This window comes from Capra hircus, unplaced genomic scaffold (assembly GCF_001704415.2).
Source record: "Capra hircus breed San Clemente unplaced genomic scaffold, ASM170441v1, whole genome shotgun sequence".
Classification (NCBI taxonomy): domain Eukaryota; kingdom Metazoa; phylum Chordata; class Mammalia; order Artiodactyla; family Bovidae; genus Capra; species Capra hircus.
In genome coordinates, this window is record NW_017190074.1 from 201 (window position 1) to 72,289 (window position 72,089).

Sequence of the window (72,089 nt, forward strand, 5' to 3'; positions counted from 1 at the left end):
CATAGACAGCATATTAAAAAGCAGAGATGTTACTTTGCTGACAAAGGTCCATCTAGTCAAAGCTATAGTTTTTCCAGTAGTTATGTATGGATTGAGAGCTGGACTATAAAGAAAACTGAGCACTGAAGAATTGATGCTTTTGAAATTGTGGTGTTGGAGAAGACTCAAAGAGTCCCTTGGTCTGCAAGGAGATCCAACCAGTCAATCCAAAAGGAAATCAGTCCTGCATATTCATTGGAAGGACTGATGCTGAAGCTGAAATTCCAATAGTTTGGCCACTTGATGCAAAAACTGACTCCTTAGAAAAGACCTTGATGCTGGCAAAGATCGAAGGCAGGAGGAGAAAGGGACGAAAAAAGATGAGATGGTTCGACGGCATCACTGACTCAATGGACATGAGTTTGAGCAAGCTCCAGGAGTTGGTGATGGACAGGGAAGCCTGGAATGTTGTAGTCCATGGGGTCACAAAGAGTCAGACATGACTGAGCGAGTGAACTGAAATGCTTGAAGTCCTCCTTCAACCCTACAGTCTTCAAAAGAAAGCCTAAGGTCTTCCATGGGGCCCACTAGGCCAACCTGATCTGGTCCAACCAATCTGTCACAGCTCAACTCTTGTCTTCTCCCATATGCCAAGTCATATCACTGTCTGGTTCATTCATCAATCACTTCACTAATTATCTTTCTCTGCTGACCCCCACTTGCATCCCTAACCAAGGGGTTCACCAACAGTCATTGAATACCCTCTGTGGTAGATTTTCTGAAAAAAAAAAAAAAGTTGCACATCATTTCTCTCATTCCTGTAAACACATGCCCCTCCTCCCATCAACAAGTCGAGTTGATTTGCCCCATTCCTTGTGCCTGGAATAGCCATGTGACTTGCTTTTGCCCAATAGAATGTGGTAAAAGTGGCACTGACTTCTGAGCTTAGGCCCAGAAGTTTTAATTCAGCACCATGTTAGGACACTTGATATAAATGACTGAGGAGCAACAGAACATGTGAAGAGGCCCAGGGACCAGTCACAATCATTCATCCCAGCATTGTGGCCAGCCCCCGGTCCATCTACCAGTTAAATCCAACCCCATGAGGGAGCCCAAGGAAGATCTGCAAAAAAAAATCACGCAGTCAACTCGCAGAGCTGTGAGAAATAATACACCATAGTCATGTGAAGCCACTAAGTTGTGGGGAACTTAGTGACTCAGCACTGGATAACTAATTTCCAGGGTGAAAATTGTGATGTGGATCCCATCTTTTAAAAGCCTACCAGTTTAGACTGTTATGTGGCAGGTGGAGGGGAGGAGAGTTTGGGGGAGAAGGGATACATGTATGTGATGGCTTAGTCCCTTCGCTGTTCTCCTGAAACTATCACAGCATTGCTAATCGGCTATTCCCCAATACAAAATAAAATGTTACATAGATAAATCAGCAATTGACTAAAAATAAATAAGTAAATACAAAGCATACAGTCTAGTCCCTTTGACCTCACTCACACATGAATAGCAATTAAAAGGAGAGGAGATTGTCTCTAATTATGAGGGCGGATGGTGTTGAGGAAAGTGCCAGAATCAGGGTTCACATCCCAGCCTGACTGAGTAATCCTTGGAAATTCATCCTCCCACTCTGTGTCTGTGTTCTTCCAAGGACATGAAGGGGTTGCCCTCAAGCTCTGAAGGACATGGCAGCCCTGAGTCCACCCATGTGTGAAATGCTCTTGGTGGACCATCTAATGGTGAAGGGAGAGTGACATGGGAAAAGCTCGTGGAAAGAAATCCAAAAATACTCAGCCTGTGAGCAAATACTTCACCAACAGGCACCCTAGTGTCAGGCACAGCACCCAAGGTGGACACCAGAAGCACAACAATCAATGCCCACAAGCCCTCTTGTGATTGGCCTGACACAGCTATGATCAGGGCAAGGAAGGGGCTATAGAATCATTTAGATCCTACCACTTACACCACCTTTGTGACCCTGAAAAAAAAAAACATGTCAACTCCCTTGGCCCCAGGCCCCTTGACTGTACAATGGGTAAGAAGCTGACGGCCCTGCCTCCCTCGTGGGAACATGAACAGACCCAGGGAGAGTAAAGGGCTCCATCCATTGTGCATGCAGGCAGGTGGTGCCCCTGTTGACTCAGCAAGGACTGAGTAATCTGAGCAGTTTCCCCAGAGAAGGTGACACATGGCTGAAAGTTGGGCAAAGATTCTGCAAGGTCAGAAGGAAAATAAAGGAGCTTCCATGGGTTGAAAAGCACAATGACAGCCACAGAGACAAGCCTGTCCCAGGATGAACCACCCAGCAGGGGCTGACTCTATGGCCGAGAGAACCACAGTCCTTTCCCTGTTATTTGTCCCAAGTATCACTGCAGACTCAAAAGAAGATCATCAGACACTCAGCACTGGAAAGAAAATGAAGAATGGAAAAGGGCTCCTCAATCCTGAAGTGCTGTCAACAGTCTGGTGACCAAAGCCATCATTTTTATCTTTTACTGCTCCAGCTTCTACAGACCAGTCTAACTATTTTGTAAGAAAACATGTCAAATAATTTATGCCAAGAGCCAAAAACAGAAAAGGAAGTTGCCACAGGCACATTCGAGCCACTGCTGTGACAAAACACAGGCAGATTGGTTTGGGCAAATATTGGGAGATGTGCCACCATGGCCCAGTGAATCCTGGGAAAACACCCTGCTGCCAGGAAGGTTGGTGTGGGAGGTGAGGACACAGAGCAGAGGCGACAGGAAGCCCCGCAACCCAAACCCCGGCTACATTCGCCAGCCAGTGCTCAGTGCTGTCTCCCCACCAGCGCGCTCCCCTCCTCCTCAGGGAAAGCTGGGCCAGGAGCCACGAGACCCCGCCTGGAGTCCCTGATTTCCTCCGACAAGCTGAGTGATCCCGAAGAGGCCTGGACCACTCCAGTTCTCAGTTTCTTCATCTGTAAGATGGGAGAGCCCACCCCCAGCCCCCAGCTCAACTGAGAGAGGAGAAGGCACTATAATTTGAAAGCTGTAAAAATGCGAGACAAACAGAAGTAACTTTTATTATTAAATCAAGCTTTGGATTTTACACATTCGTGGCCTGCTCTCAAGGTTGAAAACAGAGCTCAAAGGTCAAGTCCCATTCATTAAAGCCTAATTAGAAGACAAATTTTCTTTCCTCTGAACATGGGCTACAGAATCCAGTAGCTTAAGAAATAAGGATGCTGTATTTGAAACTCATTGTATTCATTCAAAGCTGCCAGGATCTGTGGAGCCTTCAGTTCAACATGGATGAGAAAGCAAGGCCACACAGAAACACGAGACAGAGCATGGGGGCTGGCACTGCCAGAGGCCTGATGCCCTAGGCCAGGGCTCCCTTGAGGACTGCAGTCTTCTATAATTGGGAAGAAGTCAAGACAGTTCTAAACAAAGACCCTGAAGGACCCAAAGGGAGCGTGTGTGTTGGCAGAGACAGGAGGCAAACAGAGAAACAGCAGACCAAAAGCAAAGCAGCTGAAATAGGGAGATGCGGGCCTGAGTCCGGCCTACCTGCGACACGCAGAGCACACAGAGAAGCTGATCAGATGTGGCCTGGCCCCAGAAGCCGCAAACATGAGACTAGGAACCTGGCCTTCAGCTGGTCCTCAGCACAGAGCTGTAGACAGCCATGCACTGTCAGCAATGACTCCATGGACTCTGATTTTCTTCTGCTGGCTGCAGTGACTTCAAAGCCTTTCTGTTTCCCTGTACTGACCTCAACCAGTCTTCCTTTACTTTCCTTTATGATTCTTCCTTCCAGAATCATCTATTGAGCACTCTGACAGCATTTTGGTACATCAATTTAGTTAGGCTCAAGTGTAGTCCCCAGTTAGTCAATCAAACACTAATATAGATGCAACCATGAAGGGGATTTTCAGATGTGATTAAATTCCATAATGAGTAGATGTAAATTAACCCAAGGGAGATTATGCTAGGTGGGCCTGGTCTAATCCAGGAAGCTCTTACAGGAAGCTTTATGCCTTCCCTGAGGCAGAGACATCAAACAGCTCCTATTCACAGGGCTTCAACCTGCCCAGGATTGTCCCCTTTGACTGTAGCCTGAGGATAACAAGCTTCAGCCAGGGCCAGTGCAGCTCCAGCTGGCTTGTGATTTTCCCTTCCTGCCTGCCTGCCCTACAGAGATGCTTAACCAGCCTGGACAACCACAAAAGTCAATTCCCTGTATACTACTGTATATAAGATATTAATATATAGTATAGTTGTGAGATGCACACACACACACATGCACGCACACACACATCTTACTTAGCTTCTGTTTCTCCAGTTGAATCCTGATGATAGCAGCTACCTAGTACCAAATTCTGCCCAGCATTGAGGGTACAGTGTTGAATAAAACATAGCCCTCAGTCATGTCCGACTCTTTGCGACCCCATGGACTGTAGCCTACCAGGCTTCTCCATCCATGGAATTCTCCAGGCAAGAATATTGGAGTGGGTTGCCATTGGTTTCTCCAGGAGATCTTCCCGACCCAGGGAATGAACCCGGGTCTCCTGCATTGTAGGCAGACACTTTACCGTCTGAGCCACCAGGGAAGTCCTAACTGTATATAAGATATTAATATATAGTATAGTTGTGAGATGCACACACACACACATGCACGCACACACACATCTTACTTAGCGTCTGCTTCTCCAGTTGAATCCTGATGATAGCAGCTACCTAGTACCAAATTCTGCCCAGCATTGAGGGTACAGTGGTGAATAAAACATAGCCCTTGTCCCCAAGAAACTCAAGATGTATTCAAGATGAGACAGGCAAATCAACTAGCATTTTTCAAGATGGCAGAACTATCCAATGTGTATCAACTTTCAGTTATGCTAGATGAATACGTTCTAGGGCTCTGCTGTACAATATTGTGCCTATAGGTAACAATACTGTATTGTGCACTGAGAATTTTGTTAGGAGGGTAGATCTCCTGTTAATGGTTCTTTGTTGTTCATTCACTCAGTCTTGTCTGACTCTTTGCAACACGTAAACTGCAGCATACCAGGATTCCCTATCCTTCACTATCTCCTGGAGTTTGCTCATACTCATGTCCATTTAGTTGGTGATGCCATCCAACCATCTCATCCTCTGCTGCCCCCTTCTCCTATCTTCAATCTTTCCCTGCATCCGGGTCTTTTCCAATGAGTCAGCTCTTCGTATCAGGTGGCCAAAGTATTGGAACTTCAGCTTCAGCATCAGTCCAAAAGACAGCAGCAGCTCAGTACTGGAAAAGAGTGGCATATGGGACCACAAACAAAGAACACTGAAGCAAGAATGAAGAGATGAGAGATGCTTTAAGAAGCATGATGAAAAAGTTGAAACCTGAAGGCTTAAGGATTTTGCCATGTGGATGGGGAGAAGTAGGAGCTCTCAAACAGAGGAAGCTCTGTAGTCAAGACAGTAGCTTGTACTGTCTCATATATTTGAAAGTTGCTAAATGAGTAGATATCCAATGTTCTCATTGCAAAAAGAATGGTAATGATGGGATGTGATGTCACTGAGTTACCAGAAGTATGAAATATCTAAGATGGGAGGTGATGTCACTGAGTTACTAGAAGTATGAAATACTAAGTATATCAAATCAACCCATTGTATATTTCAAATTCACCCAATATATGCCCACTATATCTCAATAAAGCTGGGAAAAGTCTGAACTTTTCAGACTTCCCAAAGTCTGAACTAGATCAGCTGGAAAGAGTCCTATCTGGTCTGGATGTGATAGGATGTTACAGGATGGAAAAGACCCTGGGAACAGGAAGTGTATAGATGAGTACAGGCCAAAGGAAGAACATGTCTGATACTAATCCAGGAGTCAAAGAAAAAAATGAAAGGGAAAAAAAAAGGTCTGGCTTTATTAAGAGGATGGTACTACAAAAAATATTTGACTCAGAAAGATTTAATAACACTAGTGGAAGTGATTTAAAAGTGCTTGACACTGCTCTACAGAACAAAATTGGTGAGCTATTGATCCTTAGAGGACATGACTAAGTCCCCCAAGCAGCTCTCCCCAGGAAGATTTCTCTGAAAAAGAGGGAAACCAACCAGTCTTGTTCATGATGGGTCAATCCCACTGATCCGAGTGACGTTAACTGTTGACATTTTAGAGTCTGAAATCATACTTAGCAAAAGAAAATTGTACTGGCAAAAACTACTGACACAATGGTTGTTGTACACCTGTGATTCCTTTGGTTTTCCTTCCCAAATCTCCAAGGCTAAGCCTCCTGTCCTCATCCACATGACCCCACCTCATGCCAGTCACTAGAACTCTAAGGATAAAGCAGTGACAATCCCCACCCTCAAGGAACATTTCCTTGAGACCTGAGGAAACAAAAGCAGAGGAAACACTGGGAGAAAACTCTGTGTGGGGCTGCAAGGGAGTCGGTTCTACTGAAGATGGACCATTCCCAGGTGGGGTGACCATTGACCAGGTGGACAGCCATCAGAGGAGGGAGGGTAGCTCCAGGCAGAAGAGGTCATGGGAGGAAAGACTCAGAGCTGGCAATCTCTTGAATTAGGAGTGTGTTCTTCTAGCTGGAGTATTGAGTGAGAGAGGCCAAGGTTGGACCATTCAAGGTCCGTCTGCACCATGTTAAAGAGGTTAGAGTTGATTCTATAAGTATCTCTTCTCACTTGGGAACTTCTAAGAAAATGACTCAACTCCCTTGTGCAAAGATGAAGGCCAAGGGTAGCAAAGCCAGGCTGGAGACACTGAAGAACCTTTGTGGGGTTTTTGGTGGTAGAGGCCATGTCTGCCTGGCCTCAAGTGATATTTAAAGTTTTAATAGGCATTTCAGCCCCAGTATTTTCCATTCAAACCTTTAGATGTGATGAGTGATATTAAATTAAAAAAATTTTTTCAACCTGCCTTCCTCACAAAGCCTAAAAGAGTATTTCATGTGAGACTGCCCTGACACAACAGGGACACACCACTGTAATTCATCTCAACCACAGACAAGCCTGACCCTCAGTGTCATGAGCTTCTCGCTTTTAATTTTCCTACTCCTGCCTGACAGGATATAGGACAAAGGCCTACCCTGTGACCTCCCTTGGCAGCAGCTTCAGTGTGCAAGAAAATGGCTTGGCTCGCTGATCCCAGAAGCTGTGGGGAAAAGGGGTGAAGAAGAGTAGGCTTTCCCAAAGCAGGCTTGTTGGCCTCCATAGTCATGTGAACCAATTCCTTACATTAAACCTCCTCGTATAGATACACACACATGCAATTGGTGCTTTTCCTCTGGAGAACCCTGATTAATACACAAGGCTACCCCCACACAGAGGGAGTAGGAACACAGGGAGGTGTGACCAGAACTCCAACCCTGCCCTGCAGTAAAGAGGGACTCCTCGTACTCCCTGCCAGGATTCTCACATCCTCTGGATAGGAATAGGAATCAGCCCCATCACCTATGCCAGGTGCTGAGTGGTAATAGCACCTTCCTTCCTCACCCAACCAGAGGTGAATTAGTGAAGACCAAGTGGAGAGCATGAACTTCCACCCTCACCCAGTAGTAGGAAGAACCTCCACCCAGGGGGAGGAGAGGGTGGGACAAATACAGAGATTAGCATTGAAACATATGTATTACCATATGTAAAATAGACAGTTGGTGAGTATTTGCTGTATGACACAGGGAGCTCAAACCCACTACTCTGTGACAACCTAAAGGGGTGGGATGGGGTGAGAGGGAGGTTCAGGAAGGAGGGGACATATGTATAACTATGACTGATTCATGTTGACGTATGACAGAAACCAACACAACAGTGTAAAGCAATTATCCTCCAATTAAAAATAAATGCATTTAAAAAAAGAACCCCCACCCACCCTGGGTGTCAAAATTGACCCAACGGTAAACTGAGAATTCTACCCTCATCTAGCAGTACTGATGTGGTGCCTCTGTTCCCAATGAAGCTGAAATTCGATTGAGTAGGCCTGTTGTGGATAATAGCATGGGTGCAACAACTCCAAAACTACTGGTAATGCATTAATCAAATGGGTAAATATCTTGACATTGTTGGAAACCACAGTTCTCACTCTGGAAGAAAAGAGATATAAATATGGGGAAATTGGATTGAAATTCAAGGTATCAGGATCAAGTTGCAACTTAAAATTAGATGGTGGGGTCAGGGATGCAAAGGGCATGTGTACTTCCTAGAAATATGGCTGTCCTAGTAGCAGGGAGTTCACCTAGGCCCCAGACATTGGTTTAAATTCCCTATTCAAAGGCATCATAGCTGCTTGGAAAAATGGCACATTCCAGGCTGGGGCAGGATATGGTCTATCTGTTGAGTTAGCCACTCAACTGCACTGAGAAACCTGCTGGCACTCTCTATGGTGACATGTTGGAGCTCAAGGATCCTGGGCTAAAGGGCAAAGAAGTGCCAGCCACTTGGGATTCTCCTGAGCCTACATGTGGCAAAGCATCCTAGCCATGCTCTCTTGGTGTTCTGTTGTCTTGAAGACTGCAGGCTGCCTCATCTGTGCCACAAGAAACCATGGGAAGAGGTTTGTGTCCTCATTTGAGCTGGACATAGTTTAGGGGACATCCAAACCAGGGCACTCTCAGGAGGATCTTTGGTGACCCTGTCTTTGACAAGAGTGTCTCTTTCTAGAAACCTTGGCTTCTTTCTGGGAGACTCAGATTGCTCTTACAGTAGGGAACGGTGGTCTACAACAAGCTGTTGAGAGGTCTAACATAGTCTGATGTTTTGTTATCAATTTTGGCTCCTGGCCACTTTCATGTTGGGAAGCGGTTCTCACACTTTTACCCAGCGGGAGCCTGGACAATGGAAATCAGTCCAGAGTCAAGCTTTCTCAGTATCGTGTATGACAGGTATGCTGAGAGGAGGGGACCATGGCTGCCCTGTTGGTATTGAGGGGAATCGGGATCTCAGCTCTAACCTGAAGTATGGCTAGGATTCTCAGCTAGCCAATCCTTCTTTCAGCATCTACTTTTTACTGAGCATCTATTTGATGTCAGTTAAAAAAATACTGAGCAGCTATTTTGTACTGGGAACTGGAGGCCAAAGACAAGGAAAAGGTGCCCTGTCTCAGCCAGCTCAGGCTGTCACAACAAAATACCATAAATACCATTTTCTCACAGTTTTAGAAGCTGGAAGCCCAAGATCAGGGCCTAGCACAGTCCAGTTCTGATAAGCATCTCTTCCTGGCTTATAGACAAGTGCCATCTCACAGGGTACTCATGTTACCTGTCCTCAGTGTGTACGTGTGGAAAGAGAAAGCAAGATCTCTGGTGTCTCTCCTTGTAAGGGCACTAACCCCATCATGAGGGCCCCATCCTCAGGGCCTAATTACCTCCTCTATGCAATCTCTCCAAATACCATCACATTAGGGGTTAGGGCTTCAGCATATGAATTGAGGTGGTGGGCTGGGGGACACATTCAGTCTATAACATGCCCTGTCCTCAAGGAGTTCACAGTCTTTGGCCAGATATAGAGAACTAAATCAATAAGTACAATATGGCATGGAGCATTCTGTATAAAGGCAGGATCAAGATGCACAGTTACACTGAGGGACCACTTTTCACCTCCTGGTGGGCAGAAATCCCAGAAAAGACAGACATCAAGCAAATAACACCACCAAGACAGGCATAATTACAAACTATGAGAAATGCTGAGACGGGGAGCCAAGATGCTCTTCCAGAAGGAATAGCTCTGGGGCCAGAAGATAAGCTGAGTTCAGTTGGGACGTGTTGAGTTAGATGAGCCTATGAGGTAGTATCTGCACTTTGTATTATAGAATGGATTTTTATTAGGAATCAAACCTAAAAATAAGGAAGTTTTTTCCTGTGTCTCCCAACCCCCTTGGCACTGGCAACATAAGTAACAGAACCAAGAGTTGCAAAGGACACAAAATGCCCTTGGGCAACTGTGAATCAATGCAATGAATTTTATGGCTAATGAATCAGGGCTGTACCCACGGATTCTTTTCAGAAATAAGGACTGCTGGAGTTCCAAGGGTCTCAGAGATTGCCTACTAAAGCCTCTTCATTTTATGGCTGAGAAATCCTTAGCACAGAGAGCAAGTTCCCATAGCTGGTTTCTGAGATGTCATACACTTGGCCTCAGCTACTGTGTGATGTTGAGGAGGTGCCTGAGTTCCCAGTGCTTGAGTTTCCTCAGTAGTCAAGTAGGGGTGGTGACAGCATCTACTCCATAGGCATGCTGTGCCACTTCTGCAGATCCTTTTGTTGGCACCAAGATCTGTGTCCTCCAGCTGAAGCCATCCCTTAAAGTCAGCCTCCTTGATGAATAGACCTGTAGGAAGAAGGTGATGGGGCCCTTTGCTTGTCTGCTGACAGTTTTAGTGTCACAACTTCCTGCACAGAGATCTGGGCTGTGGGGAAAATGCCCAAACATCCATACCCATACAGTGTGGATTACAAATCTAATCCCTGGCAACAATAGTAATAGCTAGCCCATGCTGAGCATCCACCATCCCAGACATTGTGTGAGGGACATTACTAATGATGGTTAGCCATCAAATCAGCCTTGCAAAATACATAGAACCATCCCTATTTTACAGAAGAATCTGAAGCAAATGAGAAACTAAATATTCCAACAAATAAGACAAGACTATATCCTTAATATACAAAAAGCTCTCATAAATCAATAAGAAAAAATCACAAAAGAGACAAATGACACAAATAGACAATGACAACACATACATCCTACAGTAAACATTAAAATGCCCAATAAGACTTGCAATCAGAGAAATGCAAAATGAAAATGAGACACTAATTTTTCTTTTTTATCACATTGGCAAAGATTGTAAGCATGAGAATACACACAGTTGACAGAGGGGCAGGGATAAATGTATTGCGATGATAATGTCTTCTCTGAAGACATAATGACTTCTCTGAATGGCGATTTGACAACTGATGTAAAAAGTCTTAAAAATCTATACTGTTTGAGTCAATATTTCTACTTATTTCTAAGATGTATCCTATGGGAATAACTAGAAAAATGCACCCATTTTATACAAGTATGTATACATCTGTATGTGCACAGAACAATACTGAAAGAACACAGACAAATATGGTAGCAAAGGGACCTCAGGGAGTTAGCATCACTGGTGATTTAACATTTTCCTTATTTTATTGTGTTTTCCAAATTTTATTGACTTTATAATCAGAAATATATGCGTTTTACCAAAGGACAGCTGTAAGTTATTCTAAATAAGTTCCTATCTCCTGACCTGGCAACTGGCCAAGATAGAGAGGAAACAGTTGTAGTCTGTCAATCCTTGAGATAGTTCTCCCAAAAGACTAGAAATGACACCAAAAGAATAGAAAAGGCAAAATTTGCTTCCAATTTTCCAAAAAGAATATATGGCCAATTCTATACATCACAGTGCAGTTGAGTGTACTGTGCACTCACAATTATAATGAATTATAACCTATGCACCCACAATTGTAATGAATTCTACCATGTTAGTTAAGGAAAAACTGGAATGAAATTTTTGGTCAACCCCATATGTTGAAAAGTATAAGGACACATGCTCATTTGAAAGGAAGAATTGCTAAACTGAAAGTCTGAAGAAGCTTAATCAAGTTAGTCGAAAGTTCTGCACTTAGGTCCAGAAAGTCCATGTTTTTAGGGGAAGATCTGAATTCATGGTATGCATGAAGATGACACAGGCCAAATGGAAGAAACGAGTCCTCACTCCCCGCACAAGTGTTCCTGCCTTTTCCCACCTCCCTACATCTACTTCTGGCATATGCCTGGCTGGTACAACTCTGCAGCCTGCCCTCCTCTCCATCAGACCCACCCTCTTTTCCTGAAGGCCTACCCCCACCCCTGCAGACATTCAGCCTGTGGCCCCTTTAGGCCAATAACCAAGGATACCAGGCAGCATGCATTCTCTCCAGGATATTGGCAATCCCTCACATTGGTATTCTGCACCCAAACATGGTCCCTGCTCGATAGTGGTCTGGCCAAGAGAGCACAGTTGTGGCAGTGCAGCCACAGAGAGCTGGGAAGGCCATTAAGTGGAGTGATATTCCAGAAGAGTGTGTATGCTGTTCTGTCCCCTATTATACTGCTTGCTTGTACCTCTCAGGTTCTTGACAATTTATGGTACAGCAAAAATCCCATTAGAACAGGCTCTAGGAGGTGTTCAAATTGTGTCACTGTACTGGAATTTGGGCTGTGGAAGGCAGTTCAGAATGAAAGAGCCACTGGCCAGGACTTCAGCAGTTTCCATTTGAGTGGAATTTGCCTTGCAATGTCCTTAATGGAAACCAGATCTGCCTGGTCTTTATGTTGCCTATGGAATGAAGTGATAAATGCCTGGATAGACTTGGGAACTCAATTTTATAAAAGCTAAATATAGTTGTTTGAGTGTACAATTAGAGTGTGTGTTAGGTAGCTGAGGATGAGCGATGGATGGGAATTTGGCTTCCCCAGCTCGGGAACCTGGGGCAGCCTGGTTATGTGTGTAGCCACAAGCAGGTGACCCTTAGGTGACACACATCGCGATGCTCAGCACTGGCTGGATACTGATATTTTGTGTATAAACAAGACGGCCTCTCTTCCACTAGTCTGAGGAATCTTTGATAATTCACATGTGAAATTAAAGGCATCTTATTCATTCTGTTATTTATTATTCTCTGCAAAATGAGTTAGGAATTTGTCCCCGTGAATAATGTTAGCCATAATAGTTAATTTACTCCTATTCATTGGCAGTAATAAAAATGTACAAGGGGAGGCAGAAACATTATTATTTCTTGCTTGAAGTGCAATATCATGTGGTGAGAAAAACATGTTAATATGCTGCAAAGTGCTACAGGAATTTAGTTCTCAAAGGAATGGTGGTATTAAATGTATTCTGACAAGAAGGAGCCTCGGAAGGGAAACATTTATCTTCATAAAGTCATTAAATTTACTGAGCAGCATTGCATTCTTCCTGCAATCTGCTCACTCCATTAGAGGCGAAGCTGGGAAACTGACTCTGTCACAGGAGAGGCCCCCACATTTCCAAAAAGAGGAGGAATGGGGCTCTTCCCCTACAGGAAAGGTTTCCCCCTCAAAACCAATGAACTCCAACTCAGACACACACATGGGTGCTCTGTTACCTCCTTCCAAAATAAATAAATGGGGTACTGACAAGTTTCTTCCTTTCCTCCCAGCCAGATGATTCTGCAAGGGACTAATGGCTGACAGATTTTGCAAACCCACCTGGTCCACAATTTCAGGGGATTCAGGGTGAGAAGGGTTCCATCCAGCTGATGTGGACCCAAGGCGGCTCACACAAGCCTGGATCTACACGATGGTGTGAGCTGTTCTGTGAAGCAGTTTTCTGTATGTGTGTTTCTTAATCAAGGGATCCTGATCCACCCAAAAATGTCATAAATCCACATTCTTGAAAATTACTGAGGGAGAGAACTCGGGTTCCTTGTAGTTGCGAGTTTCTCTCGTATTCCAATAGCTCTGTGTCTTTAATGGGCTTACCTTGTGGCTCAGCTGGTAAAGAATACCCCTGCAATGTGGGAGACCTCAGTTTGATGCCTGGATTGGTAAGATCCCCTGGAGAAGGGAATGGCTCTCCACTTCAGTATTCTGGCCTGGAGAATTCCATGGGCTGTATAGTCCATGGGGTTGCAAAGAGTTGGGAACTCAAATCACCATGAAATGCAAACAGACTTCAGAACCAAAGCCATGCTGCCCACTTGGACACAGGGTAAGGAAAGAAGCAAACTGAGCAGCTTTCAATACACTAGAGGACTTGTCTCGCCCAACAGATGCCTTATCTTCCTCAGTTCAGTTTAGTCACTCAGTCATGTCCAACTCTTTGAGACCCCATGGACTGCAGCACATCAGGCTTCCATGTCCACTGCCAACTCCCAGAGCTTACTCAAACTCATGTCCATCGAGTTGGTGATGCCATCCAACCATCTCATCCTCTGTTGACCCCTTCTCTTCCTGCCTTCAATCTTTCCCAGCATCAGGGTCTTCTCAAATGAGTCACTTCTTTGCATCAGGTGGCCAAAGTATTGGAGTTTCAGCTTTAGCATCAGTCCTTCCAATGAATATTCAGGACTGATTACCTTTAGGATTGACTGGTAGGATCTCCTTGCAGTCCAAGAGACTCTCAAGAGTCTTCTCCAACACCCCGGTACAAAAGCATCAATTCTTCGGCACTCTGCTTTCTTTATGGTCCAGCTCTCTCACATCCATACATGACTACTGGAAAAACCACAGCCTGGATTAGACAGACCTCTGTTGGAAAAGTAATGTCTCTGCTTTTTAATATGCTGTCTAGGTTGATCATAACTTTTCTTCCAAGGAGCAAGCATCTTTTAATTTCATGGCTGCAGTCACCATCTGCACTGATTTTGGAGCCCCAAAACATAAAGTTTGTCACTGTTTCCATTGTTCCCCCCATCTATTTGCTATGAAATGATGGGACCAGATGCCATGATCTTCGTTTTCTGAATGTTGAATTTTAAGCCAACTTTTTCACTCTCTTCTTTTACTTTCATCAAGAGGCTCTTTAGTTCTTCTTTGCTTTCTGCCAAAGGGTGGTGTCATCTGCATATCTTAAGTTATTGATATTTCTCCTGGTAATCTTGATTCCAGCTTGTGCTTCATCCAGCCCATCATTTTTAATAATGTACTCTGCATATAAGTTAAATAATTAGGGTGACAGTATACAGCCTCGACGGACTCCTTTCCCAATTTGGAACCAGTCTGTTTTTCCATGTCCAGTTCTAACTGTTGCTTCTTGACCTGCATACAGATTTCTCAGAAGGTAGGTGAGGTGGTCTGATATTCCCATCTCCTTAAGAATTTTCCACAGTTTCTTTTGATCCACACAGTCAAAGGCTTTGGCATAGTCAATAAAGCAGATGTAGGTGTTTTTCTGGAACTCTCTTGCTTTTTTGATAATCCAGCAGATGTTGACAATTTGATCTCTAGTTCCTCTGCCTTTTCTAAAACCAGCTTGAACATCTGGAAGTTCACGGTTCACGTATTGCTGATGCCTGGCTTGGAGAATTTCAAGCATTACTTTACTAGCATGTGAGATGAGTGCAACTGTGCAGTAGTTTGAGCATTCTTTGGCATTGCCTTTCTTTGGGATTGGAATGAAAACTGACCTTTTCCAGTGCTGTGGCCACTGCTGAGTTTTCCAAATTTGCTGGCATATTGAGTGCAGCACTTTCACAGCATCATCTTTCAGGATTTGAAATAGTTCAGCTGGAATTCCATCACCTCCATTAGTTTTGTTCATAGTGATGCTTTCTAAGGCCCACTTGACTTCACATTCCAGGATGTCTGGCTCTAGGTGAGTGATCACATCATCGTGATTACCTGGGTCATGAAGATCTTTTTTGTATAGTTCTTCTTTGTGGTTTTGCCACATCTTATTAATATCATCTGCTTCTGTTAGGTCCATACCATTTCTGTCCTTTATTGTGCCCATCTTTGCAAGAAATGTTCCCTTGGTGTCTCCAGTTTTCTTGAAGAGATCTCCCATCTTTCCCATTCTATTGTTTTCCTTTATTTCTTGGCATTGCTCACTGAGGAAGTCTTTCTCATCTCTCCTTGCTATCCTTTGGAACTCTGCATTCAAATTGGTATATCTTTCCTTTTCTCCTTTGCCTTTCCCATCTTTTCTTTTATCTTCCTAATATTCCACAAATAGCTGCTGTTCTAAGGATAAACACATGCATCCTATCTACCAACACATCGTAAGAAAGAAGGCAATCTTGGGTGTGCTTCAGAAGAGGACCAGGGTATGGGGCACAAGATGAAGATAGGAAATGAAGAAGAAGAACTGTGGATAGAGTTTTAAAATCCCAGTGCAAGTTTATCTGGAGATGAAAATAGCTTTGACTGAACCAGGAGAGCTAAAGTGTCCCCCACACCATGTCACAAGCCACAGCTAGGGCTGTCTCAGGACAGATCCAGAAGAGTCAAGCTATTTCTTTGGTGACATGAAAACAAGATCCAACAGTTGAGACTCTGTTACTGATCCCATGGTTAAGACTCTGTGCTTCCAATGCATGGGACACAGGTTTTATCCTGGTCCAGGAACTAAGATCCTGCATGCTGCATGGTGTGGTCAAAAAAACCCCAAAACACAAAAGGAAAAGGCATCACAGCCAATTTCTTACAAAATAGAAAAAGAAAGCAAAATCACTGAGGGGAGCTAACTATAAGCTGTAAGAGGTCACAGACAATATTGGTTGCTCTAATAGTACCAACACCTCGCTGATAGGCACTCCATAAATATTTGTTCAGGAAATGGATGGATGCATGCATGCATTGCTCAGTTGTGCTCTGGGTGGGCGGCAGGGCTAGACAGAGACATTCCTAATCCGGCACTCCAAGTGACACTGGCCCATCCAAGGAACACTGCATTTTGTTAGCAGGATGAATTTTGAAATGTTTGACCAGGTTGATAGAATTTCCAGTGACCAATTCCCAGGATTCTGACCCTGTTCAGAGAAAAGACTGATATTTGTTGAATAACCATCATGGGCTAATTATGTGAACTATGTTTTCACTGAATCCTGAGAACAGTCAATTTTGCAAGTGAAGAGTCTCAGAAAGGTTAAGTAATTTGCCTAAGATCACATAGTGACTGGTCTTGTTCTTGGTGCCAGGCTGACCAAGCAAGCAAGACAACATGTCCTCTGTCTTCCCAGCCAATGCTCTATAGAGGGAGACTGTCATTACACAATTAATAGCCCAATTAATGACATAGCTACCCTGGTGATTAGTGCTATGAAGCAGCAGCACTCGCTGCCAGGAGACCCAGCAGCAGCCAAGACTAACCTCATCTCGGAGGAGGATCACACAGGCTTCCTGGACAAAGTGACATTTGAGTAACACTTCTAAGGCTCGATGAGCAATAACTAGATAAGAAAGAGCAGAAGGGGTATTCAGGCAAAAGAGACATGAGAAGGCAGGCCCAGAAGCAGAAAGGAAGACACATCTTCTGACAAATCCCAAGGCAGCTTGTGGGACTGGACAGCAGACAGTAAAGGGGGAGATGGCCCACTGTGAGGCTGTCAGAGGCAAAAGGGACCATGGCAGTGGTGTTGAGGATTTGAAAATGTAGCCCAAGGATCATAGAAAGACACTGCAAGGGTTTAAGCAAAGAGAAAGAGACCAATCAGAACTGCATTAAGAGGTCTCCGGAGCCACTAAATGGAGTACAGATTAAAAGTGATTAATGGAGCCAACTGGGAAACCAGGACTCTTGTCCCGAGGAGAGGAGACAATGATGGCTGGGCAGAGAGGAGGAAGGAGGGTGGATGAGGGGAAAGTTATTTAGAGGACAGACTCTCCAGAGCTGAGTGGTGGATTGACTGCAGAAAACCAGGGAGACACAGGTGTCGAGGATGACTCTCAGATTCTGGGTTGAGGAGACCACTCTCCACTGAGATATGCTTGGGAGATGGAGGAGGACACTCTGCCTGTCTGGCATCTATTTCTTCTCTATTCCAGCAGGAAATCCCTTTCCACACAAACATGGAGAGTACTCCCTCCCTGGCCTGGTGATTTGCAGCACTTTTTGAGGTGAAATGTCATTCTCAGTCAGGAAGGCATCTGAACTGGTCAGTGGAAGCTCAAACAGCATCATGTGAGAAGACTAGGGCCCCTCAAGGTTGCAGACCAAGGGCTTATTCTTTAAAAATGATGCTAATTGTGTTGTGGAAGCCCCCCCGTCACCACCAATAAGCAGCCCAAACCTCTTTGCCGTCTTCATGGTTTCACAACCAGGTTTCCCAGCCTGGGCCTACATGACTCAGTTAATAGGGCTTGCAGAACAAGACACTGGTGACGCACCCAAGTGCTTGTTTTTGCTTAACACACTGTTCACTGATTCTTTTAAAGACCTTTGAAACATTCAAGTGCATATAGGCGTTTTAGACTATCTGCCCTCTGTAGCTGATCTGGCCAACTGCCAGCCCATCTGGAGGCCCGCTAAGGAGAAAGTAGAAGAGGTTTCAAAAATCAGACTGTGCAAAGCTCAGTGTTTAACCCAGTGACTCCTCAAGATGATCTATCAAGAGAGAACAAGTTGAACAATCTTTGCCTGAACAGAATGATAGCCGGATGGCCCTTCAAAGAGGCACTTGTTCCAGAAAACAAGATCATTTGCTTTTAGTGCTATTTTATTCCACATTTCTTGTCAAGTCAAGAACACAATCTGACCTGAACCCAAGCTTAGATTGTACAGAACATCAGATTCCTACATACCCTGTGTGTCTAAAGGCGATTCATTTAGTCAAGATACTTGACGTGAAAATGTAAAATTAAATGTTTAAAAGATTCGCTCATCATATCTGACCAACAGGGTCATCATCCTGCAGGTCCTTCGTGTATCACCCATTGCTTCCCACTCAGTAATCCACATCAGGCTCTGCACCCCCTCTCTGCTGGCCTTGGGGCCCCAGTTTGGCAGCCTTCTAGACTATTTTCTCTGGCTTTTTATTAGCTCTGTGTTCCTCCATGAGTTGAAATCAAGGCTTCCCCTCAATCCTCAGCTTCTTAAAACTCTTCCAGTTGGACCACACCCAAGTACAAGATCTCAGTAGCCCCTGAGCCCAGGACTGCTTTAACTAGTAGCAGGCACAAATATACATATACATATACATATACATATACATATACATATACATATACATATACATATACGTGAACCTGGGCTCCCCACATACACCTCCCAATCCTACTGACATCACCTGGGTTAATGTGCCCCAGGGGGGCAGAGGTATTAGCACAATGCAGTCACCAACCCAGAGGAGCTAGACCTAGACGGGCCTAAGGTACTGGACCCACTATGACTGCACATCCCGGTAGAAGTCTTAGAATGTGAAGAGGCAACGGCTCAGGACAGGATGGCTGAAAATCTCACTGATGCTGATGTGGGGCCAGAAGAGACAGCTTCTCTGAAGGAGTCCCTGGGCCAATGGCAATGCAACGACAAGGCTGTGGCAGACAAACTCTAAGGTAACCTTCAGTGCTTCTTCCAATTCCTAGTATTCATGTCTTTCCCTACTCTGCTTTCTCTGAGCATGGGTAGTACGTATGACTTGTTTCCAACCTACAGAATATGCCAAAGGCAATCAGATGTTACTCCCACAGTTATCTTGTTATGTAAGACTCCAACTCACCAGACTGGAAGGAGGATTCTCCTTGATAAAAGAAAGTGAAAGTCTTAGTCATTCAGTTGTGTCTGACTCTGTGACCCCATGGACAATAACCCACAAGGCTCCTCTGTCCACGGGATTCTCCAGGCAAGAATACTGGAGTGGGTTGCCATTTCCTTCTCCAGGGGATCTTCCCAACCCAGGGATCAAACCTGGGTCTCCTGTACTTCAGGCTGATTCTTCACTGTCTGAGCCACCACGGAAGCCCTGATAAAGGAAGCAGCCATGTTGAAGAAACCACACAGCAAGAACTTCAGGTGGGCTCTGGATTATGGTCAGCAAAAAGCTCAGGCTCTCAGCTCAACAGCTATGAGGAAATTAATTCTGCCCACATCTTCATGCTTGGGAGCTGATTCTTTCCCAGTCAAGCCACTAAAAGAGCTCTCAGCCTTAACCTCGATTTCAGCCTGTGAGACTCTGATCAGAGGCTCCAACTAAGCTGTGCTCAGACTCCTGATCCACAGAAACCAGGAGATAATAAACATGTGTCATTTTAAGCTGTTCAGTTTGTGGTCGTATGTTATACAGTAATGGAAAACCTGTACATAAGGCTTATGGGAATCAAGGATTCCAGAATCAGTCAGGCCAGGCACACCTAGGGCTATGTGGGAGGGAGGAAGGGGTGGCAGGAGTAGGTAGAAGGAAAGGCAGAGTTGGAATGATCTCAAATATTAAAGCAAATCAAACATCCCTGTCTTGAACCCTGCTTCAAGCTTTAGTTCAAACATGCACACATCTGTACCCTCCAGCCTGGCCAGTCAACCCAGAGAGCCTAAGCATCTCTTCTGTGCCAGGCCCTTTCTTAGGTCCAGCAGGGACATGACAGGAAAAAGTCAAGGTCGCTGGCATCTAGGGGTTCTTGGCAAGGACTTGGATCTCTTTGGGAATTGACTAACTCAGGATGCTTATTCAAAATATGATTCCCCAGGCTCCAACCACAGAAATTCAGTTAGTAGGTCTTGGGCAAGGCCCAGATAGTCGTATTTAAAAATATATATCTCAAGTGATTCTTCTGTAGGTAGTCCAAGAACCATACTCTTAAGATTAAACACTGATAGGTAGAACCAGTGCCAGGTTTTCAATAGAGGAATGACAAGATATGGCTTGCATATGAAGAGGCTCACCCTGGGCTGCTGCATGCAGAATGAATTGCTTGGGGGCAGCGATGGAAGCAGGGGGCCAGCAGGGGCTGTGATCCAAAAGGAATGATAGTGACTTGACCAGAGTAGGAACAGTGGGTTGGGAGAAAACTAGATGGATATAGGTTATACTATGGCGGTGAAACCAATAGAACTTAGTAATGTGTTGAAGTAGAGGGAAGTATTGAGGATGCCACCATTATTTAGACCATCATGTTTGTGATTATTCAAGTGACATACCCATTGGAATTGTGGTCACTCCACAGCATAATACTCACTAAACGAAAGAAACAGATAAATACAAAGTCAATCTTTTTTCCACCAAAATAATTAGGGTAACAAATTGAAACACACTGATTTCCTTAATTCAATAGGTGAATCCGTCATCATGAATAAATCAGTGTTTTAAATATCATCCCCCAGACAAAGTAGCAAAAGTACCTACTCTTTATGAAGCACATAGCTCTTTCAAAGAAGTCAACTTTACTCAAATTGTTCCAAACTGTTCATAAAATGTTTCAAGGAGAAATCATAAAATTCTCAAGACTGCAAAACTAGATAAGGACCCTTCTTTTCTCTAGACAAGGAAGCAAGTACAGAAGGATTCTCCAGGCAAGAACACTGGAGTGGGTTGCCATTTCCTCCTCCAATGCATGAAAGTGAAAAGTGAAAGTGAAGTCGCTCAGTCGTGTCCGACACTCAGCGACCCCATGGACTGCAGCCTACCAGGCTCCTCCATCCATAGGATTTTTGAGGCAAGAGTACTGGAGTGGGGTGCCATTGCCTTCTCCGAAGTACAGAAGAGAGGGATGTAAATATATGATTGCTATAGAAACCTTTTCTGAGTAGGGCAGACTGATTTGGAGAAAGAGAATTAATTCCTGTTGGGTGTTTGTTTAATTTTTTAACTTTGTGTGTGTGTGTGTTTAAATTTTTTTTCACTTTATCTAACAATGATCCTATGGAGTAGAGATTATTACCATCTCTATTCTACACTCAGGATTTGATAACAGTGGCAGAATGTCAAATAACTACTAACAAATGAAAACTTTTTTGCCTCATCTCTTTCTCTTTATTATTATTTTTTAATTTTTATGCTTACTTTATTTTACTTTACAATACTGTATTGGTTTTGCCATACATTGACATGAATCCGCCACGGGTGTACATAAGTTCCCAATCCTGAACCCCTCTCCCACCCCCCACCCCATATCATCTCTCTGGATCATCCCCGTGCACCAGCCCCAAGCATCCTATATCCTGTATCGAACATAGACTGGCGATTCGTTTCTTACACGATAGTATACATGTTTCAGTGCCATTCTCCCAAATCATCCCACCCTCTCCCTCTCCCTCTCCCTCAGAGTCTAAAAGTCCGTTATATACATCTGTGTCTCTTTTGCTGTCTTGCATACAGGGTTATCATTACCATCTTTCTAAATTTCATATATATGTGTTAGTATACTGTATTGGTGTTTTTCTTTCTGACTTACTTCACTCTATATAATCGGGGAAATCAGAATTGAAAGAGACACATGTACCCCAATGTTCATTGCAGCAGTGTTTATAATAGCCAGGACATGGAAACAACCTAGATGTCCATCAGCAGATGAGTGGATAAGAAAGCTGTGGTACATATACATGATGGAGTATTACTCAGCCATGAAAAAGAATACATTTGAATCAGTTCTAATGAGATGGATGAAACTGGAGCTGATTATACAGAGTGAAGTAAGCCAGAAAGAAAATCTCCTCTTTCATTTAAGAATATTCCAATCAGTTAAAGAGTCAAGTTTTTTGTTTTTTTTTTTTTTTACTTTATTTTACTTTACAATACTGTATTGGTTTTGCCATACATTGACATGAATCCACCACGGGTGTACATGCGTTCCCAAACATGAACCCCCCTCCCACCTCCCTCCCCATAACATCCCTCTGGGTCATCCCCGTGCACCAGCCCCAAGCATGCTGTATCCTGCATCAGAAGAGTCAAGTTTTAAAAGAAAGCTATCAAACAGTCCATCAAAATGGGTAAATATTTATCAGCTCATAGGATATAGATTTTATAAACATGAAAAAATGGAACATAAAGCAAAAATATTAACAAATTTGCCTACAGATATGTATTTAAAATCTCCATATAAAAATATCACCAGCAAAATTTAAGACACAAATGACAGAGGGTAAAAATATCTGTAGCCACTATAACATAGAGTCAATACCTTTCCACAATGCGGTGGTTGCTGTGGTGTCAGACTACTTCAGTTTGAATTCTGGCTCTGCCTTTTACTTGCTGTGTGACCTGTGGCAAGTTGTTAAATGTCTCTGTTCCTATTTTCCTCATCCGTATAATGGGAATGATAAGAATATCTACTTATTTATGAGCCCTAAAAATGCTCATGACCTTTGACACAGTCATAGGTGACTTCTAGGAATCTAGTCTAAGGAACCTATTAGATACACAAATTAAAATGTGAAAAGAGCCTATACTCTCAACAACAGATTAGATTGTGGTACCTCCATACATAAGAATAGTACATTGCTGCTAAAAATCATATTTAATCTCATGATATACGGAGATGGTCAAAATATAGTTAGTCAAAGAAGTGGTATGCATATCAATTGGATCCCATGCATGTGTGTGCAGGTTGGCTATGTGTCCAAAACACTCCAGAATAAAATGCACCATAATATTACCTATGGTTATGTCTGAGTGATAAAATCATGAGTAGTTTTTCTTCCATCTTCACACTTTATTAACACATTATATCCAATGAGTGTGTATTTTTTAATTAATTTTTTATTTTGCCATGCCAGGAGGCTTGTGGGATCTTAGTTCCCTGGCCAGGAATTGAACCAAGGGTCATGGCAGTGAAAGTGCCAAGTCCTAACCACTAGACTGCCAGGGAATTCCCTGTATTGTTTAGCAAGGAAAGAAAAGTGAAATGCATTTTGGGTTGGTTCTAGCATATTTGAAAATTTAAGAGAAATTCCAGGAACCCAGAAAATGAGAATCCATATATAAAGTTTCCCTCCTCTAGTGAGATGATCATCAGAAGTTATGGAGGGAACCTTGGCATTGACTCCTTGGTGATCACAACTTCTTTGCAGTCAGGAATGTAAAACACAGGGGCCATCCCAATACTACCCTGTCATATAGCAACCTTCTTACCTTCTTCTCACTTCTCCCTTCTGCACTCTCATGCGTTTTCCACCATGTTGGAGAGGAGGGTACAGCCTTTTCCCCATCCATCTAGGAGAGCTCTGAACTCAGCGGCTGAGAAGCTTATTCATGCCTTTGTGGTGAGAGGATTAAATGTGCTCTTCATTCCGCCTTTGGGCTGGTGCCTGGGCCTGGAGTCTTAGCCAGAATGGTGGTAGTCTTCTGTGTGCTATATGCATTTCCAGTCCTCATATTTGGAATGTTGTCCCTTATGGTACAAAGACCGTATGTTCCTATAGATTCTCTCAGCAAAAAGGTTGCCATCTGGCTACTTGGTAAGGACTCACACTCTATTTTCAGTATTAACTAAATATTTCCCTACCCCAGGGAGCCTTCTAGAAGAGGTGAGGCCTGTGACCAGACTGGGACTAGTGGGATGAGAGTGAGGCATCCAGTGCCTCTTTGAACTGTCCATCCTGTGTGCTCGATTACTGAACCCTAGTCTCCACCCTGAAGCATGAGGCTAACATTTATCCCTAATAAAATGCCCAAGGTCTTCAAGATATTAATAGAAAATCATTGATATAAGAAAGTTTTTTTAATTAATTAATTAATTTTTTATTTTTTATTTTTTAATTTTAAAATCTTTAATTCTTACATGCGTTCCCAAACATGAAAATCTTGGTCCATGAGACATATTAGGGCAGAAGTTGAAAGCATTCATTCAAAAAGATTTCCCTGGAGGTCCGCTGGTTAAGATGCTACACGACCATTGCAGCATGCATGGGTTCGATCCCTGGTCAGGTAACTAAGATCCCACATATAATGTGGCACGGCCAAAAATTAAAACAACAACCAAAACAATTTGACATGCCTTGTATGAGGTTCTAGGGGCCCAGAGATTGACAGGATGGAGAAGGGGTGGGTGTACACAGGGTCATTACAATGTGTTCACAAGGCCATTTGTTTTGTTAAATTTGCAAAAGTAAGATTTTTCATGACAGCTGGTTAAGCCTACTGCTCTTTTCTCCTCTGCCTTTCTTGCCACCCTCATTTCCCCTTGTGTCGGGTGGCATTGGAGTGGCCTCACACATTTTGGGGAGTGAACTAGAGGAAGTTGACTTAGGATAGATCAATTTTGAGTTTAGTAAGATATATTTATGGGATTTGCAGTTACTTCCATGACGAGTTACATTATCCCTAAGCATCTCGCTGTAGGAATGACCTGTGGAATGTTTGTACCATTCACTAGGTTGACTCACCTGGAGCCATGACATAATGGTACAGAAGTCATGCTGTCTAGGCACACATCCTATAGCAGCTAGCACCAAAAGTGGGCAGTAGTGTAAAACAATCAGGGCTATAGTGCACAGAGTCAGAAGCTTAGTCTTTGGAAAATTCTTTCAAATCTTACATACAGATTTAAAGAGAGCAAGAGAGATTTTCCTAAATTTGACAATAGAAACAATACAATAGAAAACAATAGAAACAAAGAGTTGTGAAGCTGGAAGGGAAAAAAAGGATTTTAAACTAAAAATGATATGAAACAAATTCCAACCAATAATGATAGAGGAAAGAAAAATGATCTTCCAAGTCTCTCCACAGAGAATACTATAAAATTGTCATATGTGCAAATGATTAAAGAATATGTCAGACAGTTGCTTAATAAAAATATTGTGCTACTTTTCTGGATTTTATGATGTCTGTGGTATTTGTCAGCCTTCCAAATTTGTGATTTCTGTGATTTATTTTCCCTTTCTAAATAAACATTGAATTTTGTACTGAATTTTGAATTTGTGATTCAGGTGGCTTTTCTTAAAGAGAGTCACACAAATTTGGTAAGCTTCAGGCCCTCCAAATCTAGACCTGCTTCCGGTAGGAGATGAAAGATCACAGAGATTTGTCGGTATATTCATGATTTGTGTAAGTCCTCCACAAAACATTTTTAATAATAAAAAGTGAGTTATGCATTAAATTCCTGTCTTGTCTCAGTTACCCACACCTGGGGAAAGGCTTGCTTGGTGCATCCACCAAGCAGAGTTGGGCTGCCTGGCCTGAAAACCATGCAGCAAGGAGCAAGTTGTCACCCCTGTGGGGAGCCGCAACTTGCCTATCACTCAGAGCATTGTTTGTCAGTTACACACAGAAAAATTTTAACCACCCCCCACACTTCCTCTTGCATGTGGACTCAAAGAAAAAATATTTACTGACCATGCAAGACTCTGGGTCACCTTGGAATCAAGCCAGGCAAGAGGGTCAGGAGAGATGGGGTAGCTATGTGGTAGGAGTACCAAAGAGGAGAGGTGAAATCTAGAGAAAAGAAAAGTGAAAGTGAAGTCGCTCGGTCATATCTGACTCTCTGCAATGCTATGGACTGTAACCTACCAGGCTCCTGTGTCCATGGAATTTTCCAGGCAAGAGTACTGGAGTGGGTTGCCATTTCCTTCTCCAGGGGATCTTTCTGACCCAGGGATCAAACCCGGGCCTCCCGCATTGCAGGCAGACGCTTTAGCATCTGAGCTACCAGGGAAGCCTGAAATCTAGATAGCTCTGCTCAGTTCAGTTCAGTTCAGTTCAGTTCAGTTGCCAGGCCTCCCTGTCCATCACCATCTCCCGGAGTTCACTCAGACTCACGTCCATCGAGTCCGTGATACCATCCAGCCATCTCATCCTCGGTCGTCCCTTTCTCCTCCTGCCCCCAATCCCTCCCAGCATCAGAGTCTTTTCCAAGGAGTCAACTCTTCTCATGAGGTGGCCAAAGTACTGGAACTTCAGCTTCAGCATCATTTCTTAAAAAGCCTCTTGATGAAAGTGAAAGAGGAGAGCGAAAAAGTTGGCTTAAAGCTCAACATTCAGAAAACGAAGATCACGGCATCCGGTCCCATGACTTCATGGGAAATAGATGGGGAAACGGTAGAAACAGTGTCAGACTTTATTTTTTTAGGCTCCAAAATCACTGCAGATGGTGACTGCAGCCATGAAATTAAAAGACGCTTACTCCTTGGAAGGAAAGTTATGAGCAACCTAGATAGTATATTCAAAAGCAGAGACATTACTTTGCCGACTAAGGTCCGTCTAGTCAATGGTTTTTCCTGTGGTCATGTATGGATGTGAGAGTTGGACTGTGAAGAAGGCTGAGCGCTGAAGAATTGATGCGTTTGAACTGTGGTGTTGGAGAAGACTCTTGAGATTCCCTTGGACTGCAAGGAGATCCAACCAGTCCATTCTGAAGGAGATCAGCCCTGGGATTTCTTTGGAAGGAATGATGCTGAAGCTGCAACTTTTGAAAAATCAGGTGGGCAAAGGCCTAAGGGGAGGAAGTTCTCCCCTCATTAAGGGTTAAAATGGCTTCTCACTAGGAGACAGAGGGGAGCAGGGGGCCAGGAAAACCAAGTTCAGTCTTCACTCTTCATAGGGTGCTTGCTCACCACAGCCCACTGGATCTTCAAGGGAAGGCGGAAATGTGGCCAACTGAGCCCCAGAGTGAGGGACAGGGAGCATGGCAGGCCTGGAAGACTGGTGTGGTGGTGGTACCCAAGACAGTTGCTGGAAGCGAGTTGGAACCTGGACTATCCCTGGCTTCCTGTGCCCCAGCTCCTCTCAGACCAGCCCTTTACAGGAAGCCAGCAGTGTGACATCGCCCAATAGCATGGATTGTGGGGGCAGACAGGCCTGAGCCTCAGTTCCCCTCTTCTACCTGTGTGACCCAGGGCAAATGATTTCATTTCTGTGCCTGATTTCTCAGCTCTACATGGGAGCTGATGATAGCCACCTCAGAGTTCTTAGAAGGAGTGTTAAACTAATATTAGCTGTAACTAACATCTATTCAGCCACACAGAGCACAAAAGGTTTCACATGGTTGCTTAAAGCATTAATGTGATCAACCAGAACAACCCTTTCAAGAAGTTTTCCTCACATCCCCATTTCACAGATAAGAAAATTCAGGCACAGAGAGGCTGAGTAATTTGCTCAAGAACACACAGCTACTAAGTACCAGAGCCGAGGCTTGGAATGCAGGCGGTTGAGCTCCAGAGCCTGTACGCCAAATCACTCCTTCTCTCCTGCCCTTCACTATCAACACTTGCGACTGGTTTTTCAACAACAGAAAAAGCAGGCAAGGCTTAATTACAGCCACTAAACAGAATGTGCGTGCTATTGACCTTGCTGGCAGGGATGTAAAATTATACCCCGTCTATGGAGAGAAATGTGGCAATATTTAACAAAAATATGTGTGTGTTTACCTTTTGACCTGACAATACCAATCCCATAGATACACTGGCAAAAATATGAAAATGCATATACACAGAGCTATTTGACGCAGAATGATTTGGAAAAGCAAAGACTGGCAATAGCCCAAATGTTCCTCGATAGAGGATTGGTTGAACAAACAATGGTGCATCCACACGAAGAATTCATAGAGCTGTTAAACAAATGAGAAGATACTATAAAGTGATTTCCAGGACCTATTTTTAAGTGGAAAAAAAGCAAGGTGTAGAAAAGGTTCATATCACGTTATCTTTTTTGCAAGAAAGGAGGGATGTAAAAATACACATATATGGGGAATCCCCTGGCTAGCCAGTGGTCAGGACTCAACACTTTCACCGCCAAGGTTCTGGGTTAATTCGGGGTTGGGGAGCTAAGATCCCACAGGCTGCCCAGTGTAACCAAAAAAAACATATATGTGTATGAATGTGTGCATGTGTGTACTCAGTCGTGTCTGACTCTTTGCAACCCCATGGCCAAGCTCTTCTGTCCATGGGGTTCTCCAGGCAAGAATACTGGAGCGGGTTGCCATCTCCTCCTCCAGGGCATCTTCTCCATGCAGGGATCGAATCTGCATCTGTTATGTCACCTCATTGGCAGGCGGATTCTTTATCACTAGTGCCACCTGGGAAGCTCATCCAGATGAATATTCCCAGGTTAAACCATTAAAAAATGGAAGGATGAGCCCTAAGATATTTTTGAAATGGTTGCCTATAAGGTGAAGAGGAAACAGGATGAAAGGGGCAAGGATAGAAGCTAGATTATTTGAATATGTGTTGGCTTACAAATTTGACTTTGGAATCATGTAACCATATCACATAATCATAAAAGAACATTAATAACTCCACAAAATAGAAATTCCCAAACTGAAAGCAGAATGAAATAGATGAACCTAATTGTGTGTGTGTACTTGGTGGCAGAGAGAAATTATTTCCAATGACTTTTAAACACAGTCATTTGATAGTAGATCCCTAGTGAAATTTGCTGTAAGTACAAGAATTAGAAAAAATATGTAAATTATTTATAGAGATCATATTGTGGTGGTAGCATTAGCATTGTTATTCTGAGACAGTTTTGTTTGTATGATGAGATAAACTGAAAAAGTAATTGTGTGATACTTTAATTGTATTATCCCCAGTGGCCTTGAAAACTGAGATTCTTAGTATAGAAAAAAGGAGATGTAGATGTAAGATATTAATAGAAGATGTTACATAAATGCCCTGTAGTTCTGAATTTGAATTGGAAGTATCGTTATGAACTCATGATATATTTTACTTTAAATGATGCACTTTTGGACTTCCCTGGTGGTCCAGTGGTTAAGAATCTGACTGCCAATGCAGGGGAAACAAGTTCAATCCCTTGTCTAGGAAGATTCCACATGCCACAGAGCAACTAAGCTGGTACACTGCGACCACTGAGCCCTTGCCCCAGAGCCTGCACTCTGCAACAAGAGAAGCCACAGCAATGTGAAGTCTGCACAGAGCAACTAGAGAGAAGACCCCACTTACAACAACTAGAGAAAGCCTGTGTGCAGCAATAAATTAATTAAAAATAATAATAATACACTTCCTAACTCTTCTGCTGAGAGAAGGCAATGGCACCCCACTCCAGTACTCTTGCTTGGAAAATCCCATGGGCAGAGGAGCCTGGTAGGCTGCAGTCCATGGGGTCGCTAAGAGTCGGATACGACTGAGCGACTTCACTTTGACTTTTCACTTTCATGCATTGGAGAAGGAAATGACAACCCACTCCAGTGCTCTTGCCTGGAGAATCCCAGGGACAGGGGAGCCTGGTGGGCTGCTGTCTATGGGGTCGCACAGAGTTGGACACGACTGAAGTGACTTAGCATTTAGCATAGCAACTCTTCTGCTGAAAACCTCTAGAAAGAATTACAATCCCAGTAGCAATGGGGCATCCTTAAAATGCAGATTGTAGTCTTGAAATATCATTTATCACTAAAAGGAACAAGGGCTTCCTGGACAAATGGCTGGTTTTAGCTCTGGGGCAGAAGATGTACAAGATGAATCTGGAGAACATTGTCCTATTTGAGAACAAGAAACGATCAAAAGCTACAGGGATCAGGGCCAAAGAACCCAGGAAACCAACTTAAAGAGGCTTCTACTGGCCAAAGATGGGCTACTTTGAATATCAAAAAATAATGACTTTCATGGATTGGCAAACTTATGATTACCAGGGGGGAAAGGTGGTGGGAGGAGTAAGCGTTTGGGATTAACAAATACACACTACTATCATAAAATAAATAAAAACAAGGACCTAGTGTGTAGCACAGGGAACTATAATTGTGTGTGTAGTTGGTGGCAGAGAGAAATTAAATTCTTAAAAATAAATAAATAAATAAATAAAAAGGAGAGATTACTGGGGCGGCGGGGGGGGGGGGGCGGGGGGGGAGTGGGAAATGATGTACTAGGAAAAAAAAAATAACCTTTATGGGAAAAATTGAACCCAGGTCTCCCGCATTGCAAGAGGATTCTTTACCAGCTGAGCCACAAGAAAAGCCCAAGAATACTGGAGTGGGTAGCCTATCCCTTCTCCAGTGGATCTCCCCAACTCAGGAATCAAACCAGGGTCTCCTGCATTGCAGGCAGATTGTTTACCAACTGAGCTATCAGGGAAGCCCTTAAAGAAACTAACACAACATTGTAAATCAGCTTTACTTTGATATAAATTAAAAATTTAAAAAATAATAATAATGACTGCAATGGACTTAAAAGATATTTAAACTCACAATTTCTTTATTTAAAAAATCTACTTAGTCACTTTAGCGCCATGAAAGGGAGCCAGTTTATTCTTTTGGAAATTGATAATTAGACAAAGAATTGGGTATTAATTCCACATTTGATTTCTCTTTATAGAAATATTGTAGCTATATGTAAGATGGGTAAACAATGAAGACCGACTGTATAGCACAGGGAACTCTATTCAATATTCTGTGATAAGTTATATGAGAAAAGAATTTGAAAAAGAATGAATATATGTATAACTGAATCACTTTTCTGTACATGTGAAACTAATACAACATTGTAAATCAACTATACGCCAATAAAATTTTTTTAGAAAAGAAGTATTGTAACCAATAAATGAAGTCATTAGAGTTAGAATAACACTACTGCACAATCGGTAATGAAGCAATGGATCTAGGTATTGAACAATAATAACTGCTAGCATCACCAAGAAATAAGTAGGCACCTGGAGAGGGTGTGGGGTGACCAACATCATCTATGACATCATTCTTGCTGCTCCCAAATTAAATTTGCATCAGATCAAGCTTGGAAATACAACTACAAATTCATAAGAAACACTAAGGGCAGAGGAGAGTCAATCAGCTAAGTCCAGATTGTGAAACTCTCTATAGGAAAACATCTTGGTTTCTTTAGCAAATAAATTATGAGGGGGGGAGGATAAAAGAAGAGGCTTCCCACAATTTTAGAAAGTTCTAAAAGACATATTAACCTTAACTGATTGTGATAATTTGGAGTTCATTTGGATCCTGATTCAAACTGTAGTGTGTGTGTGTGTGTGTGTGTGTGTGTACACACATGGGCACACATGTACACACACGTGTGCATAACTGGAAATTTGAACAGTGAAGAGCTACTCGATCATATTAAGAGATTACTGCACTATTTATATTTGATAATGGTATTTCGGTTGTTATAAAAGTATTTCATGTCATTTAGAGAAACATACTGAAATATTTATGGACTACTTGATTCATGAAGTCTGGGATTTGCTTTAAAATAATACAGGAAGGAGGAAATAGATGGGGCCAGAGATACAATAAAACTGACTTGGAGCTGATAATTGTCAAAGTTGGATAATGGGTGTATGGTGGTTTATCAAACTATTCTACTTTGTATATTTTTAATTTTCCATGTTTTTAAGATCAAGAAGTTTAGTGGTAGAGAGAGGAGAGATGGCGGGGTTCCTGTCAGGACTGGATCCTCCTGTAAGCAAGGGAGCTGCCATCATTAGAAAAATCTGCTTCCTGGGACCTCCTGCTTTCTGGTGCTGAGAGGCATGTAACCCTCACCTGGCTAGACCTTCAGTGTCCTTCCACCACTCTGACTCCCATCTCCAGAGACCTAAAGCTTCTCAGCAGAAGACCTTATTCCTAAAACAAGGAAGATAAACTTTTCTAAAAGAGCTTCTCTGTTCCAAAGATGAAGACTAATGTGAAACACACATCTGTGCATGCTCACACAGGCCTCCCAAGGGCTGACCTGAGTAAAGCCCCGCCCTAGTCCGCCTCTCATACAGGTGAGGCCTGGAGCCTGCATGTTATTTGCATACTGAATCACATTCCCTGGAGAAATGTGAGATTTTGATCCTTTTGGGTGTGCAAGGGTAACTCTTGCTTGGTAGAAAAAAATTCAACGTACAGCCGGTCTTCCAGCCAATTTGATCTTTCTCCTGGGAGCTACAACCAGAGAAGGGGCTTGAACTTGCTAGGAGCTTGCTAGCACCCCAGGAAATTCTCTTGCAGAGATTCAGAGTCAATGACCCAGATATTTTCCAGAACTTTCCAGATTCTAAGGCATTTTCACAATCAGTATCACTCTTAGACCTCTGAATAACCTTATGAGGTAGATATGAACAAACCCATTTTACAGAGCAGGAAACTGCACTGAACTGTCGGTGCTAAGTCACTTCAGTCGTGTCTGACTCTGCGACCCTGTGGACTGTAGCCCGCTAGGCTCCTCTGTCCATGTGATTCTCTAGGCAAAAATACTGGAGCAGGTTGCCATTTCCTTCTCTAGGGGATCTTCCCAACCCAGGGATCAAACCTTAACTGTAAAGTGCTCCATCTGACCTTGCACTTTCTCTCTCCCAATCTCTCTCTCTCTTTCACACACACACAGATGCACACCCACATGTGTACACACATCCCTAGTGATTTCCAAGCTCAAACTGAAACACAAGTCTGGACACCACACTCCTACCCCACTCCACTACCTCATTACTTCTTCCTTCTTTACTCCACAGCCAACAATCTCCATCATTTCCTAATGAAGTCACCTTTTCTGTGGCTCCCTCTCACCTAAGAAGTTTTATGATGAAGATGCCTGCAAGTGACCTGGCAGCTTCTGGTTTTAACAGTTTAATTTCAAAGGAAATGGACCTCACTTAACTAAATTTCCTTTTCTATTTTTTCTAACTATTAAAGAACTTGCATATCTAATAAATATTTAATAGGAATTCCCCTCCAGCTGAATTTAGGCCCCTCGGCATCTCATTACCGTGTCTTAGAATAGTATCCTCATTGTCACTTGCTTAATTATGCTAAGAAAGAGTTGAATTGTGTGGCTGTTGGGATCAGAAAGCGATTAAATTCACTTGGCAAGACTCTGGATATCTCATTATGGTCCTCATTTAGCACTTCTAATGGAGTTATTTTTTTCCCCAATACTGACTTGGGAAAGGCTTGCTAGGTGGAGCTAAGTATTTCCTTAAGCCTTGCACAACTTTGCACTGTGCCAGAAAAGATCAGAAGTTAACTTCACACATCATTTGCACTCACAAGAACACCAGCTATTCAATGAGCAACAAGAAATCTGGAGAAAGGGGTGAGGTAGGTGGGCTTTTCAGATCAGCCAGTGCTGTGCCCTCTGATGTTTGAATTCCCTCTGCAACATCATTTTCAAGGGCTAGTCCAGGGACTTCCCTGGGAGTCCAGTGGCTAAGACTTCGAGCTCCCAATGCAGGGGCCTGGGTTCCATTCCTGGTCAGGAAACTTGATCGCACATGCTACAACTAAGGGTTCACATGCCGCAACTAAAGACCCCAAGTGCCACAACTAAGACCCAGTGCAGCCAAATAAAGAAATATTAAAGAGATGAGGGGCTAGTCCAGGCCCTGCTTGAATTCCTCCAATTCAAGAAACTCACTTCTCCCTAAAGAAGGTTGTTGCCGCTTTGGACCCCTCAGTAAGTTTTTCATTACTTTCAATCACTGGTCCCCTCCCTGCCCTCTAGATCTCTCTGCTTTTTTTGATAACAAAGAAATGTTAACTCTCTCTTAGATGATCCTCTAGTGATTTGAAGGCTTTGAAATCCAGTGGGACCCTGTGTGGTCCTCCTGGGTCCCAAAGCCTTTCTGTGTCCCCCTTTTCTGGCTTGTAGGAAAAGGGCCTCAGCTTCCAGCCAATTCAAATAGCTTCTAACCACAGAAGGGATGGGAAGCAGAAACAAAGGGAGAGCAATCAAGAAATAATAGTACAGCAATTAAAGCAGGAGCTGGCTCCTCCTCAAGGGATATGTACGTAACAGTACCTTTGAGTTCATCTGCAGGAACTAAAGCCACCACCCAGAAAGAGGATGACAGCTTCAGGCTGAGCCTAAGATTCCCAGAGCCCTGCCCTGTTACCTCACCACCAGCAGTCAAGTTTGCCAGTCTCACTGCCCTCGGTCCAGAGCCTAATCTCATGGGTGGGCACAGACAAGAAAAGAAGGGAGGGAGGGAGGAGAGCATAATTTGGATGAGGAATGAGCTGGAAATCATGTCAGATGAAGAATGAAGGAAACAAGGATGCAGAACCGAGAGAAGACTCAGAGAACCCAAAGGCAAGATTGTTGTTGAATGGCAGACATTGATACTAGTGACAGAAGCTTCATGGGAGTAAGCTACTACAGGACCAGCAGCTAAGATGTATTGAAATCAGACTCTGCACCCACTCTGTGCTAGGAACACTCCATGGATTACTTAGTGCTCACGATGACCACATTCTACAAAGGAAGCAACAGAGGCACAGAGAGGTTAAGTAATTTCTCCAAGATCACACAGTAAGTAACAGATGGAGTATGTAAGTCCATAGAATAAACACACTGTTATTCAGGCCTCTGAGTACAAAGCCCATATTTGGTTTCAGTCCATCAAGTGACCTCTGACCAGTCACAAAAGAGCACAGCATTTCCCTCCTGAACACTTTCTGTCCTTGTTCCCATCTGAGCCCTCTTTCTTGTCTTGGGAGCATGTCCCTGCCATTTGCTGGTTCTGAATCTGCTGGCCACAAAACCTAGAGAGGCTGCTGATCTATTTCTCATCCCAGGGGCCCCTCACTGAGCTGCCACCCTGCGACCTCCTCTAGACCTCCCCTCAGCAAAGCTCCTTCCAGCACCTTGCCCCCAGGCGCACAGGCCTGCAGGACCAGGGTTTGGCCAAAGAGAACTGATTCTTGGAAGAGTGACCTAAAAGGAGGTCCCAACTCTCCCCAGCATCCCTGGGATTTCTCAAGCCTGAGCAGACCAGATTTTGTTCTTGTCTGTTCTGTGGGAGACCCTATCTTGAGAGCAGGTGCACATCCCAGGGAGGGGGGCGGTGAGTGGTCGAGAGGCCAAGTTAAAAGGTGTGCAACCCAAAGGAAGGCAACTTTTTAGATAAGGAATACCACCTGCAAAACTGCAGTAGACAGCCCCAGTTCTGCCTGCAAGTCGGAGCAAGCCAGTCTCTGTGGGCCCTTCTACCTTAAGACGGGATGGGTTCCAGACTGCTTGTGATGTGCTTTGTCTTCCAGAAACATCCTTGAGTCCTGAGGAGGAGAGATGAGTTAGTTCTAGGGAACAGTGAACGAGCAGGCAGATGCAGCCTTTGTGATGCAACACTTCAGGCTTCCTGAAACTCCTTTTGGCCCTATTGCTGGCTGTTTGCAAGGACCAATCCCATGCCCTGGGAAGCATTGGCACCACACCACAGCCCAGAGCAGGGGGAGGGGGGAAGCCCAACCGCCACCACAGACTGCCTTCTAGCAACTTCCAGGCTGCCTTTCCCAGTCATTAGCCACCTTTGAGATGACAGCTCCTTTTAGTTGGCCTCTGCCCAGACCAGGGAGGAGACAGAACTTTCTAAAAACATACAGAACCATTGTTAATGTTCGCCACTCTTAGAGTTATTGCCTGTTCTCAAACAGTGTGGTGATATTTTGAAAAGAAAATGTGTGGCTCAAAGGAACACAAAGAGTGTCATTGCGATTGGCCTGCCAGCTAATCAAAGACCAAACAAGCTGGCACTTGGGTGAATACATGGGGCCTGCTCCACACCGCTAAGCTTCTATGCTGATGCATCATGATCTCTGGGTTGATTGGCTGTGGGAGTGCTCTCCTACACTCCGAAAGCTGTGAAGGTTCTAGGGAAGGACATTAAAAGACTCTTGACTGGATGGCAATAAGAACTAAAACTACCAAGGAGGCTAGACCCTCTCATCCATGAGTCCCAGGGAACCAACTCACCATGACAAAGTCACTTGAGGAACATGGAGATACTAACAAGGGTCCTTGGACCCTGCTCCATCTCTCAGGGGCTGGATGCCTCCCTGGGGATAGAGGGAATTTGAACCAAGCAGTCTTGGATGTCCCATTGAGCCCTTCAAATGCAAAGACTAACCATAAGTCCTTCTCAGGTTTGCAACCCGCATCCCAAGAGAGCCCTCTCCCTCCAAACCTGGACCTTCCCCCAGTGCAGCCACCGCCACACAGCAGCCAAGGCTTTGCAGCTAGGCTCCATTCAAGAGTCTCTGCTTTCTGTCTCCAGCTCCTTCTCCTAGGCCTCCCCATCCGCGGTGTAATAACACAAACATCCCTCAGTGCTGAAGTCATTCTTAGAACTTCCATAGACTCGGGTGCTGCTTTCAAGAAAATGGAATATGTTGTGAGATGTTTGTACCTGAATAGTCTTGCTATCCAATGGCCCAGATCTCTTCAAACAGCTGCATGTGATAAGCACAGAGTTCTAACAGATCCTAATGTTGAACACAGTGACTTCACTTACAAGCCCCTTTCCTGCAGGCTTACCTCACCCAGCCTCACATGGAAGACTGCAGAGTGGCAACTGTGGGCTGGAAGAGCACAGGACAGGATCAGAGACCTTTATTTCAGGGCTCAAGCTGGCCTTGATGAGGTGGATGACCTTGGACCAGTCCTTTCATCTCTCTGAACCTCAGTGTCTCTATCTGCAACGTGCTGAGAACAGACTTGGTATGAAAAAAGCAAGAGAACAAGGAAGACATTTAATTGACAGACAGTGAATAAGATGCTCATGTTGTACCAGACACTGCCCCAGATCTTTTACAAGTATGAACTCATTGACTCTGTATCACAATCCTTTGAGGTAAATACTATTGTTATTCTCTTGTTACAGAAGAGGAAACTAAGGCAGAGAGGTTGAGTAAATTGCACAAGATCACATAGTTGATGAGCAGTGGAGCTGGGATTTGAACTCAGCTCATTTAAGTCCAGAATGCACAATTCTGTGCTGAGAAACAGAGGCTGTTTGCACTCTCTGTGATTTACAAATTGCTAGTAGCCACAGACTCCATCTCCAGTGCTCCCTCCCCAACTTGGCACCACCTCCTGCATACCCTGTGTACTCACTGCCTCGCCCAGACCAGAGATCAGTACTCCAAGGGAGTGGGTGACACTCCTGTGACATCTCACAAGAGACTGGCTTCTGAGATTCAGGGCTCTGATCTTATAGCTGTGACATTTATCATGGTTCTTTAATCAACAGTAACTTCAGCAACTGCAATTTTGGGCCAGTATTCGTGGAGATGACATTTGGCTGAGGCCAGTCCTCTTTCAGGAGGCAAGTGCAGCCCCCTATCAGAGAGAAGCTCCCCCAGGCATCAGCCTTTCGCTCTGTAGAATGTGAGGCCACAATTTGAAGGTGTCATTTGGCTTTCAGATAATAAATATCTGTCTTGCAAGATTAACAGACTTCATTTCCTTTTCCCTCATTTTATGCAGCCTGCTTGGCTTACAGGTAGTTTTAATAGCAAGAAAAGGAGTTGGAAACATCTTTTGAAAGCAACACAGAGCTCTGCTGGGCTTCTGCAAGACACTTTCCAGAATCTTCTCCTCCTCCACCTCTCCCTTCGGAGAGCAGGACTATAAAAGGCAGAGCGCCTTCTGTCAGAATCTGCAGCCTGGCAGATAATTCTCCTGAGACACACACCAAGTAACTAGCTCAGAGCACGCACCTGCCCCCAAAGCTTTAGAATGTATTTCACAGCCTTCTCAGAATCCTCATATCTAAATACATTCAGGTAATAAAACTACTATAAAACTACAATGGCATAGTTAAACAAAAATGCTTGGTGATTTTATTTTTCTTTTATCCTTCATCTCTGCAAAGGAGAAACACCATGCAGACACTTGAACAAGAGAGTAGATTTTTAATCCACAACATCTTCATTGCCAAGGTCGTCTTTCTAAGACCACTCTGGCCAGGAGAGGCAAGACTTCAACATAAAAAATAACTCCCGTGTCAGGGTTTTTTCAAGTCTAAAAGGAATCCAGACATGATGAGAAATTCTCTGTGATGAGGGGCAGGGAAAATACCAGGAAAGAAGGAAATGATTACAAACAGGACAGCTAAAAGAAGATGGTTATTTGTCGATTAAATTTGGAAGTTTGCCTCTATAGATAAATAGCCCTATTAGACACTCTTTAAGAAGAGGCAGGACAGCCTCCTTGATGGCACTCAATCAGGGAAATAATGGATGGAGGAAAATCAATATTCATTGAGTTTCTACAGAGCTGAGGGCACAATGCTAGATGCTTTCCTCTGTCCTGCCTTCTTTAACTGCAGAAAGCTCCTGTGAAAGAAGTACTATCATCATTCACTTAACAGATGAGGAAACCAAGGTTCAGAGAGGAAGTGGCTTACTGAGGGCCACATGACCAGGAAGTGGCAGAGCTGAGTTCAAACATCATGACCCCTCCATTCTTTCGGAGGAGACTATAGGAAATACAGCTTATCCTTTTTATTTGCACGACACCTAAGTTGCCTGTTTATCTAACACCTTCACTTAATGATCAAGAAGATGCTTGCCTGGGTCCCTTGTACTCTGAGGCAGTAGCTATTCTTCATAGGTATCCTTGGAGTTTCAGCTATTCAGTTACATGCTTCATTCTTTGGACATTTTCCAGAAGTCATAGAATAGATCTGTGGCCACCTCCATTGCTCAGGAATCTTTTGGTTGCAAGTGACAGAAATCAATATCAATCTAGCCTAGTGAAAATGAAAGTGAAAGTCACTCAGTCGTGTCCAACTCTTTGCGACCCCATGGACTATACAATCCACAGAATTCTCTAGGCCAGAATACTGGAGTGGGTAGCCTTTTCCTTCTCCAGGGGATCTTCCCAACCCAGGGATCGAACCCAGGTCTCCCGCATTGTGGGCGGATTCTTTACCAGCTGAGCCACAAGGGAAGCCCAATCTAGCCTAAGCCTCCCTCAAAAAACTATGTTTTAGATAAAAATCTAAGGCCTGGAAAGGACATGAATCCTCAGAAACAACAGGAAGTAGCAATTCAAATGTCATCCGCTAACTCACCCATGTTGCTGCTATTTAGTCGTTAAGTCGTGTCTGACCCTTTTGCGACCCCATGGACTGTAGGCTGCCAGGCTCCTCTGTCCATGAGATTCTCCAGGCAAGAATACTGGAGTGGGTTGCCATTTCCTTCTCCAGGGGATCTTCCTGACTCAGGGATTGAACCCAGGTCTCCTGCATCTCCTGCATTAGCAGGCGGGTCCTTTACCACTGTGTGGTTCCCTATCTCCTATTTTATCCCACCTTCCACTTCCCCCCTTGCAGTCCATACATTTGTTCTCTACATCTGTGTCTCTATTTCTGCTCTGCAAATAAGTTCATCTACACCATTTTTCTAGAGAAAGATAGGAGGACAACCCCACCTCTCAGCAGACAGGCTGCCTAAGTTGTATAAAGTTCACAGTCACTCCAAAACACACAACCTGACATGGCCTTTCCCATCAGAGGGCTAGACTCAGGAAGGTATCTTGTTCCTCCAAGATCAGCAATGATTTTCAGTCAACCACATCTGAAGCCAGGACCCCATCTTCTAGCTTGACTGGGAGCTCAGAGTCTCACTGGGTCCAGCCTTAGGAAAACAATCCAGGTTGTCATCTGCTCTTTGCAGAGCTTCCCTCCCCCAGTGCTGAGGTGAAGGCTTAATCCCCTTGTGCTGCAGCCTGTGGTCCACTGGTGCTTCTGTCTCTCCTTGGCCCGTGCCTAATCAGTAGAGGAATCACAAGGTGTTTTCCTTCATCACTGTGCTTGGTGCCTTGAAATTACCTTCCTCTGCCCTTGGCTGAAAGAGAAGTTCTAGTACCTCCTCCGGGACTGGAAGACCAGAGGCTCCTTAGGGCAGAGTTCCTTCCTAGAAATCAAACATCCCTTGAGAAAGGACCAGTCAATTCTTCTTCAACCACAGTTCCAGCCATGCCACCCCCACCCTGTTTGGGGGCTTGCACTGTACCAGGCCCCATGCTCAGTGCTTTACATGGAATTAATTATGCAGACATCACCAATGCTTCACAAGACACATACTCTTATTACCCCTGTTTCAATTTCACAAGTGAGGCTCATAGCAGGCAATTAATATACCCAAGGACATCTCATTAAATAAGTAGCAGATCCAGAATTTGAACCCAAGCCTGTCCAAGACCAAAGTCCCAAACTCTTAATCACTAAATCCAGGCTTCTCAAGAACAGAACGAGTCTACAGTATCTTGTTCAAAGGCAGATTCTGATTCAGTGCCCCTGGGATGGGGCCTGAGAACCTGTATTTCAGACAAACTCCCAGAAGATGCTGATTCCATGATCCCCAGACCACACTTGAGTGGCAAGGCTCAAGAGTTTTCTATTTCACTGAGGAAAGAGCCTATAAGTGTGGCTTTCAACCCTAGAGGCATGAAAACTTCTAGCATGTAGCCCTCTGGTCCACCAGCCAGGGAGATCGCTCATCAAAAGCCGTGATGGCCAAGGAATGGGCATGATACTCAAACCTTCTAGGAAATAACAGAGAAAACAAGCTAAAAGGAAAGCAATCACCTCTAAATCCCCACACATATGGCCATTCAATGTTTCTTCCCACAACGCTCTAGTAAATCTCTTACTTTGTTATATGTCAAACCAGGCCTAAGAGTTTAAGTCCCAAGTAATCTCCTCTTTGAACTGCAAAGCAAGCATCTGGAAAGTCTACAGATATCACCCACAAGCTGCTAAAATGGCCCCAGACAAGAGACCATAGGAATTCTGGGGCTCTGTATCATAAAGACCTTTGCCCAAGACTAAATTCCACTAAGACACTCCATCTCTTGTCACCAAAGCCCATTTATCCAAGTGTCAAAGTCACTTCACTTGCTATAAATGCGCCTCCCTTAAATGGGAACATAGGAGAAATCAAATCAACAAAACAGGTGTGTTGATAGCAGCAGCAGGTCAGATGAGAGTTCCATTTCACAAGACAGTTCACCATAAGCTTACAGTTCGCTTACTCAGTGTGTGTATAGATGAGGACCAAATCCTTCTTGAAAAAGCTTGTCTTGAACCTCTCAAGGTCACCCTTCCAAACTAGAAGTGGACAGTAGGCCCAAGTCATCCCTTTTTGAGTCTTTTCTCTTTAGAAAACACAATAATCTTTCAGACATTTCAGAGATGATGAAAGTATCCCATTTCTTGGCCTGCTATTATGCAAGGAGCCAACCCTAAGGTAAGGGCATGATGATGTGAATTCTCAGCAGAGGCAAAGTGTGAAAGGCTCTCTGCAGACTCTCATAATGGAGTGTGTTTCATTTGCTCTAAACAATGTTTTCGTGGAATCTTTCAAGCAGGAATTCTACAACCTGCCTGCATCTTCTTAGTTCCACAAAGTCTCGGAGTTGACAACTAATAATTAATTCACAATGAACACTGTCTTGCTGCCCATCACAATGACTGGCACACTCTGCTCTGAAAAGAGAAAGATGTGCTAACGTGGCAGCTTGCTAATCCCAACAGCCTTCAGCTCAGTGTCTGATGTGACAGGGCAGATCCATGCTCGAAACAACTCAGCAAAAGGAGGGTAGGGAGCACCAGCTTTCTGGAACCAGGTTTCTGAAGCCACCTGCCCACGGGCACAAGTAACCAGCCCCTTTTATTCAGCGATTATACCATCTTCCTCTGAAGTGCTCCTCTTACCCATTAGCTCAATTTTGTCCAAACTTACGAGTGTTTTCCATGTGTAAGATCCTGAAGACTTGACATTAATAGACCAGGTCACTCAAAGTGGCCTCTTGGCTACTAAGCTGGGCTATGGCCAATGGGAGCACAGGAAAAGAGTCTTACTGACTGTCCTTGAGTGAGCCCTGTGCTGTGTTTAGTCGCTCAGTCATGTCCAACTCTTTGTGACCCCATGGACTGTAGCTGGCCAGGCTCCTCTGTCCATGGGGACTCTCCAGGCAAGAACACTGGAGTGGGTTGCTATGCCCTCAACCAGGGGATCTTCCCAACCCAGGGATCGAAAGGTCTCCCGCATTGCAGGCGGATTCTTTACCATCTGAGCCACCAGGAAAGCCCTGAGTGAGCCCTGTCAGGATCCTTTCCTAGTCTCTCCTTTGAAGACTTTACACACCTCTTTTGAAGATCTATGGACTTAGATACACACTCAAAGGGGCAGACCTATGGCACGCCCTCAGGTGACTGGTACCCAGAGCCATCTATCTGCATGGCATGGAAGCTGAAATTTTTAGGATGAGTGATGGGGAGATGGGGGGCATATGCTCAGATCACTTGGGGGACTTTAACCATGGCCATAGCACAGCCAGGAGTAGTAGCAGAGTTAAGACATGAAAGGCCTAGGCACAAGGGGTGCTGTGTGACTTCAAGCAAGTGCCCTCCCCTGGGGAACTGAGGGGCCTATTCACCAAGAGAGTGGATTGGACTGGAGGATGCTTGCACCTCACTGTATCCCCAGCAGTGCCCCACCCCCAAACTGTACCTGGCCATCTACGTGATGCCTTGAAGAGTTTGCTGCCTAAACGTTCTGCTATGGCTCCTTCCATCACTAACATTCCAGAACTCTGGGGAATCATTTCCCTTGGAATTATGCATCTGCCTTCCCAGCTAGGCCATCTAATGATGGAAACTTCACTTGAATGGGAGAGTTTTTAAAACTCAGGTAACAACCATTTGAGTTTCTCCATTATTTTGGAAATTGTTCTGTGGCTCACAGCTGCCTCCTCCAGTCACCCGGGAGACAGAAGTTCCCTGCACCCGCGTACGTGCCTCTGTACACAGATACTGTTGAGTTCTGTAAACATAAGGAAAGCATTAGAGATGAAAACCTGGGCCCTCTAATCCGCAGCCCAGACACCACATCACACAGCCTCACAGCCAATTCATACAAGTCCAGGAGGCAGCAGACAGAAGAATATTAGCACTGTCAATCTGAAACTGCAGGTTTAAAGTTAGGAAAGGGAAAAATATGTCAATCTTGACTCAGGCAGCATCACCGATTGCTTTGCATATTCCCTTTTCAACCACACAACCACTTGAAATCCTTCATAGTCAAAATATCGCCTGACCAAAACCAAGAAGATTGGGCTTGGGTGAGTGTGGTCTTTAGTCACTCAGTTGTGTCCAACTCTCTGCAACCCCATGGACTGTAGCCCACCAAGCTCCTCTGTCCATGGGATTTCCCAGGCAAGGATACTGGACTCGGTTGCCATTTCCTTCTCTGATCAGGCTTGAGTGAACCACAAAACAACAACAACCAAAACCTCACAGAGAAGAAAGGCAAAGCCTGAAAGGAGAAATGTAAATTACAGATTAAATGTGTGATTACTACAATTACCTTTACCTGTTACCAGAGAATTCTGGATTTACTGGAAACAGTAAAAATGTAAAAAGAAGAACTAAGGGAAATTTTGCTGCTGAGAGAGGAGGACCCTGGGAGGGTGGGTAGTTTTAATTAGATTAAAGCAATTCTTGATGTCCCTTCCACCTCTGTTCTTAAAAATATAAAAGGAGGTTGGAATCAAGCAGCAACAGAGAGAAGCATGGCACTCACAAGGAAGCCTCCCTTATCCTGCTGGGAGCGGATGGGAAATTCTCAAGGATGCTCAGCGAGGTAGAATGTCAGGAGGTCCGTTAGAACTCTGGCTGTGGTGGGGGTGGGTGGGGGAAGGCAGGAAGGGGAGAAAGTTCTTTGCACTTCACAAGGCTGCCAAAGCCCCCTCCCACTGGGACAAAAGGCTGAGAGAGAAAGAATCGTGCCCTGGAAGCCCAGACATTCACTCTCACTGATCAGAATGTGGAAAGTCAGTCCCTGCAGGAAATCTGATGCTGACCACCAGCACTGGCAGGGCCAAGGCCCGAGGAGCTGCCTGCCTAGCCCTGAAATGGACGCTCACCCTTGCCTCAGAGGACAGATACAAAACTGGGAGGGAGGCTCAGTCTCCACTCTGCCATGGACCCAGCATGTCCTTTCTCAGGTAAATCCAGCCCATTTCTATCTTGTGGGGCACAGGAGGTGGTCTCATAGGGATCTTCCCAGACAGATCCATGGAAGCACAAGATAAGTCCCACCCTTGCCTGAGCCAGGTGAAATTGGGAGTGTGAGCTCCAAGCACAGGGCCCAGCAAGGATGCAACACAGTGGCCCTGCAAATGGCAGTGGGCCTGACTGGAAGCGTCTAAATCCTGCCCTGGCCTTAGAGTCACTCCATTAGCCCAGAGCAAAGTGCTCATTATCCAAGTGACACAAAGACACCACTTGCTCCCCTGACACACGTCCTGGCTGATGCAGGCCTATTCTGTCATCCCATGGACAGCCTGGCTGCATCTCATAATTAGGAAAAAGCTGTTCCTGCCATCATTTGGGAGATCCATTTCACAGAGACAGCTTCTGCATGGTGAGTCGGTATTTCAAACAAAAAGATTTCAAATTCCAAAATCCAGGCATTCAAGCCAGTCACATCCTGACAGCCTGGTCTTAGGTGACTCAATATCCTTCAAGTTGCCTCTCTTTTACTCTAGAGAAGAAATTGCCCTGCTTTTTTGAGGACCAGGATTATTCATACCTTTAAAGTAACTCTTGTCAATCTGTCTGAAAATAACATTTGGCAAGGGGAAAATATTCTTAACTGAGAATTAACGGTAGAAAGATGTTACTTCCTAGACATAAAGAGTCTTATGTCTTAACTGATACACGCACACATGCATGCACACACACACACACACACACACATACGTTGCAACATTGAAGTTTTGAAAAATAAACTACAACACTTATGAATAGGGACATTGTATAGCAAGAGCTTCTGAAACACCGTTTAATAAGAAATCAAACATGAAGGCAGAATATTTACTCAAAGTAATCATGCTCACTCAAATCTTGGTCAGCCACATGCCTGCTAATTTAGGATTCACAGCAGACGAGAGGCCATCTCAACCTACAAAGTGAGTGTTAAAAGTTCTGAGATGGGTATTGGGTGTTTAAACAAGAACCATCAAAGAACCAAAAAAATTGCCCACCTGACTTTCATTTTCATTCGTAAATCACTGCACAGATGAAGGACCGAGGGCTTTCTGACTCTAATCAAAGGAGACTTTCTTTTCCAGGAAGGTCTAGAGTCATGTGATTTCATCTACCAAATCTAAACGATGGTACATCTCAATTTAAGCTCTCAACTCTTCAGATTCTCATTGGGGAAAAGAAGTGGAGAGGAAGCAAAGGCAACAGCATTATTTTTCTCCATCTGACTATATAAAGCCATAGGATTCTTTTGTCACCAAACGCTTTTCTTCCAAGACTCTGCAAGAAGTTACCACTTCCTCCTGCGAGGAGTTAAAGTCAAACATTTGAAGCAGCTCCTACACTTCTCTTCCTTTCCTATGCTTACTATAAACAAACAAGGTTTACAACCTGTGGGCCAAAGGCAAATGGAATGGAGACAAATTTAGTGGGAAAAGAGGAAGGGGGTTTCCTTTGCTGCTCCCCTGTTCAATGACAAGCTCAATAGCAGACACATTCATTTATATCACAGCTCATAAATGCTCATTACAGAAAATGCAGAAAATACAGAGGAGGGTAAAAGGAAAATTGAGTATTTCCATCCCCGAATGACCAGTGTTAACATTGGTATAATCCTTTCTACCTTTTTGGTTATAAATAAGTGCTACTTGCTTGGCATGGTTATGATTGGTCATATCCACAATTTCATATCTTGCTTCTTTCACATGCAGTTATAAGCATCTCTACATGTTGCAGCCATCCTTTTGAGAACCACATAATAGTCTGTGATGTGGATGGGATGGAGACAAAAAGTATACTGCAAGTAGTTAAGAGCACTGACTTTGAGGTCAGATGGAGCTGGGGTGAAATTGTACCTCTGTTACCTCCTGGCCTATAGTCTTGCACAAGTGAATCACTCTGACCTTTAGTCTCTTCTATAAACAAGGGATGACAATAGCATAATACCCATCACCATGGCTGCTTAGAGGCCTAATGAGCTAATACCATAAAGCACTTCAGACTGTGCTGGTAGTAACTCCACAGTACGTGTTAGTTGATATTGAGACACTTTACTCCTGCGCTTGAACCTGGACAAACAACTCCTTGAGCAACAAAACACAAAGAAACTAGAAAGAACTAAAAACTGCATGCAGGTACAGTGCGAGCAGGGGCTGCCCATGCGGCACTAGTGGTAAAGAACCTGCCTGCCGATGCAGGAGACGTAAGAGGCACGGATTGAATCTCTAGGTCGGGAAGATCCCCTGGAAGACGAAATGGCAAGTATTCTTGCCTGGAGAATTCCATGGACAGAGGAGCCTTTGGGGTTGCAAAGAGTCGGACACGGATGAAACAACTTAGCACATGCATGCACGCACAGTTGGAGCAAATTATGGACCATAAGATACAAAAAGATCAAAAAACCCAACTGCCATTTCTGAAGAATTGGGAGCAAAAGCATGCTCCTGTGCTCAGCACCACCAAAGAGATGGGCAAATCATGTAAGCCACCCCTCCAGCCTGACCCCTGGATACACCCCTACCCTCACCCCATTTAGGGAACCAACTCACTCTGCTTCAGGAAGCAAGCAAGGGAACCTGTTACTTGTTTTTGGCCCCCCTGGTGCAGCAGGAGACCCAATAAAGCCTTGCCTGAATTTCTTGCCTGGCTTCTAGTCAATTTCTATTGTTTGGGGAATGCCAAGAACCCTGGTCAATATCAATATTATTACTAACTACCATTTTAAACTAATCCAATACTTTTTGTTAGCCATTGGATAGCTTCCAAATTTCCTGTTTGGACCACTCTGCAAGGTGCACATAAATAGAATTCTTTTCCTTATGTTTTCCCAATGTGAAATTCCTGTGGATGTTGCTATGTTGCCAAATTTGTTGGCCAGATGAATTTTGCTGTACCAGGAATCAGTGTGGAGATACCATCAAGAGCAAAACTGAGGGACCCTTGAAGTCCTTAAAGGTTTTAGAGCTATCAAGCCCTTGAGGGGCACCAAGTACAGTCCTGTTTACATAACTAATGGGAGACACCTGCCCATATCAATGTCTTTGGCCTCATTTGAGCTGAGACCTCATAGCCTCTCTCTGAAAGTCAAGGGCATATCTTCACAGCCTCTCAATACATCTCTCTCTAGCAGGAAGATTTCTGGGCATAACAGTGTGGGACCAGCATGGGTGGGTGGTACTTGTCTGAAGTACTTTTCCTGAGTTTTGAAAAGCCAAAAGTTTTGGCTACCTCCTTCACATCCTTTAGGTCTCAGCTTGTATATCATCTCTAACAGGTGACAGCAACCTGTTTTGAGTAGGTACCCCATCCCACCCACAATTCTCTACAGTCATGCAAATTAATTTTATTCCAAGAACACATCACAACTTGTGATCATGTCTCAGTTTATTCATTATTTACAGTGCATCTCCCCAGCTAGACTGTCCACTCCAGGAGGGGATTGTGTCTCAGTGTTGCTTAGTCATATCCTTAGTCCCCAGGTAGCAAAGGGCCTGGTAGAGAATAGGCATTCCAGGCCCTCATTGCCTGCTTGATGCTCAGGACCCTCTTGGCCACCCTGACAACTGGGCCCTGGGGTACAGGAACAAAGGAGCCCTCAATCCTTTGCACTGTAGAGTCTTCCCTGCTTGAGATGCTGCAGTGATCATGTACATGCGAGGTGAGATTGCAATAGAGAGGCCAAGAGCTTATCATGGCCAACTGGGGAGATGGGGAGTCTGCCAGTTTGGTGGGCCCACAAGGCCCCTCTGGAGAATATTAATGAAGGAGACAGAGAGAGAGCCACACCTCCTACACCTAGAGCTAGACTTCTTGACCAAGGAATCCTACTTAGGTCTCTTGAAACAGCTCCCAGGTTGGACTTCCTCGTACACTAACAAACAGCTACTTGTTTTCTCCAAGGCAAGTTTTAGAATCAAATAGGCAGTATCTTCACAGCAGGCAAAAGAGATCTTGAATTGATGAGCACAAAAGCTCAGATGAACCACAAATGCCCCATTCACCATGTCAGTCCTACAGAGGAAGCCACATCCAGCTGTACCCCAGGCTTCTATTCCTAATTCCACGAAGTGTGTCTGTTCTGGGTTATAACAGATGGTGTTTGCAATGCATGCAAAAGCTTCAAATAGCCAAATGGTGCAGCCATGGAGATTTTCCAAAGAGAAGACCAAAACAACAACAACAAAAATACTCTCACCAGTGAAAATCTGAAGAGTGTTTATGTTACTTCCTACTGTGGCAAAATAGAGAACATCCAATTAGTGCAGTGGTTCCACTGTCTGGGCAAAACCAGCCAAGTGTGAAAGGGCTGATGCCGCTAGAAGCAAATACCTTCCAGGCACACTCTGACCCTTTCAAAAAGGGGTACTACCTCTGAGTCCAAAAGTCCGTGGAGAGGGAGAGGGTGGGATGATTTGGGAGAATGGGAATTCTAACATGTATACTGTCATGTAAGAATTGAATCGCCAGTCCATGTCTGACGTAGGGTGCAGCATGCTTGGGGCTGGTACATGGGGATGACCCAGAGAGATGTTGTGGGGAGGGAGGTGGGAGGGGGGTTCATGTTTGGGAACACATGTAAGAATTAAAGATTTTAAAATTTAAAAAATTAAAAAAAATTTTTTTTAAAAAAGGGGGTACTACCTAAAAGAAGTGAAAATTCAGAATCTAGGCCTCATCATCCTGTCAGGAGATCTGAAACTTCCTTTACAGGCTAAGGTTGCCAGCTCCATGTGTTGACTGCTCTAAGAGGGCATGGCAACCCCCTCTAGTAGTTTTTGAGGCAAAGGATCTGAACGTAGAATGGTACACAAAGTTTACAGCAGCTGATCAAAATGCAATCCAGTGCTACCATGTCATTTATGATGAAAAAAGAGCTACTACTCAGAAAACACTGGATCATTTTTTCAAGAGGATAAATAGAATTGAATCCAGCAAGGAACCAGAACCTGAACCATCCGCATCAGGTGTGAGTGAAATTACACCTTGCCCTCCATCTCTTGTTGCTCATGATCCTTCAGCTCCACCATCTCCCACCTCCTCTCCCTCCTCCAGTCAGTAGCTCTTCTTGCCTGTTCACTTAATGCCTGATGTGTAATTATACTACTGTACTTTTCAAGGTACTATACTGTAAAGTTTAGCATGTTTTCTCTATTTTTTAATTTATGTATTATTCATGTGAACAGTGTTATAAACCTATTATAGTACAGTACTATATAGTGGATTGTGTTAGTTGGGTACCTAGGCTAACTTTGTTAGACCTAGAACAAATTGGACTTCCGTGCTCTCAGAATGGGATTCGTTTATGTGTTGGGGACTGACTGTAATTCCATTTTCCATAGCATCCAGTAAATCTCATTCCTCTCCATCACACAGACACAGTTTTCATATCCCTCACTACCTTAACCCTACCGGAGCCTTCTCTCCTCTGCATGAATCATCCCCATCTTCTTCAAAATGACCTCATAATTCATGGTTTCCAGATCTTCAGAGGGCTCATAAACTCAATCCCCATTCTCTTAAAAATAAAACTAGAGAAGATTTTGAATCCATCACGTGTTTTGGTTTAGACAGTCTGCTTATGCTATTGCAGCTCTGATCATGGTCTCATTTTCATTGGCTACATGTCACGTTATGCCAAGTTGTGGCCAACTAAAATCCTAGGATTATGTTCAAAGTCAAAATCCTTCCTTAGGGATGTTTAAACACTGACAAGAGAACAAAGATGTTTTCTCTTTCCTCTGGGGTCTCCAAGCTGGGATTTTGTAAATCCAGGGATGCTAGAAGCCATGTTCTCTGCCAGATAAAGAAAGCTCGTCTGCAACAGCAAAGTTTGGAGTTGGGAAGAAATAAGCAGAGATGTGTGTGTGTGTGTGTGTGTGTGTGTGTGTGTGTGAGAGAGAGAGAGAGAGAGAGAGAGAGAGAGAGAGAGAGAGAGAGAGAGAGGGACCACAGGGGCATATAGGCACCCAAGGCTATCAAGTCTCTAGTTTCAATCCCTGAAGTTTCCTGATTTGCCTTCGCTCCTGCAGTTCTTGCACTGATTCTGGGAGCTCCCTCAGTATCCTTCCAATAAATTTTCTTGTATGCTTCTACTAGCAAGGAAGGTTTCTGTCATTTATAACAAGAAACTTGACTCCAAACTGCCTGAGATCTTCACAGGGCAGGTTTCTTCTCTCCCTTCACATCACTGATTTAGAATCATGATGGAGGCTTTCCTTGCTGAGTGAGAGAGCAGACCAGGAGTATGGACAGTAGGAAGGGAAGAAAGAAGAGGAAGTGTGGCCATGGTTGAGACCTAGAGACCAAGTCTTCTACTAACCCCTTTGCTGAGAACCAACCCAAGTCTTCTCTGGGCTCCTGCAATGCCTCCTCCATTCCATGAAGCCAAGAGTGTACAGGACCATCACCTTGCTTTTGGCAAAGATCTCCACTCTAGATGGCAAGCTTGGAAGAATCAGGGTTGCTGGGTGGAGGAGAAATATTTGGGAAAATTATAGGCCTGTGACACAGTCTGGGTATATCCTACTCCCAGGCCCTGCAGATTGTCATGGCTCCCCCTGAGCATGTGACATGGAATATCCTATGTGTTCTGCCAAAAAGAGTCTAAGCCACCTTGAGCTGGATATGGCACAAACTAATGTTTGGGTTTGTAGCAACTGACAGCAAGATAATCAGGTTGAATCTCCCAAGTGCATTGTGCTCTTCCCTTTTAAAATGCTCTGTGCACACATGACAAAGCGATTTGGCTAGAAGACCAGCAGCTAATAAGTCTCAGAAGAATAACTTCCAAGCTGACTGTTTGCTAACTTGAGCAGCATTGTCCAGAAAGATAGTCCATATGATGTTGAGTAGAGAGCAGTGTTCCTGGCATAACTGTCCCCAATGTGGCTAGGATGTGGGCCAGCATGTTCCATAACCATTAGTACTTAGAAGAACTATGGCCACCTAATGGCCCTGCAGTTGTAAACTCACTCAGAAGGGATCATATGCTCTTACTAACACAGTAGTGTTGGAGTGAGCTTTGCTCAATTACGTACTTGGCCTCAAGCCTTCTATTCAGGGCATTACAAAAGCATCTCACAAACTCATCTACCAGCAAATCTGGCTTTTCCTCCTACACCAGAAAACCACCAAAGAAAGATTTTATTTGCTCATTGAGCTTGCACGTGCTTGTTGTATTTCAGGAAATTATGATGCTTCTGGAAGCAGCAAAGGATGAGGTACAGGAACATACTGTAGCCCATTTAACCCAGGGAAACACAGTTCTCACATATTTATAAATTCTTTCTGCACACTAATAGATTGCTAATCTTTTGGTGGAAATGCTGACAGCCCAAATGGCAAAAATCTGAAGGGAGGGGAGCTAGTGAGTGGCTTCAGATTAAGCTGAATAATAATAATGACAAGGAATTTATAGACCCACTGGGGTATAGGTATTTCCCAGATGGAAAGAAAGAATTCATTTTTTTTTTTTGTAGATTTTTAGCATCCACTTTCCCACTAAGGAGGCTTTGATGAAGCAGCCTGCTCACTTAGCTACAAATTATCTTCAAGCCTGTACAGGCAGACCTCAGAGGTATTGCAGGTCTGGTCCCAACCACTGCAATAAAGCAAATATCACAATTAAGTGAGTCATACAAGTTTTTTTGGTTTCCCAGTGCAGATAAAAGTTACATTAACACTATACTATAGCCTATTAAGTGTGGAATAGCATCATGTCTAAGAAAAATAATGCACATACCTTAACTAAAAATAGTTTATTGCTAAAAAATGCTAACCAACATCTGAGACTTCAGCATGTACTGATCTTGCTGGCGGAGGATTTGAAATATTGCTAGAATTATCAAAATGTGACACGAAGTGAGCAAATAGAGCTGGAAAAATGGTGCTGATAGACTTGCTCAGTGCACAGTTGCCACAAACCTTCAATTTGTAAAGACATACACACACACAAATGCATTATCCGTGAAGCTCAATAAAGCAAAGCTCAATAAAATAAGGTGCCTCGACTTGGCCCCTTAGAGCTATTCAAGAAAACACAGAAAATAAATAGGTGGTGATTATTAAACTTAATATTGATCTGAGAATGAAGCACTTCATGACTCCTTCAGAAACAGTGTCCTAAAAAACGTGTGAAGCAGCTATAGAGAAGGTCTGGGAATTTGGTAACTGTTCTAAGTATTTTTCATATTGTTGGTGCTGTATTACAAAAGTGACTTAGAGAATGGACTTGACAAAACTTCAGCCAATAAGCTAGACAAACAGATTTGCACTGAGGTCTTCCAATATTAAACTTTTTGATCTAATACACATCCAAAATTCAAGATTCAAGTCATGGATCTCTGCTTTCAGGACAAGTCAATGACAACCCTTATCAAATGTGTGATTACCCTAAAGACAGACAGCAGCTAGGTACATGAGGTAGCGTATCAGAAAACTGTGAGTTCTTTCCAAATGAGTGATATAGATAGAGTGAGCATAGGTAAATTATATGGTATATGAATACATTTAAGTAAAGATGCTGAAAAGATAATGGACTGTTTTAAAGAGGAAAATGGCAATATTGTACTGGGGATTTATAATATATGTAGAAGTATAATGTATGACAATTATAGCACTAAGGTCAGGAGGGGAGAAATTGAAGGATACTCCTGTATGATCGTCATATTTATTGGATGTCAGGAAATGTTTAACAGTAGGATTCCTGTATGCTGTTTCCTATCTCTCTTGAGCCCTCTATTCCTTATCAGTTCCTGTCAGGAACAAGAGGAGTGGCAAGCCACTCCCAGGACTGAGGTCATAGAGATGGGATGCTTGCATAGGATTTCCTTCATTAGCCTTTCCATATGGTCCGTCAGTCAGTCAGTTGGAGAAGACTCTTGAGAGTCCCATGGACTGCAAGGAAGTCCAACCAGTCCATCCTAAAGGAGATCAGTCCTGGGTGTTCATTAGAAGGACTGATGCTAAAGCTGAAACTCCAATACTTCCATATGGTGAAAGGCAGTATCTACAACCCTCTTTTGATATTGATTGCCTTTTGGCCTTATGGCCTCTATTGCTCCTTGTTTCCTTAGTAACTTGTAAAGTCTGGTCTTTTGATCTTTATCTGAAGAAGCTACCTTGTAAGACGTTATATACATTCGCACAGAATTCAATAAAGCACCCTTGTTCCACCAGAGACCTGAGTCTCTGCGTCCTTCCTTCTCTCTCTCTATCTCTCTATTTCTGGCTGATGCCGGCTGTGTAACCCAGGGAATATTAGCCTCTTTCCTTCTTTCACTTTCTTATCGTCAACTCCGGACCACCAAGTTCTGGTCCATTAAAGGACCCCAACAAGTGGCGCCCAGAACAGGGGCCTGGTATACACAGCACTTTGGACGGAGTGATTCAGGGCCTGTTGAGGCTGTTAAGTACAAGGACATGGGTCAAATGGCTGGAAAGCCCCCTCACTTTTCCACTTTACTTCATCATCTATTTAAAGTTCAGGGACTTTCAGTTTTGCTTCAACGAGTAGAGGCTTGCCTTCAAACAACAGTTGAACATTATCCCTGGTTTCCTGATGAAGGCAGTTTTAATTTAGAAATTTGGCACCGGGTCAAAGAGAATGTTGAACGAGCCGCCAGAGGGGAAAAAATATTCCAATTGATTTCTGGCCCCTGTGGGCTCTCGTTATAGCTGTAATTCAGCCATTTCAAGGCAATTCTAGCCCTCTCGATATTCGACAACAGACAGAACGCTTATTACATAAATATGAATTAGATGATGAAACTTTACAAAAGGCCCAATTAGAACAACATAAAATATTTCAGAATTTTCCTACAAGCCCTGCCCTGGCTGCTCCAAATGCTCCTCCTCTGCCAACAGGCACGAATCCAAAAGTCTCTCTTTTTCTAGAACCTAATGATTCTGATGACTCTCCTGAGACACTTTTTGACACCAAAACTGGTAACACTTTTCTTGATAATAATGATAAGTCCTTAGCACAAACTCGTATTTGCAAAAAATTGCTACCTACTCACTCTCCTTCGCAGCAGAGGCTCTCTGAATTGCTCGCTTTGCAATCATGAGTCTCTAGAGCCGATGGTTTTTCCGCCTTCCCTGTTTTAAGAAATGCTAATGCTCAACAACAAATAATACCTCAATATGAAGGTATTAACTTTTTTCACAGGCAACAAATAAAAAAGGCTGTAACTATGTATGGCCCACATTCGCCTTTTACTAGAGAAATTCTAAATGCTATGGTGTCTTCTATTGGAACCTTTATTCCCTATGATTGGCAAACTTTAATAAAAGCTCTCCTTAAACCAGGAGAATATCTTCAATGGACAATGTGGTTTCAAGATATAGCCAGAGATCATGCTAACAAACAAAAACACTCAAGCTGGCACTCCCCAAAATCAAATTACTTTTGAAATGTTAACTGGCACCAGACAATTTGACGCTATAGAAGTTCAAATACAATGCCCTCCTTTGTTGCATGAACAATTAAAAACAGTGGCCCTTGAAGCTTGGGCTAGAATTACTCCTCAAGGGGAACCTACAGGTAGCTACACTAAAATATTACAAGGACCTAATGAAAAGTATGCTGATTTTTTAGCTAGATTAGAAAATGCTATTTCCCATAGTGTAAACTGAAAAAAAGCTAAAAGGCAACTAGAGAAATTACTTGCTTATGAAAATGCAAATCAGAAATGTCAAAAGGCTATAGCCCCAATTTGTGAGACAGGGACTATTATTGATCATTTGAAGGCTTGTCGCAATCTAGGATCAGAAACTCAAAAAATGCAAATGCTAGCTGAAACAATGGCTGCTTGCTTTAAAAAGGGAAATGAGGGGTGTTTTACAGGAGGGGATAAGAACAATTTAAAAAGGGATTACCCTAAGAAAGCTGATAAAAAACCTCCAAAAGTCTGCCCCCACAAACCTTTGGTCTTTTATTCGGCCAATCTAGTTTGACTTCTAAAGGAATTACCGTTCACCCTGGAGTAATCAATTCAGATTATAAAGCAGAAATTCAAATTTATGGCAATTCAAAAGGGGGGACAAAATTGCTCAATTATTTCTTTTACCCTATATTTCTATTAACTCTTCTAACAATGTATGGACAGGTGGATTTGGCAGTACAGATCAAAAACAGTCTTTATGACATCATTGGTATCTGAATATGCCCGACCAAATATAAATATCAAAATTAATGGTAAAAGATTTTCTGGTCTCCTCAATATTGGATCTGATATTACTATTATATCAACATTTATGGCCCAAATCCTGGCCTATACAAAAAAATCTCTTGCCAAATTGCAGGAATTTCTCAAACCAAAGTACAAGAAGTTTATCAAAGTGTTCAAATCTTCCCATGTGAGGGACCAGAAGGCCAACCTGCAACATTAAAACCTTATGTGATAGATGCACCCCTTAATTTAATAGGAAGGGATTTACCTATGCAATAGCAAACTCAGATATACATTAAATAACTTATAGATACACAGCTAGAATTGAAATATACCAAGGGATCTTGCTCTCCTTGGAACTCCATTTTTGTTATGAAAAGAAATCTAACAAATGGCGTCTCTTAACAGACATTATTATTATTTATTTGCAAGATTTTTTTTAATATACCTCTACACCCTTTAGACTGAGAGATTTGCTTTCTTTCCCCTTTATCCTAATCTTATTGGGCCTCATAAACGATACCAATGGACTGTATTGCCTTAAGGAATGATGAATTCTCCCACCATGTGTCAGTACTACGTAGCTAAAGCCCTTGAGCCTGTAGGAAACAATTTCCTGACTTTCTTGTTATCCATTATATGGATGATATATTGTTTTCAGATCCATCCATTTTAAAACTCAACACATGTTTAATATAGCTCAACAAAAACTCTGGATTAATTATTGCCCCTGAAAAAATTCAAACCTCTACAAATCCTCTACTTAGGATTTGTTGTTAATAGACAACATATTACTCCCCAACTAACTCAGATTCGTACTGATAACCTTAAATGATTTTCAGAAACTCTTAGGTGATATAAATTGGATTAGACCCTCTTTAAAGTGAAAAGTGAAGTCGCTCAGTCATGTTCGACTCTTTGCGATCCCATGGACTGTAGACTACCAGGCTTCTCTGTTCATGGGATTTTCCAGGCAAGAGTACTGGAGTGGGTTGCCATTTCTTTCTGCAGGGGATCTTCCCGATCCAGGGATCGAATCCAGGTCTCTTGCATTGCAGGCAGATGCTTTACCCTCTGAGCCACCAGGGAATACTTTGACTCTCTTTCAGTTCAGTCCAGTTCAGTTCAGTTCAGTTGCTCAGTCGTCTCCGACTCTTTGCGACCCCATGAATCGCAGCACGCCAGGCCTCCCTGTCCATCACCAACTCCCAGAGTTCACTCAGACTCACGTCCATCGAGTCAGTGATGCCATCCAGCCATCTCATCCTCTGTTGTCCCCTTCTCCTCCTGTCCCCAATCCCTCCCAGCATCAGAGTCTTTTCCAATGAGTCAACTCTTCACATGAGGTGGCCAAAGTACTGGAGTTTCAGCTTTAGCATCATTACTTCCAAAGAAATCCCAGGGTTGATCTCCTTCAGAATGGACTGGTTGGATCTCTTTGCAGTCCAAGGGACTCGCAAGAGTCTTCTCCAACACCACAGTTCAAAAGCATCAATTCTTCGGCACTCAGCCTTCTTCACAGTCCAACTCTCACATCCATACATGACCACAGGAAAAACCATAGCCTTGACTAGACGGACCTTAGTCGGCAAAGTAATGTCTCTGCTTGTGAATATGCTATCTAGGTTGGTCATAACTTTTCTTCCAAGGAGTAAGCGTCTTTTAATTTCATGGCTGCAATCACCATCTGCAGTGATTTTGGAGCCACTCCCCCCAAAAAAGTCTGACACTGTTTCCAATGTTTCCCCATCTATTTCCCATGAAGTGATGGGACCGGATGCCATGATCTTTGTTTTCTGAATGTTGAGCTTTAAGCCAATTTTTTCACTCTCCTCTTTCACTTTCATCAAGAGGCTTCTGAGTTCCTCTTCACTTTCTGCCATAAGGGTGGTGTCCTCTGCATATCTGAGGTTATTGATATTTCTCCCGGCAATCTTGATTCCAGCTTGTGTTTCTTCCAGTCCAGCGTTTCTCATGATGTATTCTGCATATAAATTAAATAAGCAGGGTGACAATATACAGCCTTGACATACTCTTTTTCCTATTTGAAATCAGTCTGTTGTTCCATGTCCAGTTCTAACTGTTGCTTCCTGATCTGCATACAGATTTCTCAAGAGGCAGGTCAGGTGGTCTGGTATTCCCATCTCTTTCAGAATTTTCCACAGTTTATTGTGATCCACACAGTCAAAGGCTTTGGCATAGTCAATAAAGCAGAAATAGATGTTTTTCTTGAACTCTCTTGCTTTTTTCATGATCCAGCGGATGTTGGCAATTTGATCTCTGGTTCCTCTGCCTTTTCTAAAACCAGCTTGAACATCAGGAAGTTCATGGTTCACATATTGCTGAAGCCTGGCTTGGAGAATTTTGAGCATTACTTTACTGGCATGTGAGATGAGTGCAATTGTGCAGTAGTTTGAGCATTCTTTGGCATAGCCTTTCTTTGAGATTGTTTCCTTAGTAACTTGTAAAGTCTGGTCTTTTGATCTTTATCTGAAGAAGCTACCTTGTAAGATGTTATATATACTCATACAGAATTCAATAAAACACCCTTGTTCTACCAGAGACTTGGGTCCCCGTGTCCTTCCTTCTCTCTCTCTCTCTGTCTCTCTATTTCTGGCTGATGCCGGCTGCGTAACCCAGGGAGTATTAGCCTCTTTCCTTCTTTCACTTTCTTATCATCAACTCCGGACTACCAGGTTCTGGGCCATTAAAGGACCCCAAAAATTGGAAACAGTATAATATCACTTGAAGACATATTGTGATAAGCACAAAATGTATATCATAAACTTTACAAGAAACACTGAATAATAAAACTAAGAGAGCTTTTAAGACAACCAAGGAGATAAAATGGAAATATGAAAAAACAGTTCATCCAAAAAGAAGGCAGAAAAAGAGAAACAAAGAACAGATAGGACAAATAGAAAACAAATAGAAAATGATAGATTTAAACCTAATGGTATTGATAATCAGAATATGATAAAGGATAAACACCACTACTTCTGAGCCTGCATGCCCTAGAGTCCATGCTCCACAACAAGAGAGTCCACAGCAATAAGAAGCCTGGACATCACAACTAGAGCGTAGCCCCCATTCACTGCAACTAGAAAAAGCCCACATGCAGCAACAAAGACCTAGGGTAGACATAAATAAATAAGTAAATAAAAACCTGATGCCTGATCCAACTCCCCAGAAAGTCTGCTTTACTTGGTCAGCTTTGTGACCAGAGCATTCAATTCAGATCAGTTCAGTCACTCAGTCGTGTCTGACTCTTTGCAACCCCATGGACTGCAGCACACCAGGCTTCCATGTCCATCAACAATTGCTGGAACCTACTCAAAGTCATGTTCATCACGTCAGTGACACCATCCAACCATCTCATCCTCTGGCACCCTCTCTCCTCCTGCCTTCAATCTTTCCCAGCATCAGGGTCTTTTCCAAATAGTCAGTTGTTTGCATCAGGTAGCCAAAGTATTGGAGTTTCAGATTTAGCATCAGTCCTTCCAATGAACATTCAGGACTGATTTCCTTTAGGATAGACTGGTTGGATCTGCTTGCAGTCCAAAGGACTCTCAAGGGGCTTCTTTAACACCACAGTTCAAAAGCAACAATTCTTCGGTGCTCAGCTTTCTTTATAGTCCAACTTTGACATCCACACATGACTACTGGAAAAACCATAACTTTGATTAGACTGACCTTTGTTGGCAAAGAAATGTCTCTGCCTTTTAACACCCTCTTCCAACAACACAAGAGAAAACTCTACACATGGACATCACCAGATGGTCAATACCAAAATCAGATTGATTATATTTTTTGCAGCCAAAGATGAAGAAGCTGTATACAGTCAGCAAAATCAAGACTGGGAGCTGACTGTGGCTCAGATCATGAACTCCTTATTGCCAAATTCAGACTTACATTGAAGAAAGTAGGGAAAACCACTACACCATTCAGGTATGACCTGAATCAAATCCCTTATGATTATACAGTGGAAGTGAGAAATAGATTCAAGGGACTAGATCTGATAGATTCAAGGGGTTAGAGTGCCTGATGGACTATGGACAGAGGTTCATGACACTGTACAGGAGACAGGGAGCAAGACCATCCTGAAGAAAAAGAAATGCAAAAAAGCAAATCAGCTGTCTGAGGAGGCCTTACAAATAGCTGTGAAAAGAAGAGAATTGGAAAGCAATGGAAAAAAGGAAATGTATACCCATTTGAATGCAGAATTTGAAAGAATAGCAAGGAGAGATAAGGAAAGACTTCCTCAGTGATCAGTGCAAAGAAATAGAGGAAAACAATAGAATGGGAAAGACTAGAGATATCCTCAAGAAAATTAGAGATATCAAGGGAACATTTCATGCAAAGATGGGCACAATAAAGGACAAAAATAGTATGGACCTAACAGAAGCAAAAGATATTAAGAAGAGGTGGTAAGAATACACAGAAGAACAATACAAAAAAAGATCTTAACAACCCAGATGATCATGACTGTATGATCACTCACCTAGAGCCAGACATCCTGGAATGTGAAGTCAAGTGGGCCTTAGGAAGCATCACTATGAACAAAGCTAGTGGAGGTGATGGAATTCCAGTTGAGCTGTTTCAAATCCTACAAAATGATGCTGTGAAAGTGCTGCACTCAATATGCCAGCAAGTTTGGAAAACTCAGCAGTGGCCACAGCACTGGAAAAGGTCAGTTTTCATTCCAATCCAAAAGAAAGGCAATGCCAAAGAATGCTCAAGCTACTGCACAATTGCACTCATCTCACACGTTAGTAAAGTCATGCTCAAAATTCTCCAAGCCAGGCTTCAGCAATATGTGAACCGTGAACTTCCTGATGTTCAAGCTGGTTTTAGAAAAGGCAGAGGAACCAGAGATCAAATTGCCAACATCCGCTGGATCGTGAAAAAAGCAAGAGAGTTCCAGAAAAACATCTGTTTCTGCTTTTTGACTATGTCAAAGCCTTTGACTGTGTAGATCACAACAAACTGCAGAAAATTCTTAAGGAGATGGGAATAGCAGACAACCTGACCTACCTCCTGAGAAACCTGTATGCAGGTCAAGAAGCAACAGTTAGAACTGGACATGGAACAACAGACTGGTTCCAAATAGGGAAAGGAGTACATCAAGGCTGTGTATTCTCACCCTGCAGATGGTGACTGTAGCCATGAATTAAAAGATGCTTGCTCCTTGGAAGAAAAGCTATGACCAAGCTAGCATATTAAAAAGCAGAGACATTACTTTGCCAACAAAAGTCCATCTAGTCAAGGCTATGGTTTTTCCAGTAGTCATGTATGGATGTGAGAGTTGGACTACAAAGAAAGAGTGTTGAAGAATTGATACTTTTGATTTGTGGTGTTGGAGAAGACTCTTGAGATTCCCTTGGATTGCAGGGAGATCCAACCAGTCCATCCTAAGGGAAATCAGTCCTGTATATTCATTGGAAGGACTGATGTTGAAGTTGAAACTCCAATATTTTGGCCTCCTGATGTGAAGAACTGACTTATTTGAAAATACCCTGATGCTGGGAAAGATTGAAGGCAGGAGGAGAAGGGGATGACAGAGGATGTGATGGTTAGATGGCATCACCGACTCAATGGACATGAATTTGAGTAAACTCCGGGAGTTGGTAATGGACAGGGAGGCCTGGTGTGCTGCAGTACAGCTGAGAGATTGAACTGAATGGTGGGGTTAATGGCAACCTCCTTCAAGAGGGCTTATTCTATACCCAGGTCGACTGTACCCAGAGTCCCTGTGCCTGAAGCAGTCTGAGGTTGACCTGTACCTCCACAGGAGACACTCAAACACTGTTCTGTCTCAGTCTCTGTGAAAATCTCTCCAGATGATTCTAAGGAACAGTCAGATTTGAGAACTCTAGAATAAGAGCCTGAGTGTAAGGATTTGATCTGGGCAAGTGCCAGGAGCTACATGCATATCCACAATGTCTTGGCCCAGATTTAATCTCATAAAATCCTATCTCCTCAACAGGTATGTTTGTTTCCCTGTCTATAGGATAGAGGCAGGACCAGACACAATATTTTTTCTTATTGTCCTTGATTAATAGCCCTGTTTCAAAGAACTTTCTGTAAAGATGAAAATGGTCTATATCTACACTGTCAATTATGGAAGCCTATAGCTGCATGTGGCCATCGAGCACTTGAAATGTGGCAAGACTGAAGAAGTGAGATTTTAATTTCATTAATTCAAATTTGCAAGGAGATCAAACCAGTCAATCCTATAGTAAATCAATCCTGGATATTCATTGGAAGGACTGATGCTGAAACTGAAGCTCCAATACTTTGGCCACCTGATGCAAAGAGCCAACTCATTAGGAAAGACCCTGATGCTGGGAAAGACTGAGGGTGGGAGGAGAAGGGGATGACGGAGGATGAGATGGTTGGATGGCATCTCTGACTCAACGGACATGAGCTTCAGCAATCTCCAAGAGATGGTGAAGGACAGGGAAGCCTGACGTACTACAGTCCATGGGGTCACAAAGAGTCGGACATGACTGAGTGACTGAACAATAACAACAACAATTCAGTTTTATATAACCATACTTGACTAGTGACTCCTGTATTAGACAGCAGTGCAGCTCTATAAAAACATGATCAAGTCCCTAAGAAAAGATTCCTTAATATTATTTTTAAGATTTGGACTAATTTTTTCTCTTTCTGAATTTTTTCTTCCTACAGGTTGGAGTCTTTTCTTTGGTACGAGGCACTTTTACTTTAACAGCAGGACAAGTGCCACCGCACTCCCCCGCTTTAGCAACAGAAGGGCTTGGCATCCTTGCTCGGACACCCGAAAGGTTGCTCTTGGAGGAGAGCCTTTCGATCCCATCCCAACACCCCTTCCTGGAGAATTTTGGTTCTGTCCAACTCTATTTTTTCAACTGCTCTTTCTGGTGAGGTTAATTCCAAACTCCTAAAGAAGAAAGGAAAATAGGGACTCTTAGCAGAAGTATGCAGATATTCTGTTATTCATCTCTGTTTCAAAAATAGCTTCTCCCCAACCCTCTACCATATCCACAAATTTCTACTATACTGTGCAGCTAATGCAAGCAGCCAACTCATTGGAAAAGACACTGATGTTGGGAAAGATTGAGGGAAGTAGGAAAAGGGGGTGATGGAAGATGATATGGTTGGATGGCATCATCGACTCAATGGACATGAGTTTGCGTAAACTCCAGGAGATGGTGAAGGACAGGGGAGCCTGGCATGCTGCAGTCAGACACGGCTGAGCTACTGAACAACAACAATGACTACATTAAGCATTCAGAAGTTCTGCATTAACGTGTTGCTGAGAGCTTCGTGGCAGAATACAATTATGCTATAGATTGCTTGGGCTTCCCAGGTGGCACTAGTGGTAAAGAACCAGCCTGACAATGCAGGAGATGTAAAAAGACGTAGGTTCAATCCCTGGGTCAGGAAGAATCCCTGGAGGAGGGCATGACAACCCATTTCATTATTCTTACCTGGAGAATCCCTTGGATAGAGGAGCCTTGTGGGGTAAGGTCCATAGGGTGGCAAAGAGTCAGACATGACTGAAGCAACTTAGCACATGCACGTAGCACATAGATTGCTTAGACTGCCCAGGTGATGGCAAGAAATAAACATTCTGGAGGGGCAGTATAGATGGAAACGCCACCATTGCAGCTCCATATCATGAATACTGCAAGCAAGAAAACAAAGGCAAAACTTTAAAAATACTGTTGTCATATACCAAGGCCTCATACCTCATCACTTACACACATTACAAGCGGAAGTTCAGCTGTCTGTAGGGCTTGTGTGGTTTATAATGACGCAAAGAGGTGGGCCAAGGGCAGTTTACTAGTTTTCTATAAGTAAAAACTTCTACCATCAGAAGCTGTTCCAAGCTTATTTCACACAGTTTGGGAAGAAATCTAGATTATCATGAACAACTCACAGAAAATAAACAAACAAAAAAAAATGAGATTAGCATTAGAATTAGAGATTCTAAGTTGTGAACTGCTGGGCAGCAAGGCCTCTGTTCCTCAATTTTACCGCATTCTAGACATTTATTTTTTTAACAGCCTCATTGAAATGTAATTTAAATACTATAAAATCCTCCATTTTAAATGCACAATTCAATGATTTTTAGCAAATTTATATTTTTGCAACCATCACCACTCTCCAGTGTTAGAACATCTCTTCCACTGCAAAGAGAGCTCTCCAGCCTGGTCAGTCACTACTTATGCCAACCTTCCCCTAAACTTAAACAATCACTAATCTACTTTCTGTCTCCATGGATTTGCCTGTTCTGGATATTTCATATAAATGGAATCACACAAAATGTAGCATTTTGTGACTGGCTTTTCACCTAGCATCATGCTTTCCAGGTTCATCCATGTCAGAGCACACACTGGTATTTCACTCTTTTTTATGGAGGAATAAGAGTCGGACACGACTGAGCTACTGAACTGAACTGAACTGAACTGAATATCCAGTTGTATGGCTATACAACCTTTTGTTTATCCATCATCAGTTGATGGATATTTAGGTTGTTTTCACTTGTCATATATTATGAATAATGCTGTTGTGAATGTTTGGGTACAAGTTTTTGTTTACTTTCAATTCTTTTGGTTATATACTTAGGAGTGGAATTGCTGGGTCTATGTTTAACCTTTTGAGGAACTGCCACACTGTTTTCCAAAGCGGCTGGATCACTTTACATTCCCACCAACAGTGTATGGAGGTTCCAATTTCTCCACATCCTCATCAACATATTATTTTCTATTAAAAAAACTACAGCCCTCCTAGTATGTGTGAAATATATATCATTATGTTTTGATTTACTTTCCCCTAATGACTAATGATGTTGAATACCTTCTCATGTGCTTACTATTAGCAGTAGTGTTAGTCACTCCGTCGAGTCTGACTCTTTATTCATTCATAAATGTTCTATGTTGAATTTCTATTGGAATCAATTTGTTTGTCTTATTATTATTGAATTGTAAGAGCCTTATTTGTACTTTGGGTACAAGTTCCTTATCAGACATAGTATCGGCCAATATTGTCTCCAATTCTGTTAGCTATCTTTCCTTTTTTAAATAATTTTTCTAAAGTGCATAAGTTTTTAGTTTTGATAAGGTCTAATTTGTAACTTTTGTCTTTTACAGATTGTGCTTGCTTTTTAAAAAATCATATCTAAGCAATCTTTGCCTAATCGGAGGTCGTGAAGATTTTCTCGTTTCCTTCTGAAAGCTTTGCAATAACCAAATAACCCGTCCTTCTACCTCAACAAATACACCCTCAAGACAACCTGGAAAGCCAGGTTCAAATGTTAAATTCTCTGACTCAAAGTTCTACACCTCAATGTAGAATACCAGCTCCTAGCAACTGACCCACCATGTAGTCCCTTCCCTTCTCACACTGGCTCACTCCTCACTGGAGGGGCTGCACACATGCTCATGGGCACTTACTAGCTCATGCTTCTAAATTCTATCCCCATTCACCCCGAATAGCCAAAGGCTACCTCCTGGCCACCACTCAGGCACACTGGTACACACATAAATGACATGTGTATCCCTGGGTAGACAGACACCAAAAAGGAGAATGTGAAGGCTCTGGAGATGGGCTTGTGGCCATTTAGGCAAGGAATTCCCACTTCCCAGGTATCTATCTACTGTGTAATCTAGAAGGTGGCCACCTGCTCTGTGTGGTCACATCTCCTGGATCCCACTGTCTCCTCTTCAAAGTGAGGCCATCTGAATCTCAGGGACCAGTGTGGGGCTCTTTTTACATAGGTCACAGTGTGATACCAAGTCTGCCAAACCCTCAGGGGGAAAAAGACAGGAGGAGACTGATGGTCAGTGGTCCGAGAGATGTGCCCACTGGCGGTCTTGCTCCTCCATGGAGCGCCTCAGTCAGTCAGTTCAGTCACTCAGCAGTGTCTGACTCTTTGTGACCCCATAGACTGCAGCATACCAGGCGTCCCTGTCCATCAACAACTCCCAGAGTTTACTCAAACTCACTTGAGTCGGTGGTGCCATGCAACCATCTCATCCTCATCCTCTTCTCTTCCTGCCTTCTATCTTTCCCAGCATCAGGGTCTTCTCTAAGGAGTCAGTTCTTTGCATCAGGTGGCCAAACTATTGGAGCTTCAGCTTCAGCATCAGTCTTCCAATGAATATTCAGGACTGATTTCCTTTAGGATGGACTGCTTGGATCTCCTTGCAGTCTAGGGGACTCTCAAGAGTCTTCTCCAACACCACAGTTCAAAAGCATCAATTCTTTGGTGCTCACCCTTCTTTATGGTCCAACTTTCACATCCATACATGACCACTGGAAAAACCATAGCTTTGACTAAACTGACCTTTGTTGGCAACGTCTCTGTTTTTTTAATATGCTGTCTAGGTTTGTCATAGCTTTTCTTCCAAGGAGCAAGTGTCTTTTAATTTCATAGCTGCAGTCACCATCTGCACTGGTTTTGGAGCCCAAAGAAATAAAGTCTCTCACTGTTTCCATTGTTTCCCCACCTACTTGCCATGAAGTGATGGGAGCAGATGCTATGATCTTAGTTTCCTAAATATTGAGTTTTAAGCCAACTTTTTCACTCTCCTCTTTCACTTTCATCAAAAGACTCTTTAGTTCTTCTTTGCTTTCTGCCATAAGGGTTGTATCATCTGCATATCTGAGGCTATTGATATTTCTCCTGGCAATCTTGATTCCAGCTTGTGCTTCATCCAGCCTGGCATTTAGCATGATGTACTCTGCATATAAGTTAAATAAGCAAGGTGACAATATACAGCCTTGACTCACTCCATTCCCGATTTGGAAACAGTCTGTTGTTCCATGTCCGCACTAACTGTTGCTTCTTGACTTGCATACAGATTTCACAGGAGGCAGGTCAGGTGGTCTGGTATTCCCATCTCTTTATGAATTTTCCACAGTTTGTGGTGATCCACATAGTCAAAGGCTTTGTCATAGTCAATAAAGCAGAATTAGATGTTTTTTCTGGAGTTCTCTTGCTTTTTCGATGATCCAACGGATGTTGGCAATTTGATCTCTGGTTCCTCTGCCTTTTATAAATCCAGCATGAACATCTGGAAGTTCACAGTTCACGTACTGTTGAAGCCTAGTTTGGAGAATTTTGAGCATTACTTTGCTAGCGTGTGAGATGAGTGTAATTATGCGGTAGTTTTAACATTCTTTGGCATTGCCTTTCTTTGGGATTGGAAGGAAAATTGTCCCTTTCCAGTCCTGTAGCCACTGCTGAGTTTTCCAAATTCTCTGGCATATTGAGTAGAGCACTTTCACAGCATCATTTTTAGGATCTGAAATAGTTCAGCTGGAATTCCATCAGTTCCACTAGTTTTGTTCATAGTGATGCTTCTTAAGGCCCACTTGACTTCACATTTCAGAATGTCTGGCTCTAGGTGAGTGATCACACCATCGTGGTGCTACTGTTCAACCCTGAAAATGGAAACGTGCAGCTTGTGCCATTAGGATGACCATAACAATTCATTTCCATGAAGGCAAAGGGGGACAGCCACCTTAAAGGGAATTATTCAGTCTGGGCCCTAGCAACAATGAGTACTATACACCTCCACTTCCCTGCCTTCTCTTCCCCTATCAGATTTGAACCTGCCTCCCAACAAGCTCATCCGTAGACCTGTGGTTTAACAGGGCTGTCCATGGGGCTCCCAGACCCTCTCGCTAGGACAGTGGGAAAGCTATTCTGGAGTAAGGGTTTCCTGGCCCCAGGTTCTCCTCACTGTTTGCATCCAAAAGTGATGACTTTTAATTTCATAACTGACCCCCTTCACCCCTTTTTCAAAAGATACAAACTTCCAGGACTTCCCTGGAGGTCCATGCTTTTACTACAAGAGGCACAGGTTCAATCCCTGATCTGGGAACTAAGATCTCACATGCTTTGCAGTGCAACCAAAAAAATTTTTTAATATTTTAAATATATCAAATTTTCAAAATAAATAAATAATTTTTTTAAGTACCAACTTTGTTATAAAATGGATGTCATGGGGATGTCATGTACAGCATAGTGGCTATAGTTAATAATGCTGTTTTATATGTTTGAAAGTTGCTAAGATATTAAATCTTAAAAGTCTTCCTCACAAGGAAAAAGAAAAGAAAAAAAAATGTCATAACTTTGTGTGGTGGTGGCTGGTAATTATATTAATTGTGGTAATCACTTTGCAGTGTATACAAATATTAGATCATTATATTATACACCAAAACTAATATAACATTAAGTGTCAATTATGCTTCAGTTAAAATAATATCACCAGATATTGCCAGATATCCCTTAGGGGACAATATTGCCCTTGGTTGAAACCACAATTCTATAAATAGATAGAATATCACACACACAGCCTTCACAATGATAGGCTTACACATTATGTGTAGTAAAAAGTGCCTATGTAGCAATATAAAAAAGAATAAAAATATATACTAATAACAAGGCCACAATAGGTAAAAAACAATGTGATTAAAAGTTGTGAATGTAATAAACACTGAATGGAAAAATAAATGTCCCTTTAAATGGATGGCGAACACCAAGACACTGTGTGGTAGCTGTTCTGTAGGTAGCTTGAAGTCCTTTTCAGTACAGAGAGCCCAACACTCTCCCACCTTCACCGTGAACTGTCTGCTTTGAGCAGATCCAGCCACTCTGTTTATTCACACCTGAGCAAGCAGCTGATGCAAAGGTAGCCCGATGCAGGCGGACATTCAGCTCTGGACAGCCCATGGATGAGTGTGCATATGTGTCGCCATTCCTTTGGTGCAGATGGAGACACCTGATATTCATTCACTCAGCACCAAGGGCTGGCCCAGAACTCAAGACCAACTCAGCAGCAGCAATCTGTCATCTGTCACACACCTTCTTGGGTTGCCTTTCTCAACCTGGCTGGAGCCTCTGAGCCATGCCCCAGTAACTATTTCAGAGATTGCCATAGACACTAGAATTCTGCTGTGGTAGAAGCTTTCAGAAGACAGATGCCTCCAAGAAAGGGATGGCGACCAAGATTTCTGGGCATGCTGACACCCAGCAGCATAGTATAGATTGGCACCAACTGGAGAGATTTTGAAGATGCAGAGGAATTGGAATAGTCCCATGCACAGTAATGCAGGTGCTTTCAGGAACAAAGAAATATATAGCTGCCAGGGCCTCAGTGAGCTCCCTATTAGATGCAGCAATATGACACAGAGAGAGATGGAGATAGGACTGAACATGAGTGTGTGAAAATGATGACAAACAGAATGTGTTGGACCACAGCAGTCAGAGAATGGCTGCCTTAGGTCCCGTTCACAGCACTGATTTCTAATCTTCATGGATTCATTCTAATACTGTTACTTCACAGAATGATTATCATCAAGCTCCCAACTTCCTACTATTTTTCTCTTTGGGATTCTGTTCACCACTCATCTTCCCTTCCATTGCTCTGTGTCCAAAAATGTGATGTCATATGATACAGAAAATTCATTTCAGTAAATCTGCAGTTTTAAAATTCCTTATTAATTTAAGAAACACTTCTTAAGGTTCCACTGTGTGCAAAGCCTTATGTTGGATGTTGGGACTATTGTGATGAATGAAACAAACATGGTCCCTGATCCCATGGGATTTATTTTTTTTTAAACTTTTTATTTTGTATTGGGGTATAACCAATTAACAATGTTGTGATAGTTTCAGGTGCACAGCAAAGGGACTGATCAAACCAGTCAATCCTAAAGGAAATCAACCCTGAATATTCATTGGAAGGACTGCTGCTGAAGCTGAAGCTCCGCTTCATGATGGTCACATGGTGCGAAGTGCTGACTCACTGGAAAAGATGCTGGTACTGGGAAAGACTGAAGGCAGGAGAAGAAGGACGAGAGGGATGATGGACAAGATGGAAGAGAAGGATGACAGAGGATAAGATGGTAGGAAGGCATCACGGACTCAATGGACATGAGTTTGAGCAAGCTCCAGGAGATGGTGAAGGACAGGGAAGCCTGGCGTGCTGCAGTCCATGGGGTTAAAAAGAGTCGGACCTGACTGAGTGACTGAACTGAATGTGGACCTACTGTATAGCACAGGGAACTCTGCTCAATGTTATGTGGCAGCTTGGATGGGAGAGGAGTTTGGGCGAGAATAGATTGATGCTGTTGTTCAGTGTCATATCTTTTTGCCTTTTCATACTGTTCATGGGGTTCTCAAGGCAAGAATACTGAAGTGGTTTGCTATTGCCTTCTCCAGTGGACCATGTTTTGTCAGAACTCTCCACGATGACCTGTCTGTCTTGGGTGGCCCTACACGTCATGGCTCATAGTTTCATTGAGTTAGACAAGGCTGTGATCCATGTGATCAGGTTGGTTAGTTTTCTGTGATTGTGTTTTTCCATTTTAAATATAGCAGTGTGTTCATGTCCAAAATCCAGGGGGATTTGCATTCTATCAAGGAAGAAAGATAGTCAGAAGTAAGCACATAGGCATAATGGAAATATCATCAAATAATGAAAATAACTTGGAAGACAGAGTAACAAAGTGACTATAAAGACAAAATAGCACTGGAGTTAGGGTGGCCAGAGAAAGCATCTGTCAACAGATAACCTTTGAGTTGAGAGGTGAATGAAGAGAAAGAGGAAGCCACACAAAGACAGGGCCAGAGTGAGAAGCATTTCAGGCAGAGGGAACAGATGATAAAAATGGCAAGGCAGAAATGAGCTTAGGTTGTCTAAAGAGCAGCAAGAACAAGGAAGAGGAAAGGAGGAGGGGTCGGAGACAGCACTGGATAAGCAGGGTGGAAATGGATCATCTAGGTCAATGGTAATATGTTAGGGTTCTATTGCAAGCCAGATTATCATTTACAGGAGAAAATTAAGCATCAATCCCTCCATCTTTCAGTAATGGCACCACAATTTCTTTACTGGATTCCCCAAGGTGAATAGTTGAGGTTCAGTTTAGGGCAAAATAGCAGTGAGGTGGTGGTGGATGGCTTCAGGTATTTATTGTGGTGAGGGGATGGAGCTGCAATGGATATTTGTGTGAGGGGGGAGCTGGGCCTTTCATGGTTTGAAATTCCCAGTGGTTCCAGGACAGTCCTGGAGAAGGGCATGGTAACCTACTCCAGTATTCTTGCCTGGAGAATCCCATGGTCAGAGGAGCCTGGTGGGCGACAGTCCATGGGGTCACAAAGAGTCGGACATGACTGAAGCAACTTAAAACACATGCACACCAGGACAGATCACCAGACTTGCCCAGACACCAGGCCAAAGGGAAAGAAGGAGGCATGAGGCTTGAAAACTTTCAGCAGTCAAAAACCATGGGACTTCCCTGTTGATTCAGTGGCTGAGACTCTGCACTCCCAATGCAGAGGCCTGGGTTCCATCCCTGATTGGGGAACTAGATCCCACATTCTGCAACCAAGAGTTCACATGCTGCATCTAAAAGGATGCCACATGCCTCAACTAACAAAGAAATTAATTAATTAAACAAAAAACAAGTAAAACCTTTACAATAGGGCTCTGTACAAATTAATTTCTAATAGCCCACTAGGCTCCTCTGTCTATGGAATTCTCCAGGCCAGAATACTGGAGTGGCTAGCCTTTCCCTTCTCCAGGGGATCTTCCCAACCCAGGTCTCCTGCATTGCAGACGGATTCCTTACCATCTGAGCCATCAGGGAAGTCCTTAATAAAGATTAGCTGCTATTATTTTTAGCATTTTTAAAAGCACTTTTTTTTTTAACTTTCCTAAGCCAGTATTGGAATACTCCAGAGACTGCTTCTGAGCTCTCTTTCCTCAGTCTACACTTCCTCCCCAGGGTGATTTCATCAATGCCTAACCCTTTCAATGGCACACAGATGGACCTCTGCCCAAGATCCAGTTCCCTACCCACCACCTCTACCTGGACCACTAATAGGCATCTCAAGCTCCATCAGTCTTCTCCTAAGCTGAAGCCGTGATCTTCCCCTGCAAATACTGGTCTTCTGGTCAGTATTCCCTACCCAGTTGGTTTACACTACTTTCCTTTAGGTTGTTCAAGCCTCTGATAAGGATACATGGGACTACATTTAGAGCCATTCAGGTAATCCCGGATAATATCTTCATCTCAAGATCCATAACTCCATCACATCTGCACAGACTCTGTCTTCAAATAAGGTAGCATTTCCAGGTCCCTGCGGTTAGGGCCTGATGTCTCAAGGAGCCATTTTTCAGCCTACCACACATATATTGGTGCCCATACATCCTTGTTCTGACCTCCAAAAATCCTTATATGGGGGAAGGTTGTCCAGTAACCCAGCCAGGGATGGCAGGCACCTTGATCAAACAGCTATACTGTTCCCAATTCACAGACAACTGGACAGAGAGAACAGTAGAGCTCGGGGAAATGGGGGAAGATGAGTTTGTGTTTATTTCTGCCAATAGGACTACTCTCTCACTACCTGCAAAAAAATCTCTTGGGTCTTTAATAGCAAACAGGCAAGAAGTGAAAAGGCCCTCTGCAGTGCAGTTTGCTGGCCTGGAAGTGTTGGAGGAAAAGAAGAGAAAAAAGTCAAGACCCAAAGACACTGATTCTGTAGTGTACATTGAGCTACAAAAACCTTGAGCGCATGCAGGGAGCTAGCAAGCAGCTCCAAATTACAGTGGATGTTCAGATTTGTTGACATGGAAGTAAAGCTATAGTCACTATTCACCACCCTACTTTTAGTAAGCAGCACATACTCAATTTACCTGAGGAGTTACCTCGACAGTAGTTTCTCTGATATAGTTTTTCATAATTATCAGGCTACCTTTGACATTTGTTCTTCACAATTCTTTACCAGTTTCCCCTGACAATTAATCTAGCACATATGACTAGTTGCCTTCTTCAGCATT

At 43.3% G+C, this 72,089-nt stretch overlaps 1 non-coding gene across 1 annotated transcript; it reads right to left on the reverse strand.

The window, feature by feature from the left end:
* Window positions 1-23,164: 23,164 nt before the first annotated feature.
* On the reverse strand, window positions 23,165-23,237 carry TRNAE-UUC. Its single transcript has one exon. It is a non-coding gene; the product is annotated as a tRNA-Glu (tRNA).
* Between the last annotated feature and the right edge of the window lie 48,852 nt (window positions 23,238-72,089).